Source organism: Vanellus vanellus (assembly GCF_965231255.1).
Source record: "Vanellus vanellus genome assembly, chromosome: 19".
Classification (NCBI taxonomy): Eukaryota; Metazoa; Chordata; class Aves; order Charadriiformes; family Charadriidae; genus Vanellus; species Vanellus vanellus.
This window is the reverse complement of record NC_138924.1, coordinates 6517027-6579202: the sequence shown is the minus strand read 5'-3', so window position 1 is coordinate 6579202 and position 62176 is coordinate 6517027. Positions and strand designations below refer to the sequence as shown.

At 41.3% G+C, this 62176-nt stretch overlaps 3 protein-coding genes across 4 annotated transcripts; all 3 read right to left on the bottom strand.

Annotated features, from left to right (window-relative positions):
• Window positions 1-4779: 4779 nt before the first annotated feature.
• TMEM248 (transmembrane protein 248) lies at window positions 4780-20040 on the bottom strand. The gene is made up of 7 exons (XM_082493241.1): window positions 19835-20040; window positions 10208-10382; window positions 9247-9532; window positions 7814-7964; window positions 6850-7033; window positions 6242-6385; window positions 4780-5463 (listed from the first exon to the last, which is right to left on the bottom strand). The coding sequence occupies exons 2-7, from the start codon at window positions 10364-10366 to the stop codon at window positions 5443-5445; spliced, it is 945 nt and encodes a 314-aa protein (XP_082349367.1). The 5' UTR covers window positions 10367-10382; window positions 19835-20040; the 3' UTR covers window positions 4780-5442.
• Window positions 20041-23077: 3037 nt separating this feature from the next.
• Window positions 23078-47689, bottom strand: RABGEF1 (RAB guanine nucleotide exchange factor 1). Of its 2 annotated transcripts, XM_082492970.1 has the most exons (10): window positions 47613-47689; window positions 36988-37173; window positions 34418-34584; window positions 33258-33377; window positions 30028-30194; window positions 28377-28458; window positions 27438-27570; window positions 26920-27011; window positions 26314-26570; window positions 23078-25299 (listed from the first exon to the last, which is right to left on the bottom strand). In XM_082492970.1, exons 2-10 carry the CDS (start codon window positions 37164-37166, stop codon window positions 24901-24903), a joined length of 1596 nt encoding a protein of 531 aa, XP_082349096.1. In that variant the 5' UTR covers window positions 37167-37173; window positions 47613-47689; the 3' UTR covers window positions 23078-24900. The 2 variants fall into 2 exon arrangements, with proteins under 2 accessions (XP_082349096.1, XP_082349097.1); XM_082492971.1 differs by lacking the exon at window positions 33258-33377.
• Window positions 47690-55287: 7598 nt separating this feature from the next.
• On the bottom strand, window positions 55288-59166 carry KCTD7 (potassium channel tetramerization domain containing 7; the record flags this gene model as incomplete). Its single annotated transcript, XM_082493041.1, has 4 exons — window positions 59008-59166; window positions 58035-58204; window positions 56184-56362; window positions 55288-55664 (listed from the first exon to the last, which is right to left on the bottom strand). The coding sequence occupies exons 1-4, from the start codon at window positions 59149-59151 to the stop codon at window positions 55288-55290; spliced, it is 870 nt and encodes a 289-aa protein (XP_082349167.1). The 5' UTR covers window positions 59152-59166.
• Between the last annotated feature and the right edge of the window lie 3010 nt (window positions 59167-62176).

Genomic DNA, 62176 nt, shown 5'->3' with positions numbered 1-62176 from the left:
CATCAGCGCGCAAGGAAGATCCAAACGCTGCGAGCTCGCGCCTCGCTTCGATTTATTGAGCCGAGCTGTTTTCAACCCGGGGTTAACAGATAGCGCACGGTCGGTTGCCAGACCACGTCCCAAAAGTTGGCATGAGCCATCCGAAAGGGCACCCAGTCAATGGATGCCCCAGAGGAGCCCTTGCGTGTGCAACCGCCCGGGGATCTGCCAGGAGGGCAGTTGTGGGGCTCAGAAATCAGAAGTCTGAAAGCCGCCGAGTTAGCTGGTTAACAGCAGGCAAACAAGTCGTGAGAGTTTCACAGAAACACGGGCTCCCACCTTTAGCTACAGCTTTATTTTCTCACTCTGCCAGGCAACGCATCGCTAGCAGAGTTTTGATTAGAGCCGGAGGGAAGGGAAAAGAATTCACAATCCGAATTTCAGCAGCCGCCAGCATACATGTTCACGTGAGCTTTTGAGAACGACATTTCTTCGAAACTCTCTATTTTGAAAAGAATGCTAAAGCAATTTGCTTGCGGAAAGGCGGCGCTGCTGCAAAACGGCAGATGCTGTTCCTCGTTTTCAGCAATACTTTCACGTAATACCAAAATATTTGGCACAAAGCACCCGATTAAAGACATGCCATCGCTGCCGGCAGATGGTACCTCTCATCCCAATCCGTAGCAGCCTGCTAACGTTCCATGTAATCTGATTGCAAACACAGCGCGTGCATTTTTTCCAGATGAGCAAGCTTTACATAATTTTTCATTGCCCTTATTTTAGTTGGTTAACAAACATCCACGGTTACGAGCAAACAGCCTGATTACAGCCTTATCGAATGAATCCCTCCTGCTCACCCCACCCTCCCAGCCTTCCAGCCCCTGGAGATATCAGCGAAACAGCCTTCACCCCCCCGACTTCATTGGACCACCTGCCCCAGACAGCGAGATTTGAGCTCCTCATACCATCAGGAGCCGGGGGGAGCCTTGAAAGGACCCGACAGAAGGCTACGGCACTACATTACAGCCAGATTTTCCCTGCGTACGAGGCTTGGGAAATACTCTGGGCAGCAGGTTGGTCTCCTTTCCTTTAGAACAAAACGAATTCCATCACCTATTGATTGGCCAAGTGCTTCTGCCCCAGCGGGAACTCGCCGTAGATTCTCCTCCCAGTTGACCGGGCTGTAACTCTATGCAGCAAGAGCCTCGCAAACAGGATTCTCTTGGAGGAAGGTGCGCTTTGACAAAACTCATTGAACAAAGCTGTGCACTTGCCAAATAGCGGCTGCTCGAGTTATGAAAGAGAGTTTGTTAAACAGAAAACAAGCGAATACGTGTCCGACTGCCTTTCTCTTCCTCTTCGCTGGCCGCGGGACAGGACTCGGCAGAGGCCAGAGTCAACTGCTCTGCTAACTACGGACAGACTCGGAGAACACAGGGCATTAACGCTCATCTGGGGCAGATGTTTCACAACTAGCCAGGTTTCCTAGAGCCATAGCAAGGGGATTTGTAAAAGATCCTCTATTAAAATCACTTTTTTTTTCCTCTACTAATTCTCAGAGTCCCTCTCCCCAGCAAAGATTATAAACCGATGTCACAGATTCGCTCGTAAACGATGCTCCCGTTTACCACCAGATCTGAACAGGCAACACGTGGATGCTTTGAACTCTGTTCTTCAGAGAAGCAAGACTGGCCCGGCCGCCTTGCACTTGTCAAACACGCAGCGCTCAGCTTTTAACAAGCTTCCAAGAGCAAAACAAAGTATTGCAGAGGAGGCCACAAAGGTGATCAGAGGGCTGGAGCACCTCTCCCATGAAGACAGGCTGAGAGAGTTGGGGGTGTTCAGCCCGGAGAAGAGAAGGCTCCGGGGAGATCTTAGAGCCCCTTCCAGTACCTAAAGGGGCTACAGGAGAGCTGGGGAGGGACTTTTTACCAGGGCACGTAGTGATAGGACGAGGGGGATGGCTTTAAACTGGAAAAGGGCAGGTTTAGATTAGATATCAGGAAGAAATTTTTCCGTGAGGGCGGTGAGCCCCTGGCGCAGGTTGCCCAGAGAAGCTGTGATTGCCCCATCCCTGGAGGTGTTCAAGGCCAAGTTGGACAGCACTTGGAGCAACCTGGGCTGGGGGGAGGTGTCCCTGCCCAGGGCAGGGGGTTGGAACAAGATGATCTTCAAGGTCCCTTCCAACCTACAATATTCTATGATTCTCTGTTTTCCCTACACTCTCAAGCCCTGAAAACACGCAGGAGGCAACTTGTTCCAGTAACTGGAGGTAGAACTTAATGAGTTCCAAAATCTTGATTTCAACAGCCATCCATATAGTCCTCCGGCCATCCCCAGCCACCCGTGGGCATTCTGAAACACTCGGCACCTGGTCTCAGGTCACAGCCCCTGCAGGGAGGAGGCACCATCATTGTCAGGGAACCACAGCAGGAGACATGGGTCGGGGCCACAAATCCTGCATATCTCCCGCTGGGCAGCTACACTCCCTACCCCATGACACTTGGTGGACTTGGCAATGTTATTGTTTACGGTTGGACTTGATCTTAAAGATCTTTTCAAACCAAAATGATTCTATGATTCTATGTAAGGTACTCACTGCACCGCAGGGACAGACAGGGTTTGAAATTCCAATCTATTGCAGACTTTCAGTACTAATTTCCTCCAGCGGTCCATATAACATAGGTATGAAACCTCCACAGCAACTGGGCAGTAGAAATAAAGACACCAGAATAAACTTCATCAGTTTTATTCTGCAAAGCAATATGCACATCTTACAAACACAAAATTAATCTAGGAGAGAAATGTCATTTCCAAATCAGCTATTAACCATCATGCAACAAGACAAGTGAAATGTAAGAACAAAACAAACAAACAAAAAAGCCATCTTAACCCTACAATCACCGGCAGAGGGTTGAAAACCAAGGCTCAGATTTTCTATGTAATGCCAAAGGAAAATGCAAAAGAAAATGGCAGCTTTCTAAGAACAAGAAAACACGTACAAATAGAATCAAAACTGATTCAAGTCATAGTTAAAAAGAAAAAGAAAACAAAAAAGGAAAGATCAATATGATCTGAACTTTAATATTAAGGTTTTACTCTTCTGTTTGGCTGCATTTAACTTTTGTACATCGCGCCTAGGAACAACCCCATATTCCTCGGTATTACAGCATTTCAAGCTGATGGACACCCTTACCTCTCTGCTGCAATACAGGCGTGCAAAGGGATAAACGAAGGCCAAAAAATACAACTCCTTAACATTTCCCCATTTATGGGTTGCAATCTTAGCATTTCTGGGTACTTCAATACAGCGGGTGATAAACTGCAAAGCGGGCTCCTCCAGTTACCAAATAGAAAAACCAAATTTAAAAAAAATTCTGTTTTCCCCAACCGACCAAATTCCAGTTCGCAAATTTGGGAGTTTGATTTTTAATTTGTTGAAACGGAAAGGACTTGGCTTTGCTTTTTTTAAAGGAGTCGTGTTACGCTGGGTGTTTCCTAGGTATCTCCAGACTTTGCAACACCACCCCGGCGTGTTTCCTATTCCCGCCTCTGGTCCCCAGGATCAAGCCACCCTCGTAGGCAACTCTGGAAGTCAGCATTGATGCAGAAGGCTGGGTACGCGGGAACTGGGAACAGCTCAGGCGGTTTTCAGGAGAAGCCGTCTTCCTGTTTTGACTTCACTGATTCATTCCAGCGAAGCAGCGTTAGCCCATAGCAGCATCAGGAGAAAACTGGAAGCTTCATTTTATCCCATGACTTCAAATGAGGCCATCTCTAAAGCTTTGCCTTAACATCCCCGGAGAAAAACGCTTGTTAGTTAACACCACTTAAGTAACTGAAATTCTATAAAGGAAACGTGTTCTGAAGAGAAGTGTGACTATTTTGCTTCAAACGCTCTCAAGACTCGTGAACTTACTGAAGTCCCATACACACAGACCAGTAGGGTACCACTCAGCAGTGCCTATAGGTAATAAACTAAGAATCTTATGCCAGCATAACTGAGACTCTGAGATTTTGACACGGGTTTCTTCTTCTGTGTAGTTTAGAGCAAAGGGAGGAGGAAAAAAAGCTTACGCGTATGTACGCAGACCTACAGTTATACTACCTGACAAGAAAGCTGAAAGATGAGATGGTCAATTAAGGCAACCAGTGAGATTTTAAAAGCAGTGGTGGAAATGTCTGCAGGAAAACTCCCGAAAGTTAAGGAGGCTACTGGATAAGAAGCCAGAAAGAAAGAGCAAAAGCCAGAATGGCCAAGGAAGAAATGCACAGAATTAAACACCTGATTTAAGAATGGACACAGAGAACAGTGTGTGTTTTACTGTGTGGTTTCTTTGACCTTAATCACAACAGCCCTAGTTCTCTCCTTGCCCTTTTCCCCTGAGTGGACAGCATTCAGCGGAAATCGGACAAAGCTAATAAAAGTGTCATTTTCAGCTGCCCTTCAGAGATGGATGGAGGGTCCCAGAGTGAAGCTCTATAACAGACTATGGGATTTCTTTTCCTTTCATTATTTGCACTTGCCCAAGGCTGTGCAGAGCCCCAATAGACTGTTAATACAATACATCTTTTTATTAAGTTTCACTTTCTAGAGAGAAAAAAAAAAAGTTTACAGAAAGCTGCTCCGCAGCAAAGATGCACAATCCTGGTTTGAGGGCTGCGGATGGGAGGCCAAGTGGAAAGCTTTCCAGATAGTCTCTATGCCGACTGATTCTCTGGCACTCAACAAGCCAAATGGAAAAAAAAAATTAAAAAAAGAAAATCAAACTTAGCACTTTTGAATAAGAAACATTTTAAAATGGGACTTCACTTCTTAATTTTTTTACTATGAATAAAAGCACAAGTTTGTCCTAAATACAGCACTATTAAAATGTGACTATGTATTTCTTTTTTTTTTTTTTTTTTTCAAAAACAAAAATTTAAAACGTTGATATCTTTTCTTGCAAGCAAGGAGCAAATGGAAGAAAGTATTAGGCCACACAAATACACATTTAATTCATGTAGTAGATTGGTGGCTTTGGAAATGCAGTATTATATCAAAGGTGCATACTGTTTCAAACACACTGTACATATCATTGGGCAAAAAACAAAGATCTGTTGGTTTGTTTGAGACACTTGCAAAGGCATCTTAACCTGCCCAGATGCAGCTAGACAAAAATATCTTGCTCTGACTATATGTAGCCATATCACTAAACATATCTACACAAACATTCGGCTATGTCCACAGGTAAAGACTGAAAGTTTCCCGCCGCACTACAATGCGGAACAAGTGCATCATCTGACCTATTCTGAATATACTTTTATAAATATGTACAAATCAATTACAGGCACTTGAAATGTCTTTGGTTGGAATAAACCAACATTGCAAGATAATGTATTCACAGAGTGTTAAGACCCATTCTGGGTTCAGCAGGCAATGATTACGGTTCTCAGTCAGTCTCAGTAAAAGGAGAGGATGGATTATGCTTCTGACAAAGCAACCTAAACAAAAGAAAAAGAAAACATTTAATTAAAGTCAAATTCTTAATCCCATAACAAGGATATTACTTATCTCCATGCAGCTGGCATATCTGTCCTTGCTGTTTCAAAGAACCTTGAAAAGTCTAACTTGGAAAGGAAATCAAAGTAAGTCTGAGGGTGTTCTGTACGTAGCATAATAAATTTTAAAAAAGAAACAAAACAAACCAAAAGACTCAAACCAGCTTATACTACAAAATATCATTAAGATCAAAAGGTGCCAACGTTAGCTTCCTACTTCACAATTAAATATATTCATATTTAATCCTTCAAGCAAAGTGCAGGTCTCCAATGCCGTATTGAATAATTGACTGTTTCAACAGCTTTGTCATTTCTACAGTTTAATTCATTAACGACCATTAGAATTACGTATCATGTTTTATTCAAAATTCTCAGTCTGTTGTGATAAAAGATAAATAGAACTACTCAATGCTATCTATTCAACGCTTCACCCAAAACGATGCAAGTAACATCAGAATTATGGCAGAAGAGTTGCATCACAGCACTTGCCGAAATGCGATAATCCATCTCTGTAGGAGAGAAATCTAACCCTAAGGATCTACAAAGCACATGTACGTATTTCGGAGCACCCATCTGTACTGTCCACAATGAAACACCCGTGTCTCTCTGAAAGTGAATTAAATCTCATCTCCGGAGACAGGAAAAAGCAGTCTGTACTATGTAAAAAAAAGATCTTCTATGTTTTCTGATTGGAGTCGATATTTTGCTATTACAGACTCACCTTTTCAGAGCAGAACTCTGTATTGCTTTGCCTCAGTTTGCTGGGTCTGCCTTTAATAACTGCATAGCAGAACATTGTGATCACCATCACAAAGAGAAAGTAACTGGTATGCATGAGATGCAGGTTTATTAGGGAGCGATCATCCTGCACAGAGAATTAAAACCATTTACTGACAATGCACCAATAGTTGGCATTTTATATTAAAGCAATAATTATCAGATCAGCACAGAAATTACTTCATGAATCAACTTTCTCCCCTTTGCGCAGCTGGCATAGTAATGAAAGTGATTCCTAATCATGACACATAAAGAGCCAAGATGCTCCTCATGTTAAAAATCTGTACTAGAGATCTCTTCCCATAAACTGGCAGTCTTTCGTCAAACGATTTCAAAATATAAGTGTTAGTTATTAAAAGCCGTGAGGCACATGGAGACTACATGAAGACCATCATGCTCACGAGGGGTAAAGCGCATCCAAGTCTGTCTCAACCCTTACACTACATATGAACCAGCACTGAACATTATTTTAGGGCGTGAACAGAACCTTATCAATTAAACCAGAGCAAAGCATTTATTCAACATAACATATAAAAACACGGTGGCACTTACATCTGGAACTATAACAGTTAGTTTGGGATTTAAAGCATGATACACTTTTCCGATTGCTCCTTTGTAACACCAGAAAGGGTTATAATCTTGTGCATATTTTGTATTAGAGTCCCTTGCTGTGGTAAAGATCTTGTACCAAAGTGTAGCATTGCTGTATGTCTCAGGAACACAATGTGGTGGCTGACTGCAGAAAAACAGAAATAATTAGCACCCTGATTGCCATTCTCCACGTTCAGCAAGGCTAACTTTTAGAACTGAGTCAAGCCCTGTCTTCTGAACAGCAGCGGTCTTATTTTGGACTTTCCAAAACACCAACAAAATACAGAGCTTAACCAAAAGGGTGTATAAAAAACCCCCATATGATCCCTATACTAGGATTAGAATTTAACTGTATGTTGTTCCAGTAAGTCAACATCCCACAGCTGAATTAGAAAAACACTGGTTTTCACAAGGCTTCACACAGGCACGTGAATCTATCTGGTGGTTCTCCGGGGTATATTGAATAGTGTCAGAGAGTCTAGAGAAGACAAAGGGAAACTATTTCGATGAAAGGTCTGTACCTGCTGGGGTATGGCAGCAAAGCAGCGTTCGGCTTACGCTGATCTCTCAGCAGGGAAGAGAATTAGAACCTTACCGTCAAGCCTTAGCTCTCACACAAGGTAGTGAAACTAAATTAGGGGTATCTTTCTTAAATATTCACAGATTCTTTTGCTCCTAGTGAAGTTCAAATCACAGGTAGAATGTCGAAAGGCAGGTAGGGGCTACAGTTCAAAACATCCACAGGAAGATAGTGTTGCTAAAAGACAGCAAAAGTCTTAAGACTCGAGAGAGGCTTTTTACTGCGGGGGAAGGAAGGCAGGTACATAATTTCCACGTTCATCAGGAAGTAACACCCTCTGCGAACCAGTTGAGGAATTAATCACCCAGTAACCAGTCTATGGAGGAGTGTTTAAAATGCACTTACACTGTGACAGGAAATACGTTGCTGGCTGCTGTCACAGTCATGCAGGTTGTGAACACGACCTGCTCGCAGTGGCCGTGAAGAACGCAGTCGTCTGAATTCCAGGCAGCCGGCAGGGTGAACGTAATGTTTATTTCCTCATGGGATTCTCTGCCTTTGAGAAAGAGAGAAGGACAGCTGGTTTTTGTTCACAAAAGTATCTGAGCAACAATCACTAGGATAAGGACAACAGGCAAACGACTAAGGCAGCAACCATCACCCTGAATCTGTACCTCTGAAGTCATCCAGGATCTTTACTACCACCAAAGACAGCAAAAAGAAAGTTAAAAACCAAACCAAACTACCAAAACCCCAGGTGCTGCTCTTCCTGATCTCTCCTGCCCCCAGAAGAAGTGAGGTGACTAGGATCCTTTCAGAAATTAAAACCTCACTATTTATAAGTGAATTCATGCATGTTCAGAGAACTTCATTAGAAAGTAAAATCAGATCTTTAGTCTTTCTCCTCCCAAAGACTTTGTTCCACATTTGCTTTTCCTGATGCTTCCTTTCCAAATTGGAGATATTTGTGTAGACAAAAACGTGCCAAGTGATATCAAACTGCAGATTAAGTAGTGTGCATTAACTCCATGTGGATATATTCATACTGAAAATAAACCCAGGCTACTGGAAATGGAACTTGCATTTGTTAGCTCTTAAGGCAGTAACAAAATAACAACATAAAATACAGTAATAGAGATTTACAGCTATGGTAAATAAATGTCTCTTCACAGGTGTCTCAGGTTCAAGACACCTTCAGGCATTATTATAAAACGCAACCCTGGCTAAAAGCTAAAATTCAGTGAGGTTCTCTTATCAATTTCAACTACCTTTCTACAATCTCCTGTCCAAACTTCCTGGCAGGGCAGACACATAGCACATCAGTCTCTTCGCACCACAGAAATTGCAACCATCTTATTTGTTGCTGTTTGCAACATTAAAGCTTATTCATGTATGCATTTTAGATAAACCATTTTTTTTTTTTAGACAACACGCTACTTGACCTCTAATGTATATACATTAATGCCTTTAAAATGTGAGTTAAGGACCTGAAGATGCATCAAGACAGTACTGAAGATAGTCACTGTAGAAGCTTTTGCTGCTTGGAATTTTGTTGGCTTAAAAATTACCTTCCATTGTTATTAGGTTAATCATTTAAAAATCATTTAAAATGGAAAAGCCTAATCTTGGCAAACCTGCAGGTTTTTTTCCATTCCGAATGCAGGGTAAAGATTTTCTAGCAAACAAGTGAAGGGCTTTCTACAGGAATATACTCACAACAAATCTGGAAACAGATGTATGTTCTAAGCAAAAGATTTATCTCACCAATAATAAGCTGGTGAATTTTCATTTTATTATATAGTTACCATTCAAATTTACAAAGGTCAAGTCTTGCATACCTGAGAGTCCAATTTGGTGTCCAAAAATTGTGGAACTTAGATGTGTGACATTGCGAGAATATCCGCCAAACGGTCTGAGCGGGTCCAGCGTCAACGTGATTGTAACAGAGATGTTTATCGGACCAGAGTCCTCAAGAGTCTGTGGAGACTGCGTAGAAGATCTCGCCTGTCCGCTAGTCACCGTGCTTTCTGGAGTTGTGGTATCATTGATGAGATGCTTTAAGGTTTCATTCTCAGATATACAGAAGTCCAAATCGTTAAACCTCAGGAGGAAGGTATTCCAGTCCTTAAAGCAAACGTGAAGATTTCAACCAGATTAGCAAGTTAACTGATGGCTGCCACTTCTCTCCAGCAGCACAGACCTCCATGCGTACCATCCCGCCGGCAGTTCCAAGCCATTTAACAGAAATTACATGGCTCACAAAGCAAGCACAAACACCACCATGGCTATTTAAACAACGGGGCGAGTTGTTTACAGAAGTTAGAGGTGTTCAATCCCAGCCACCGCCTGACCGCAGCTCAGCACAGCGGCAGAATATCCTCCTTTAAACTACACCATACTAACTTGGTCCGTTCTCACCATGCTCAGGGTATGAGCGGTTTCTAGCAGGGTTTCCCTCATTACAGAATAGTATTACTAGATAAGTTTCACAAACAAGCTAGCTGACGCAACAAAGTAAGGAACAGAAGAGCTTCTAGCCATAGTAGGGAAGATCCGTGTCAGATGATTCGGCCTCATCCTCAAAATAAAAACAAGACTATCCAAACGTTCATACCAATAGCCTCTTTCCTTATGGAATTAGAGGCAAGTATAAATGAAGAAAATCTCACAGAAGACTCTGTGCACTTCCATGAGAGGGTTCTTGGGGGGGGGACGACACCAAACCACAACTCATTAGCTTTGGACATGTTTTTCAAATTAGCATTCCCACTGTTTAGCTCAAGAACTTTTTGTACCTACCTCTGCCATTTCTGGTGACTTGATCTCCTTGATTTTGAAGAAATAACCCAGTGTCAGAAAAGCTATTGCCATAGCGCTTACACTGATCATAAAGACCACAAGAGGAGGTCGACTGCTGATGTAAACCTTCAGGTTCTCCAACAGGTTTATGTTGAACATTATTCTGATTGTTCACCTGAAAACAAAGAATATTAAAACAGTGACTGGGCTATGTGTGTTACAGGGTGTGGGCTGGTAGATCACATAAGACAAAAGTTTGACCAAAAAAATGGAATCGTATACTAAAATGAGATTCAATTATATGACTGTACTGTTCACTGAACACAGACTCAGTATGCCTGAAATTAAGCACACATCAAAACACGCTTGACTTCACCTTCTCAGTGCCTGAAACTGCCAGCGAGGAACAGATTTTAAGAGATGAGGACAACTTCTAGCACAGCCAAATATCGCCGATAAGCAATAAAAACGGTTCTTTTATTTCCCCAAATACCAAGGCAGGATACACACTGCTACACTTTTAATTCCAGTAATATTTGAATTCATCAAATAGTTGTTACACAGCCCACAGATCACACTTTGTACAGCCTTGCATATACTGTCAAAACTGAGGCTGAAACCTTAAAGCTCCCCCTTTACCCCATGCCTAGCCCCAAAGGACCAGACCATCAAAATGGGATCCGAAAAGCAGCCTACACCGTTTTAGGCTTCTGCATCAAGAATCCTGTGGTCAGAAATACCCAACAACCACGTTAGGGGGGAGGCTGGGCGGCTCCCTTCTTTTTTTGATTCCTGCAGGATCTGGAGTACTTTTGCTGGTCTGCAAACAAAGACAGGACCATACACGTGCTGAGGAGATGTACTGAATCATTAATTTTTGTCCAAAATATAATATGTCGTCCAATTCCTTTGCTGAATTTTCTTTTCACGTGCAGAGCAGAAAGACTCAAACGAAGTTCACTGTATCAGCTTCCCCACCTCCACTCACAAGGAAAAGCAAACAGCCCAGTGTAAAAGGGCAGCCTGGCGGCATCTGCTTCAGAAGCGCTACAAGGAAGGAGCTTCAAGCAAACCTCTTATCTTTGTCTTACCTAAAACCCTTGTTGCAAAGGCTTTTAACCCCAGCGAAACTGCAAAGGCTTTTAACCCCAGCGAAACTGCAAAGGCAGTTAACTGTTCCTAGCAATGCGTTGCTTATCCCCAACGTTCATAGGAAAAGGCAAACTTCAGGACTGGCATCTAAAGAATTCAGGACTGCAACGGTACTGTTTGAGCATTCGTACAGATCTGATAACATTTAATTAAGTCAGGGACTCTGCTCCCTGCAGGTCTGGGTGGTTCTTGCTGACTCTTATTAAAAGCATGTAAAAGCATCTACAATCCAGATGTAGCGCGGCTGAAGAGTGGGAAGTCTGAGGAAGAGAGAGGGACAGGTTTTGAGAAAGAGGGCAAGGGAGAGAGTGATCTTTGCTCTGATCTACTGATTTAAGAGAGAGCAAGCGAAGGGAAAAGGACAAGCTTTCAGACAAAGTCTTTTTCAGATCCCACAGGGTACAATGATCACAACTTTCTTGTGTATACTCAAGAATTTACTGGCAGAAATGCTTCTGTTAAGAATAACAGAAGGAATACTGACAAAACCTGGAAAACTGCCCCAGAGAGGGGAAAATTCAACTCAGTGAGAAGAGACCCCAGGCCCTGTGGCAACAACACAACACCGGGTTGTGCGTGCTGGCTTCCCCGTCTCCTCCCCACACACCTACTTGCTCTCCTCGGTGAAATCTGCTGAAACAGCGCTCGCTCCAGAGCGCAAGATCCCGTCCTGCGTTTACTATTTTGCACCATCAACCAATTTTCATCCACTCTGCAAAGTCCAGGAAAGCCAGCAACTTTTTTTATCAGCAAGAATGACTGAGTGCTGTGAACACCTCTTACGAAAATACAGAGTGTGTCCGAGAGTGAGAAGCGCAGCGCAGAGAAAGGATGGAGAGAAGGAGAAAAGAGAAAAGAAGAGGTGACCATAAATGTGCACCTTACCAAAACTTCTGTCTTTGTCCCAGAGCAGCTGTGCTCTGGCCAAACAGGCCAGTGAAGGTGTCAGGAGAAGGCAGGAGTGAGAGGGAAAGGGAGAGCTGGGGTTGGCCAGGGTCATGCTGGCCCGCACTCCTGTACGTTCTGCCTCCTATCTTGTCACTGGCAGCAAATTTCTTAAATGAGCCCTAGTTAAAAATCCCAAACGCTCCATCTAGAAACATTGGAGACACACGTCGAGACGGAAAACGATCAAAAGATAAACCAAAAGCAGAGTTGTAGTCAGCTGTTCCCTTCTGAATTTCCTTTTGAAAACAACACCACAGATGCAGGCTTTATTACAGCATTTAATCAAAGCTGAATGTCACCCGCAGCATATACAGTACCGTGATCCCTTTTTAAAGGGGCGTCCAACAGCTCCATTAGCATGCTTGTTTACCGCAGGGTCTAAAACCGGCCATAAAACTGGATGCGCTGAAAAGCATACATATAAAAATATTTGGGCTAATATTTTTACGTAAGAGATCACCAGCTTTGAAGTGCCGGTTGCTTAATATGCTCCCATAACTCAACGGCTTTGAAAGCAATTAGAAAATGCTATAAGCTGCAATTTCCGAAGTGTAATATGCCTTTTGAGCGTTTATGAGAGAAAAGGGAACAACTGTGGATTTCAATACTAGAGCTGACATGAAAATAGCAATCGGACACAGTTAGTGCAAACCAGAACTAAGAAGAATGTTTCCACGCTGCTGCCTGAAGAACCACCAGGTTTTTTACAAAATAAAATCATTATCAAAGAACTTGTGAAACAGATCAGTGCACAGAAATCAAAACAGATCTTCCCACTAGATTTTAGGGGTTTGGTTAATGGTCCGCACACTTCTACCCCTCCTTTCTGGTAGGACCTGTGAGAAACACAACACAAACACTATTCTTCTACCAGCTCTGATCGTAACTAACAACTTCCCCTGCGTAAATGAATAACCTACAGAATATAATTCAAACTTTTACTTCTTTTTCACGCAGTTAAAAAAAGAAATGGAACGTTATTACCTCCTGGCAGGTTAGGAAAGCAAGATCAGATTTCACTTTTTAGCTAAATAAATAATTTAGAAAGTGGCTCTAATAACCGCTGCCTGCCTCCCTCCGCTCCGGCTAAGCCTTTTAATACTTGTGCAATAAAAATCGCCGCAGTCAGCCTAACAAGTAGCTCAAGCGCAACGGGAAGAATGAAAACTGCCAGCCTGGAACATTGGCCACCAGCTCCAAAGTAATTGCTCGGTATTGAGGTGTATACGTCAAGACAAAACGCCACGTTCGGGCAGAGTTACAGCTGACGGTCCTCATCGGGTAACACTCCACGAGCACCAGAGAGATATTGTGCTCTTCCATCAGGCCCTACAAACCCCGCAAATTCTGTTAAACAGCTAAAAAGAGAAAAGTGGTAAAGGATGGAAATACACGAGAGTCAATATGTCAGAGTCCCTGGGAAACACAGAATTGGGTAACCATCTTAAAAGCGAGGAAATAGACACTTATCCTACAATTTCGGGGAGACATCCTCCACAATAGCTCCAGACTGAACACAGTAACCTTAAAGCAGCAACATTTTTAATTCCTCTTTATTTGTATACAAAAGGGTATAGAAAAGGTAGCTTCTGAAATAGACCCGAGTTTTGCAAGAATAAGTTACAAATGGGGAAAATCTCGAAGTCTATTGCAAAGACCAAAAAGTCAATAGAATGAGTCACAGCAGATTAAAATCCCATTTCAGAGCTTAGTATCAAAGGAACTGAATCCCTAACAACAACAAAAATGTATGCTGCAGTAAAGCAGGTATTAAAAGTAAAACTGCAGATACCAAAAGGAAAAATAAAATTTAAAAATTTAAATTTTCAAGAAAATGCCTGACATAATTTTTACATGTTTCTTGCCATAACATCGACTACAATCTTCTACAAGAAAGCTTAAAATCTTGTAATTTCCTTACAAATATTTCCCCTTCTTGTTGTGCGCGTAAGATAGTCACAGTCTAGAGGAAAAAAAAAATTGGGCGGGTGTTAAATAATAATTAAAACCCCCCCTAAAATATCTTAAGGAAGAAAATAGTGGGTAGAAGGGCAGCAGGCCAGCGTGAACCCATCCCAACAGCACTCCATTAAGATCTCACATGTTTTCTATGCCCGAACCTCTTATTGCACATAATAGCATTTAATCTTAACTGTGCAGTTCTGTTTATTTATAAATCAATTATGTTTTCAAAGATGCCCCATTACTACAGTACAAAGTGGGTTAGGAAATGGGTCACATCAGGGTTAACCGCTTTGAATGAAAATAACGTTGCGTGCCAGAAAAACACTCATAAACACAAATCAACCGAACTGTGATTTTCCTAGCAAACCATCCATAAATAACACACAAACAAAGAAATGGTGTTGATCTCAAGCTAAAGTGCCTCTCATTTAAGAATAGTAAACAGTAGCAGGTACCAAAAATATCTTTAACTTGGTTTTCTTCTCCTCGAGCCGAACTTGATGTCGGACACCTGAAACACTAAAATAGCAAAGCAAAATAGATCATGGTTGTGTTTACGGTGAAGCTGCTTATTAAAGTTCAGAATATTCAAAACCGTCTGTCAAAGCTTTGTAAAGACTAATTAATAAGAACATCTATATATCTAATCTAATATCACCAGCCTGTGGAATGGAACTAGCGAAAGTAACCTCACTTTTAAGACTTAAGTCCAGGGCTCATTTGATAAACCCTCTGCTGGTTCTCTGAGCAGCAGCAATTATTATCTCCCCCTCCTTTCTTTTAAAAGAAAGAAAACAGGATAAAAATTAAAATTAAACAGAAGTTTCTAATCTCACCAGAAAGCTGCCCTTTTATGCCCTGAAATGAACTATTCATTTATACTGCATAAACTATCACCGCTTTTACAGTCAGTTTCTTTGAGGAACCGGGGAAAGCAAATCAAGATTTTTTTTTTTCTTTAAATCTTCATTAGAATTTCACAACGTAACACTCTTATCATAAAACACACAGCTGGGAGGAAAAGGAGGGTTTCCTACTAATTTTATAGGAAGACTTACTTTACCATACTGACAGCTGTGGAAACAAAGAGGTGCCAGTACCTGCAGCGGTTTCAGTCCCTCTTTTTAAGAAGCATATCAAGACCCTGAAGGGTGAAACTGCAGAGCCTGAAACCTCCGTCAGCAGCAGAAGGGCAGGCAGGGCTGACTCCGAGGGGAAGGGAAGGAGGGAGGGAGGGAAGGAGGGAGGGGAATCCTCCGGAGCAGAGCACGTTTTCTGTCCAGCTGATCCTCTTCCCCTTCTCCCGTCCTTCAGTGTTAAAAAAAATAAACCAAAAGTAAACAGACTCATAGTAAATGCCACCAGTCCTCTTCACAAAGTAGGGGAAGAGAAGTAATCAAGACATGCAGAAGGAGAAAGTTGACGAAAATATCACCGGGGATCCTTCAGTCCACTGCAACCAAATATAAGCAAATATAAGCAAAAGGTGAGCAGCCAGATGTGCACAAACACATCTCCTCCCCCAAGACTGCTCCAGGAGAAAGCACCCAAGTGGGAGATAACAGCGAGTCGGCTCAAACCAGTCAGTGGCTCCTCACAGTTTTCTGAGCTATTTTATCCCATAAATATGTTTATTGATTAAAAAAAGCACATTTTCCCAGAGCCTGGAAGTAGAAAGCACGGCAGGAAAACGGCCTGGCCCTTTGCACACCCGAAGAGCACAGACAGAAGACGCTGTACAGCACAGAATGAGAGCACGAACATCACCTGCTGAAAAGGAGCTCCTTTCCTCGCGTTACTCTGATGACGGGGTCAGTCAGGAAGCAGATTATTAACGAAAGCCTGAGAGCCCGGGGAATTGCAAGAACAGAACGAAGCAAAATGCTTCGTACTTGTACGAAACGCTTCTTTTCCCCCTCTCAAAATGCTTTTCAAAGCATAACGAAGCATTTCAATATCCCCAAGAGCTACATAAACAGCAAACGTTTCAGTTCTACCCATAAAACAAAGCCAAGGAACGGAAGTAATTTGGTCAGGGTTGTAGTGAATTCTCAAGATCAAATTGATACTGATTTTCAAATACCCAAGTTCCGGACTAGAACTCTTGTTAATGACAGAAAACTTACAATAAAAAGTAGGAGTTAAAAAAAAAAAAAAAAAAAAGGGAAAATTTGTGGATCAGACATGACTTAATCTGTGTACGCAAAGTTTCCAGATACTTAACAGCCCTTCCCAAAAAACGCGTGTTGCAGTTCAAAGCATCTGGGGTGGATTTAACACAAGCACCTGGGCAGTGTGTCAGCTGATGCTCCTGGAACAGCACAGTTGATTTTAATTTACCACTTAAAGAAAAATTTATGCAGAAACAGACAAACGCAAACAAGTTCCAAATACTTTTTTTTTTTAAACGCTGAGAGTTTTAAAAAAATGAAGAAGTAGAAAAGGGTAGAAAAGTTATAAGCCAAGAAACATAAATGATGCGAGGAAAGCCTTTTTTCACTGGTTCAATGACCCCCAAATTCTGACTTTTATTAAAAGTGAAAAACACAATTTAAAATATACGCAGCTGTAAAACAAGAATAAACCTAACCTCTGGTTGAAAATAGACATTTTGCTGCCAAACTTTAAAAAGGCAGCCCTGTTCGCCAAGTGAGCCTGTGCCATGGGAAAGAGTACACTTTCATATGCAAGAGTTCTGGCTCGGGCATTTTTAAAACCTTCCAACTTTTACAAGTCAAAGTCATGACTTACAACATGACTTATCATAATCTCAGTCATACAGACTCCAATAAAACATACAATATTAGGCTCAAGGACTTTGAAGTTGTACTAAATAAATGCTATTCGGGTAACTGCTGCTTAGCATGAGAACCTAGGAGAGGAAGGCAAAAGTAAAACGATTACATTTTATAGGATCTGTCCAAGTTCCATGAGAAATCAAATTCTGTGTGTACCGTACTGACAACACGCAAACAAACACAGTTTACAGAAAGGCTTTATTCAAGAAGTATGAAGTCTCGGTAACAGTTTAATCATCAGAAACTGGTTTAGTGACCAATTTAAGGTTAATTGTTGACTTCATTCAGGAACATGGTACAGAACTCAGCAGTGTAAGTACAGAAAAATGCCTGAAAAAGGCATTTCAGACTGTTTGCAACGAGAACTGTTGCTTGTAATGAGAACTGTAAGGCGACGGAGACGCAGACGGATACACAGCTTGAATCACAAGCAGAAAATGACTGACAAGTTGAGGAAATGGCAGCTTTGGAGAAGATGGCAAAATAAGAGTTCTGGATGTAGAGAGAAGGTAACGCCGGCTGTGCGAGAGAAGCACGAAAACAGCCAGTGGCCACTAGCGAAGGAGAGAATACAAACAGCAGCAAAAATGACTGAAATAAGGGACTTTTAGGCACTAGCTGAAATATCAAGGATACGGCAGTAATATTACCACGTCTGTATGCTTCACCCCCACCGGTGAAAAGAAATAACACTTAAACTCCATAGGTAAGTACAATCTGTGTTTTACAGACAGATAATTAACAAAACCTGACATGCCAGGGCATACGCAAGTTTTCTTCCAGACCCAAACCCAGGAGTTCCGAGTCCCGGCAACCAGCTTTATTCACAGGTCAGAACGGTCTTCTCAAAAAAAGGAGACTCCCGCCACAGCCACGCTGTTGGCAAGGGGAGATCTGGGAAAAGCAACAGAATTCTGACACCAATGAGCTTCATGAATACTTAGTCTAGGGCTCATTTCATAAACCAGCTTTATTTCTACAAAATTTATGGTATTTAATAACAAAAAAGAAAGATGATCACAGCTAAGAGCTCTGCAGGAACGCTGTGTTTGGGGGGGAGCTGCGCTCCCGTGGCACACCATCCGCCCAGGGGTGACGGAGGTGACAGTCTCCCACCTCTCGCCGGGGGCACCCAGCTCACACAGAGGACACGGAGGTCGGTCTGTCTGTCTGTCCCTGCCCTCAGACGCTCCTCTCCATGGACAGAGCACACACTGGCTATTTTGTATTATCGGGCGGCATTTCGAGTTCTTGTCTTTCAAGTGGGAAAGAAGAATCACATTCCACCGGCCCTGAGCCACTCCTCAAATTACGGGAAGTAACAAAGCTACTGAAGTCTTAATCCTCTTTGATGGCACTAAATCTAGCCTGGAAGAGCAGTCAGTCTCGCGGGCACAATTCGATATTATCTCTGCTCAATCTGCTCACAGAAGTTGTCCCCAGTCCTGCGGACACCTGCTGACCAGGAGCTGGACCAGAGCCACGGGCTCGGTCCCGCAGACCCGAGGGAAAGCAGGTGAACGGAAGGGGCGGTGGCTGACGGGATGACCCTACAATGGTTTTGTACGTCCAACCTAGAAGCCAAAAGGATGAGTACGCATTTCCTATAACTCAACCGTTTACAAAAACGCACTGATGATTTACTACAAAAGGCCCAGCCACGACAGGCTCTCATCTCACGACACGCTTCCAACTGCAAAACTTCTGAGAAGTTCCACGAGGATGTGGAGAGCAATCCTTAATGAATTCTTATCTAGACTCCAGGTTTGTTTACCTGGCAAATTTACCCGTATAATTATACCGCTAGAGCTAATCAAGCAAATAAATTTCCCCAGAGAAGACAAGCCCTTAAAAAGCAAACAAAGGCAAAGGGGAAAGGAGAAGCCGTGCTGTCATCTCTCCTGTCCCTCGCCAGGCAGAAATGTTTCCCAAGGCGGCCGTACGGGCGATTACCGTACACGGTGCAAATTCCACCTGGGGTACCCAGCAGCCACGTTCCAGGCACGACGCACCAGAAATTTTATTATTAAAAGTATCATAACGTCTTTAGAGGCGAGCTAAATCAAAAAAAAGTAGAAGAGGCTAAAATATGGCTCAGTGGCGAATAGCAAAAAAAAAAAAAACAAAAAAAAAAAAACAAACCAAAAAAACAAAACACCCCAACGAAGGAATCGCTAATCACAAACCTATTTTGAAACGGAAATATTTTTAGCGCTACCGGAATTACTCTTTCTTAATATTTTTTCCTGGTACGATGCCACACAACACGAAGCTCAACCCAACCACCTTTAAAAGAAAAAACATATATATTTTTTAAAGCAAATAAACTAAACGCTGGAAAAAAGAAAGTAAAGTAAAAATAAACGCCGAAACACACCAGCCCGGCCCGATCCCGGCGTTTATCGCGCCGACCCGAGCACACCCGCGCTGGACGCGGAGCTCTGCGGCGGCGGCGGGAGGGACGCGCCCGACTCCCCCCCTCCGCTCCCCCCCCCCCCCCCCCCCCCCGCCGCCAGCGGGGCCCGGTGGTCCGGCACCGGCTCCCGCCCTCCCTCACAACACAACCGCCCCCGGAGCAACCCCGCGCCCCGCTCCAGCGGGATCCCGCCGCTCAGGCCCGCAGCTCCCCCCCTCCCCTCCGCACACCGGCGGGACCCTCCCGGTGTGGAGGCGACCCCACATCCACCGGGCCCGCCAGGCTGGCGATGGCCGGCACGGCAGGGGAGGCCGCGCGTCCCCTCAACCACCCCTGTACCCATCTTACCGGCGCCCGAAGCGGGGGGGGGGCGGGAGGGAGAGGCCCCCGGGCCGGGCGGGTGGAGGCCCGGAGGCGGCGGCGGGGCTCAGAGGCGGCGGGGCTGCCGTGCGGGCGGGCTCTGCACCATCCTCCTGCCCTGACGGGGGCTGCGCGGAGGGGAGGGAGGGAGGCCGCTACCGGCGCCGCTGCCCGGACACCCGCCTCCTCCTCCGCCGCCTCCCGCTGCTTCCGGGGACGCAGCCGTGACCTCTGACCCCGGGCAGCCGCGCGGACGGACGGTGGCGCGGGGGGGACACGTTTGCTGCGGCGCCGGCAACGCGCGGCCCGGCCCCCGCCCCGGGCGGAGCCCCGCAGCGGCTGAGGCGGCACCGGCGGGCGGCCGCGCCCGCTGCCGCAGCGGGAAGAGACCGGGAGGCGTCAGCTGAGGGTCTGCGCGGCGCCCTCAGGCCGCAGAGGTGGCGGCTCCTGCTCGCTTCAAATGGGGGGAGGGCGACATTTCCTAAAGCCTCTTCCCTCCGCCCCCCGTCCCGTTAAAACCTCTCCAAGACGGCAGGACTGGGGCAGCGATCGTCCCCCTGTACGCGGCACTGGTGAGGCCCCACCTCGAGTGCTGCGTTCATTTTGGGCCCCTCATGACAAGAAAGACACTGAGGGTGTCCAGAGAAGGGCAGCGGAACTGGTGAGGGCTCTGGAGCACACGTCTGATGAGGAGCGGCTGAGGGCACTGGGGGGGTTCAGCCTGGGGAAGAGGGGGCTGAGGGGAGACCTTATCGCTCTCCACAGCTCCCTGAAAGGAGGGGGTAGCGAGGGGGGTTCGGGCTCTTCTCCCAATAACAGGCGATAGGACAAGAGAAGATGGCTTCAAGTTGCACCAAGGGAGGTTTAGGATGGATATTAAGAAAAAACTCTTCACAGAACTAGTTGTCAAGCATAGGAACAGACTGCCTAGGTCAGTGGTGGAGTCCCCATCCCTGGAGGTAATTAAAAGAGGGGCAGACGTAGGGCTGAAGGACATGGTTTAGTGGTGGACTTGGCAGTGTCAAGTTAACAGTTGGAACTCGATGATCTGAAAGGTCCCTTCCAACCAAGACGACTCTGAATACCTAAAAGCATTCAAGATTAAATCCTTAAAGCAGTTGGAAGGAACCGGAAGAATAACACTTTAATTATAATGAAGCCCAGGAAAGAAGAATGTAAAGTCTTGTTCCTGAGGGGGAGTAACAGACCGGAATGAACCCAGCCACAGGCGATGCAGAAGATGGAGGGATGAGTGCGCCCAGCCGAGAGTGAGGACAACTGCGCCCAGAAGAGAGAATCGGGGGGATCCTGCCCACCTGTATATAACTACCTGAGGGTATCAAGAAGGCAGAGCCAGGCTCTGTCCAGTGAAGGGACAAGTGAAGGTAACAGCGCTCCAGCGTTACCCAGCTGGTTTAGCCGTCACACACTCCGTTCACAGCAAGGACAGCTGCAGCACCCACACGATTTACCTGCTCACCCATCCCAAACTGCAGCACTTTGACACGCTGGAAGGAAAGTGTCCTTCAGTATCTGCAATTGTGTGGTACTTCAGAAAGGTAAAACTACAGTATTTTCCCGAAGCTCAGAAAGGTCAGAAATGGCCCTGTCTTCAACGATGTCTAAGGAGAGCACTGAGTTACTTGCCTTAGTTAGTGACCAACTCACTTCTTGACCATGGCTTTTGGAGAGCCGGAGGTAGCAGTGCCGATGCACATTTTGCAAGCCTCTTGGACAGTAAAAAAATCCCGACACATACACTACTTCTGTACACATCTCTGACAAAAGGATGGTGGCTGTAGATGAAGCAAAAGGACACCTTATCTCTTCCTGGACACCCAGATGAAGTGTCAAACCATTTTGTGCTGTGTTGCAGCCACTATAACGTACGAACCTCCGCGGTTCAGCTCTTTATCAGACAGAACACTGCTTCCTGTCCCCTCAACGATTTTAACCCTTTTTTTTTTTTTTTTTTTTTTTCCAAACTGCTGTTCAATAGCACTATCTGTATCTGTCAGCATCTACCTGTGCCTCTCTCCCTTAAGCATGAGATGCCCAGCCACAAGAGAATATACACCAGAGAATTAGTAAACATTAATTCTTTACCTAGTTATCATCAATTTCATAATTCAGTTATGTGAAACCAAAGATGTTGCACAGTTTAATTAACCAGTACTTCCTGTAAAATAGGTTCTTTACTACAGCAAAATAAATAGGCTGTTCACATGCAAAGAAGTACCTTACAACTTATGATCGGATTCCTAGTAACGAGCTGCAGGGTCTTCATTTTCAGTAATACTGAATCAGTAGTGGGCTGTTGAAAAAAGCAAAGAATTTCTGACACTGTGACTGTCACCAAAGCATAGTAGCCTGTATGCCAATTCACTTTAAGACAGTATTTCAATTAAATTCTCTAGTTCACAAGTAACTTGTTCATAGGTGCTGTTCCATAACTTTTTGCATCCCTGGGGTCTCTCACTGTATCTTATGCCAAATTTGCCTGTTGGGACCAGAGCATCTCTATACTGCAGTGACGCCCACTCCCCCGAGCAAGTACCAAACCCACCCAGTACCGCTAACATGAGGGTTCATCAGCATCTTCCCAGCGCAGCGCCCAGCACCTCGCAGCGCCCTGTGCAGGATGGCTTGCCCAGTCTGAATTTTTCAACGCTGGAAACATACTCTGCAGTTATCACTGGGGCAACTGAACCACCTTCCTTTTAATCAAGACAAAACGATTTACCTGGTTCACCTACAGACTGGTCATTTGCCTAATAAAATGTTGACAAGATTTTAAAGCAGTGTGGTTACTCAAACGCTAGAATGCAAGTTCCCGTTGTTACCAACCAGCCTCCACCGTGGCCAGGAGCAAACGGCTCCTGCTGGCTAACCTTCGGATGGGGCACGGAAATCCAGCTTCCCCGAAACCCATCTTACCTGCTTTACGGGGCATTCGAGGATTTGTTTGCTGCTAACGCTCCCACTTTAGTGGCTTGATAACAAGATGGCATGTGAATTAGAAATACTTTAGTTACAAATGCACCAGCGAGTCGTTCTTAAGTACTTAATCACTACAATGATCTTTCTGCAAAGAAAAAGACATTGTTACCGAGACTGGCACTTGAATGTCTAAGAGCTGTGTCTCCCAAAACACAGAGAATGCAGAAGCAGTCACAATTATATTCACATTAATCATTAACAGCATAACAAAACCCAGCGACGAGATTTTTAGGAACTCATTAACAAGGGCATAATGTACACACTTTTATTTAAACATCGGAATTTATACAGTAGCTCAAAGTTTGCTTTTTTCCCCCCTCCCCTCAGGAAAACCTGTGTACCTGGATATCAGAAGTAGCACCTAGTGTTTGTAAAGAAAATAAAGACTTTACAATATTGTTTACTGCAAGCAATGGTCAGATCCTAAGCAATTTGGGCGCAGTGACACATGGATACATGAAATAATCTAACTTCTTGTGATCATCCCATTAGGTCATTGCTTCACCTCAGGAGTGGAGTTTTGGGCAACTGGTTCTCTCGGAAACACTAGGAATGCATAGTTCATAAGGATAAATACATTTGACAAAAAGGGATAAATCACAGTTGTGGTCTGAAATTATTGCAGTGCAAATCTAAAATAGCAGTGTTTTAAAGCAGTGGAACATAATAAAGAGGTAGGTACTCTCCTCCTTGATGGCAAGAATTTAACATTGTTTAAGAGCAGTTCAAGCTAAGTAGCTTTATGTTAGATATCTCAGGTACACAAACAAGTCATGGCAGACTGGATTAACTGGAAGATATTTAAAATTATATATAAAATGTTTTCACTGGCATAAAAAAGTTATATTACAAGAGGTTACTTTTTGTGGAATGAGCTATTATTCCTGAAGTACACCCATTAAACTTCTAGAGACATAAAGTCATGTTTACTTGATGTTCAACACTTTAGCAAGGTAACTCCCTTTGCTAAAGGGGGGGTGTCACTAAAGATCAGAAGACTGATGTTTTGTGAAAATAAAGTGCATTTTCTGCTCAGAGCAACGGCTCATGCTTCTTCTAAAAAGCAGCCTCTAATTATATGAACTTATTTATCTACCAGGATTGTCAAAAAAGCAATCAAGACCTAGCCCACCAATGGAAATTACGAGGCAATGGCAGAAAAAGAAAGCCACTTTTGGTGCAACTCTTGCACTATCTCCTCCCCACCCCCTTTTAGTTCCACATTATGCGATTTTTAATAAAAATATTTCCTTCCTTTCTGGAGCTTGGCTCAACATTCTCTTTGAAAACAGTAATATCAGCACTTATGTGCACCACTGAAGGCTATCAGGTGTACTGACAAAGCAGAGAGAACGTTTACATGAAGAAATGTCATATTTTAAATAGCACTTTTTTTTTTTTTTTACAGAACAGATTTCAAGATGAATGTCAAGTTTTCAAATCATTACAACAATATCTTCTCTGAGTGTAATTCATCAGCGATACCACCTAGCTTACACATTAGCAGTGTGCTTGCCTTTATTCTGTGACGTGATTTAACTGAAAGGTGCTAAAATGAACACTTTTCTAGCATTTTCATTCATACACAAGATGTCATGCACAATTGAGACATTAGATTTTAAATCTATTTACAATTTTACATATTTTACAATATATATTTCGTCTTTACAGCTACAGAATAAATTCAAACTAACACTGGTATCTTCCGAGTTTCTGCTGGAACTTGAATTCTTTTAGTTAAACTAATTATTAAAAACAAGTAAGTGCATGCCTAGGAGGAAGCTTTCAGGAAAGATGTCAAGGGGCTAGTGTTGCTTAAAAATTACACCGGTTTGTGTAGAAAATTTCAATTCAGTTCAAAAACCACAAAAGCCTAATAGAAATCTACTTGAATAAAATAAATACAATTAACAATACACTCAAAAAAAAAATGTACCTTTAAAAATGTACTGATTTAAGCTCATCTCATTTTTAGCCTTAAATTTACTTCCCTTCCCAAGGAGCAGATAGTACTAGGTAAGGATAATGATGCTTTTCAAAGTTAACACTGATAATTATCCTGCATAAACCTGAGGCTGCAGTGGTGGGGGTAGCTTGTCATTCTCCACATTTTCAGAGTCAATAGCTGCTAAGGCTTGATTTTTTGGTTTTATTTCTAATGGATATTTCTCTACAATATCTTGGACTTCCTTTGTAATTCCATCAGTCCAATCTATTAGGTCTTTCTCAAGCTTCTTGGCTTCGTTGACAATTCTTTCCTGTCTCTCATTCAACTGAGATAGTAGGTCTAAGTTTTTATACATTTGCTTAACACCCAGGCACACATCAGGCGAAAAACTGTCAGATTCTTGCTTCTTCGGGGATGTCTGACCAGTCATAAAACGATCAAAATCTTCTTGGCTTAGATTTAAAGACTGAGCATCCAGTTTTTCAATGAAGGCCACAGCACAGCACTGCAAATGAAACAGAGCGACTATCACTGCAAGCTACACATTGGAACTTACACATTCTATTTTTTTAATCCCACTGATAGACCAATAACTGATTACTTTATTTAACGCCTCAAGAGATTGCTCCTGAAGAGCTTTTCCAGAAGCTAACGATTCCAGACAGTTCACATGCCTCTCTTCTCCCCCCAGAGTCTGAAGAAGTTGAAAACTCAAGAGGAGGATACAGGAAGACACCACTTCACCTGAGCAGTACTGACTCACTGGTTACCATCAATTACAAACGTCAGGGTCACTGCATTTTGGAGGTGAGAGACCAGAAAGAACAAGACATGTCAACTAGACGAGAGCACTATTAATATTTAATAACCTGATCAGCAGAGACCTGCTATGCTCTCTATTCATTTTCTGAAGGAAGGCATGTCAAATACCCATCGTTCCTAGTGGATGCTCTCCTCCTACTGAAAAGAATTTTTAACATTCCAAGTATTTCACATTTAACTACCTATTTTCCCTCAAAATTTGCTTTACGATGAAATGCAGAGAAGCCAAGTTCATAATTCCTTCTAATATTAAAAAGCACACCAATAAATGCCTCCTGCTCCACACATTAATGGCCTGGTTCTGCAGTCCCTTCAAGAGATAAACTCTCATGGGCTTAAATGGGGAACTTTGCATCTGTAACATCTGCACAGTCCAAACTCAGGATTTTAGGAATGGAAAGTACTGATCTCCTGACAGAATAAAAATATACCCAAGTCTTAGCACCAGACTGTTGAAATAAAGGGTTTAATATTATAAAGAAAGCAAAACACTGACTGGTTTGGAAAGCCGAGAAGGAAGAGAGAGGAGATATAAATCAAAAGAGCTTGCTGTACGCGAAGTAACGTCAACCACCATTTGAACAGCAGTTTTAATTTTCCTTCTATGTTATGCTGTGTTTGCCTTTACTGGAAATTCCTACATCCAAATAAAAGACAATCTTGTCATCTAAAACGTCAACACTATCCCTGCACTTACCAGATTGGTAAAATAGTAGCCGTCTTCTCCTGTCATTAACCTGCTTGGATTACAGAAACGTGTTATATATTGGATGTTAGACTGCAGGCGGGGTGGGTTTCCCTTCAAAACAATGTATATAAGTGTTGGAAGAAAGTCATCAGCAGAAGCTGGTTCATTTTTTGTGATTTTAATAGCATTAAATATATGCTTGCTGCACTTGGTGATGCATGCTAATTTATCACGAGGGACACGCTTTGAATCCATTTCAATAATATCTGTAAGACAAAAAAAGTTCTCAAATCATTAGAACCATATTAATCAGACGCCTGAATGAGTAGGACACTTACTGGACAATACTAAAATAGTATCATTTTTATCTGTGGTGCTTAATGTTCCATAAAAGTATCTGGTTATTCAACCTTCTCTTGGTTCAGTCCAAGCATTTAAAATAGATCAGGTAAGCCTAAACACTTCCCGCTTCACAGATGATAAACTAGTCCAACACCACACAGACTACTGCAAATCTAAAAGCCTGGACCCCTTTTGATGACAGCAGAAAATAATGTCTGTGAACAAGAGATCTGAAATTTAAAGCTCGAAATGTAAACTTCATCGTTCACAAACCTGTAATTGCTTTTACAACCATATCGGAGACTTCTGGAATTTCTTCATTGACAGGAACACACAGCATTTGTGGAGTTACCCAGTGCAAAGCCCTGTGACAAAAAAAAAAAAAAAGTTAAACAAGTTAAACAGTTCTGTGCCAGTAACATTTAGGTGTTTGAAACCAGCTGCTTCTTGAATTCAATGCACAAGGAGTGCTTTGTGTAAATGAGGCACTAGTCCAGTTATAATCCAGTTTATTCCACTGAAGTAATTTATTTCCAGAAAAAAATATTTTTGGGGGGGGGGGGGGGGGGGGCATAATTTAACAAAAGCACACCAACTAGTTTTCCTAGCGCAGTAGCTTTCATTATTCATTCTGCTAATTCCTTCTGTTTCTTAAATAAAGTCTTTTTAACTCTTTCTGTTTAAAAAGCTTGCCATTTTTGTGCGTGCAGCAGCAGATTTTTCATGTGCTTGATTCAGAGCTCATTCACAGGACTGTGGATTACTCGGCTATTTTTCTTTCAGAGACTTACCTGATTCTCTTTTGGACAGCAAGATCTTTCTTCTCATCATCAGTTGTTTCAGGGCAAAAGACATATTTATACTGTCGAGTCATAATGTATTTTTCAATCTGATCCATTGCTTTCTCAACTTTTTCAGGGGGCACTGAAAGGTACAAATCCCACCCCAAAACAGTAAATAAAGCATTCCATGTCTGTTTTGAAGGTTTAACACAGTTTGGTCCTAATATCACCAAATCAGTACTACTGTCTTGAGCCAACCTGAGTTAATAAGGAATGGATATACTTGGAGTATTCTCACTCTCTACAGCAAGAAGTAAAAATATAATGGTGAGAACACCATAGTGACATGCCAAAGTAAGTACATGCCTAGATTCACAATGAAGCACATTCATTTAGCACATTCAACACATAAATTAGGTTCAGCTGCTTGTAGCTTACAAGAATATTTCTCAAAAATACAGTCTTTGAGAATAAATCCAGTAAGGTCTTCCAAGTCCTCTGTTCCTGTTTATGTCTAAAAAAAGTCCCTGTTTAAGCTGTGCCACTTACATACCATAAAAGCAGTTTGCAACAGCACCGCTCGCTCCCCTCTCACTAGCTTTTTGGGCATTATAGTATAACATAAGGCTCACAGCCTGCTAATTGGGTTGAGGCTACACATTCAACCTCAGTTTTAAACAAATAGTACTGAATTTAAAACAAGAAATGAAAACGACTGCACCACATTTAATTGAGAGTTTAAGAAAAACCTGTAAAAACAAATAATTTAGACTGCAAAACTTCATAGAACTAGTGCTGCTGGGAATAGTTCTAGCTATGGTACTAGAATTTGTTAACATTTCTGAAAGCTGGTTAGGAATGCTTTGTTTTTACTTGAAAACGCAAGAGGCTTTATCCTCAAATCACTACTTTTTCAGCAGTAAGATATGAGGAAGAGGAACATGATACCTTTCCAACGTGTCTGTAACTTCTCTGCTACATTTTGATAGAAGTCCTGGGCACATTCAGATTGCTCCTCAATACTTAAGTCCTGTAACAGAAAACTGATTAAGTGTACATGTGTGGAAGAAACAGCAGCAATGCCTCTGATGGTTTGGTTTTGTTTAAGGAAAGTGTCCAGCTGCAGTAACAGTCTGAGAATGCGAATATATCATCAGAGGTGTTTATGTTGGCTGAATTATATTCAAAAATATAAGAAACCAAGACATACTGGCTCTTTAACATGTGAAAGACATGTTTAGATGCTGAACAGATGTATATTAGCAACAGAATTGGACAGGTGCAATGCCATATTCCCCAGACGCATCCCCGAGTAATGGTGACAAAATAATGTAGACTATTAAGCAGAATGTTTGCTCCCAATTTTGTGTCTATAATTTTTTAAAAGATGGTATACAGTATACCTAAAAAGCGAGAACATAAATCACATATTTGAAAGAATATCTATACAGTAAACACTGTAATGATAAAGTTACTATGAAATATATTCATAACGTTATTTGCAAAACATTGTCTTTTGAGCACTAACTAACTGAGCCACTGAAGAAAATAATGGAGGCTTTAAAGGGTTAAAATTAACTTTATCAATCAAGTAAATTTTCAGCATTAAGTGGCAGCATAAAACCTTATGTTAAAAAAAATGGAGAGAGAACTTAGTTTCTGAATTCTCTAAAGCCAAAAATTAGACAATTACCACGAACGCAAAGTCTCAGCTCTGATGGCAGTGCTGCATTTTAGACCTGGTTTACGTGTAGCAGCAAATTGTATGTTTGAGAAAGACTTCTTTTTGACTAGCACAAACTATCAAGGAACCAGGAAACGAGAGTACCTTCAATGTTTATAACCAATAATAATGATACACTATTTTCACGCACTCTATCCTCAGAATGAATCAGTTCTAAAAGAAAAAAGATTTCAAGATGTTTTCAAAGTGGAAGGTGTGTAAGATTCCATCAGAACCCCCTCTAATTTCCAATCCAATTTGATATAATTTGAGTAACTACATACTAAATAGGAGAGGTACACGAAGGAAAAAAAAAGTGTGCTGTATACTGACTCACTTCAACCATAGGTGGCACCACAGACACATTAATATTTCAAGAACACTAAATGTTTTATATGGAGAATGAAGATATAACCCTTATTCCCTGTTAAAAAAAAAGAGCACAGTCAAGTTCACCTTCCCCAAAGGGGAGATGTGTGGTTTGATACTGTATTATCTTTATAACTTTTTAGACTTACGATACCTCAAAACTCATTATGTAATATATTATGATTTCCACAAGTCATATTTATCTAGACAACTGTTTGTTCAACAGGCATTTTATCTTTTGGAATTAATTTATTCAGGATGCAAAGCAAAGTTCTCTCATAACACCCGAGATCCTGGCGTTGGAGGGTTTTTTTGGTCACATACCGAACCAAAAAGGAAGGCATTCAGAATTTAAGACTGCCACAAGATCTTCATTTGACTAAGCATTTCAGCTGAAGACTCCTGTATACAACGTATAAAAACCAAACCACCGGAAGAGCAGCAGCATTTTCTCTCTCTCTCCCCAATTTCTCCATTTTATTTATGTAAAAGGCATGCAAAACTTACCCTTTTATGATTCATTGTGTCCAAAAATAGTTTACATTGCTTATAGATATCTTGTCCAGGTTTATGGTATGTCTTGAGAAATTCTATGAATTCCTTGGATACTCGGTCTGTCTCGATGCTAGCCTGCCTGTTTATGGAAGGGCTGGGAGCCTTGGCTTCTTGGATCTCTGCTGGGAAAGTTTGGGAACATCAGATTAGCTTTTTTACATTGAGGGGTGAATTCCAGAAGTGTTTAACATGTATTAATATTTCAGGTTGTTTTTTTTTTTTTTCTTTTTCAACTGTGCAGATGAATAAGCATTTATTTCTCAAGCTTCACCAGTGAGATGCTGGATATTATTCAACAGAACTCTAGGAAACTGAATGTTTCACTGAAGTGAAACATTTATAGCCACGTACACATTTACACTAATGGCCTTTTAATATTAGCAAATTACTGTAACGTGGGTTTGTTTTCCAGTTTCTTACATTTTCATCCCCAGGTAAGCTATCTCCATATAAGGTCAAGGCTTCCAGATGGGATTCTGCAGCAGTTTAAGATAACGGAGTGGTTCCTTTTCCATTCTCCCTCACCTTTACATTCCCACTCCTTTGCTTGCAGCAACGCAAGCATTCATTCAACTGGCTCATGAACTAGCTCGGGAAGCAGGAGTTTGGGGCCGTCCTAGTCAGAAATCAGTGTTTCTTATGGGGTTATTTTTCAGCTCCATCAGCCCCCCAAGGTGGCTGCCTGCCAGGACACAGGAGCAGCAGCACAAGACAAGGAATGGGAGCACGAGGCTGGTGCAAAGGCAGCAGATGCCACAGAGTCGCACTTGCAGTGTAAATGAGAACTTGGCCATTCGTGTTTCAGCAAGAGCAGAAGCACCGCATCTGTTCAAGGAAGAATTTGCTCGGCACTCAAGAAGGAGGTAGGAACACAGACCGCACACAGCACTGGATGCAAGTTTATATAGCTGCAACCACAGCGTTTTTCCACACCAACACATCTGATTTTCCAAGGTATACGTTGCAAGTTAATTGTACTGATCCAATACCTTCGCTACCCAAGCTTAGTTCACCCACCTTTCAGCTTGCCAGCCAAGACTGTGCAAAATGAAGGATTGAACAGAGATGATGTAAATGAACATGATGAAAAGCAAGCAGCAAAGAGACAGAAAATATGAAAATATTCATGATCAATGTGACACAATCATATCTTTCAATCTGAAAATACTATCATGCACAACAAAAAAATTCTTGTTTCAATAAGCACACATGCAGAATTCCAACATAAAAGGAAATAAATGGGATTAGTATATTTAAATTGGTATGTTTAAATTTGAACTTGAAGTAGCTTATCAGGGCTTTTTTTGTTGTTATTTCCTTTTAAAGAGATCCAGCATTTTAGTAAATTCAAAGCTGTATGATCCAGCAACTAACACACACTGATCATTTGACCAAAGCACAAGACACTTCAGCATAACCTCCTCCAGATCACTTGGTCAGGTACCTTTAGAACATTTATGGTATTGAAGTAATAAGAATGGAAAAGGCTTTACAAATATTTACATTCCAACTACAGCAATCAAGATAGAGAGTGCAAATCAATCTCCTTTCTAGTTACACAAGAACACTTTTTCAGAGGGTATTTCCTCTAACCTTCTTCATACCCAAGATTCAAAGTAGAATGCTGTACAGTATTCAAGCTGAACAGGAACCATCACTGTATGTTGATCTAAATCTGTTACATTTACTATTACATAACCAGTAAGAAGAAAGCATAGTTTTGAAATAATAAACAAAGAAAGCAGGTACATTTTGAAAGGGTAGAATTTTTTTCCATAATTAAGATGGAAGATTTTTTTCCATAATTAAATACTGACTTCATTTCAAATAACAGCTGAAGATTTATTTACTTGTTTCAACATTGAGTTCACTGTATTATAAAAATAATGAACCTCATTCCACTATTTGACCTCAAGGAATATGAATATGATTTTTTTTCAGTCACGAATTTAAAATAGATTTTTTAGTTACTAGAGAGATGTAGCCAACTAGGGCAGACTACTGTTAATGCAGCCATTAAAAAACAATTGAGTGTTAGAACGAACTGTCTTTTTAATGAGTCACACCAAGAACTACGCATAGTCGCTTAGAAATGTTGCAACTTCATTAATCTCTATGTAGAAATCCTGATTTAAGGAAAACAAATCTGCACAATATGCGCTAAGGACTGCAGGAACAAATATACTTTCGGCAACAAAATATTTTCAGCTTTGTCATGTACTCTAAAAATCTAGAATTAAGTCTTACTAAAAAGAAGCTGATTACAGAGAAGAAATACCACCTGAACAAGGTAGAGAACCTAGTAGAGGAGATATGTCAAAATGAAAAGAAAGAGTATGGGAAGAGTTAAAGGATCATCTTTAGAGAGAACGAACGCTATCATTATTAAAATCTTTCTCAAGGCATTCTACAAAAATGCTAGTAGTCACAGCAGAACATTAGCACTCCAGTGGTTCACTATGGTTGTGCCATGGTCATACATCTGAGTTTAAGCAAAGAATATAAAAAAAAGGGTTTGTCATTAGCTCTAGTATGCACAGCCATTCATCTTCTTCATGTATTTTGCAAAATGAAGAATGGTACATCTTCAAATTTCTTTAGTCAGCAGAATATGTCAGAATTGCAAACAAATAACATAGGACAAGATCCTAAAGCTGTTTGCATCACGGATTTTGGCATCCTTTCGGTTTAAATGAAACCAGTATGTCTTCTCTTGATATGAAATTGTCTTCTTGATTAATGTAACAAACATCTGGAGACGTTTTGAGATTGCAAAAGTTCTTGAAGTGTGAACTATTAAATTGAAGTAGTTTCGACTTATAATCAGATTTATAATGGCACCCTGGAACTATTTTTTGATAAAAATATGAAGCAGCACAAGATCTAGCTACTTCTTATAAAATTCTAATTTTTCTGAAACGGCATAATCCTTCAGATGTCACGCTAAGGTAGAGCTCAAAGAAGCTTCAGCTTTATTGCTATACTTTCCCTACCAAAAAGCAAAGAATTGGTTTAGAGATTCAAGTTCACTTCAAGATGCTACGCTTGCTTTTTATGTCCTCTTCGTATTCAACAGCACAAGTTATAACTGGCACAACCCTAGTTTGTATTTTGCAAAGCCCAACTAAGAAGTAAGCTTACTATAATCACGCAGACAGCTTGCTCAAGCTGTACTGCATTACCTTCAGTAGGGGAAGCCAGTTCCCAGGAGGGAGTAAAAATTTCCTTCAAATCCCTGAGAATGTTATCAGCATTTCGCTCCCTCCCAAGCTGTCCTTGCTTAACGACTTTCTCTTGAGCCACTGAAATAAATGCAAAAGCGAGCAAGACACCAAGAGCAGGAGCGTGTCGGGAGAAATGGTGAATGGAAGAAAAAAAAAAAAAAAAAGAAAATATGAAAAGTGAGAAGAATGAACGTAAAAAAGTTCTTAACACATAGCTGAATGCCTGTTAGCCAGCTGCTGCCCATGCACCAGGACAAATTCTAAGATAAAATCCAGACATATTGAGAATTTCTTGTTAAGGAAATGCATCACCCATAAGGCCAAAATACATTAATGTTGCTTTTTCTTCTGGAATGCCTCCTCCACAGTCTAGCATTTCCCGTTTTTCGCCCATGTAAGCTATTGCTATGGAAAGACATCAGTGCCATTAATCATTCTGACTTGTAACACATGCTGTAGAATAAACATTCAGCCAACCACAAACTTGATATTCACAACCCACATACACATAAGCACTACAAGTTTCCTTTCACATTTAATTTCATTTAAAGGCACCCTGCTTATACATGCCGGTTTTCCTGTTAAAGCTTTTGAAGTGATCCATTATGGCAGCATCACCTGATATTTTACATCAGCATTTCTATCACACTTTGACATAACAGTTTGCTTGGGGTCACTGACAGCTAGTACCTTTTCTCCTGCTCTCTTCAGGAAGAGTTTCCCTTCAAGTCCTGAACCACAGTATCACACTATGGTTGACTCATGAATCTAGCAAGAATTTCTGTCATATGAACAAGATAATTCCACTCAGCAGTGCAGTGGTAGACCACCAGTAGGAATACGTTTGTACTACACTTTAGTGGAAGAATTCCTGTATAATTAACACAAATATGGCCACAGGTTTAGAAGTGCACTGTTCTATTTAAAAGATTGTTTGGCATCACCCAAAAGCTCACGTTTTTCTGTGTGACTTCACATACCGCACTCCAGAAGCATCATTGTTCCAACTTTTTAAAGTCAAGTCACAGAGCATTACTCTGCCTTTTAGTACAATACATCTATCAACAATACAACTTAACACATTGTACAGAACCATTAAACGCAAAGGAGAAAGTTACCCTTCTTAGCTCCCGTTCTGGAAGAAGCAGTGAAGAACTTCTTCACAGTAGTGACCTTTCGTGTTTTCTCATTGGTTTTCTTTTCTTCAAATTTTGAAAAGGTCAGTGACTGTGCCCCTTGGGTACTCTGACTACTGGCATATGCTTCTTCCTCCTCACGCTGAAGCCTGGAAGTAGAAAAACGTAGGTCTGATTTAAGTGCTTAAAATCAGCATAAATAAACTAATTTCCTGCGCAATAAATTAATTACTCACTTGATACACTAATTCTCCTCTATACCTATCTTCATTTCTTGCTTCCTACCACATCTCCCTCCATTACATTAAGTCCACTCTTTCCATGTTGCAAGGGTGAAAGTGAGGGAAAGCTTGAGATGGCCAGGGAGGATTAAACAGTAAGGGCAAAAGGGAGGAGACTGAAGTATAATTATGGTCACCTTCCCCTCATGTCACAGCCCTAAATTCTACAAAGGTAGAAGTGAAGGGAAAAACTGTGAGAGCACTGCCAATAACCAATTCAGTTGCCTTCCTCCCTGCATCCTGTTCTGTTTCATATCCTGTTACCACAGGCAATCCTTTACTGAAGATAAAAAACATGGCTCGCAGCTGAGCAAGTGAAATACCCTGTCACAACCTCAGAAATATTCTGGGAAACAGATAATTGTTGTCATCATTTGTTTTCAAAGCCTTGGTAATACATATGCTTGCTTGAATGAATGAGGCAAGCCTCTTCACTGCAACACTGATGGGTGCTTTGCGGAGACCAAGCCCATCCTTTAATCTACATGTACAAAGGGCGGGGGGGGGGGGGGGGGGGGGGGGGGGGGGCAAACACGCTCATCCTTCAACAGCTACTTTGCTTCCTGTGCAGGAGGATTAAAAGGGATGAAATTATATCGCTCTTCGAGATGCTAAAAGGTCGAGCAATTTTCTTTAAACATCCATCCAGCGCAGGATGGACCATAAGTGGTATTGCCTTTGTAATCTCTTGAGGCGGGAACTGTGTCTTATCAGTGCTGTAGAGACTTTCTGTTCACTACAGGCAACAATCACAGCTTATCTGCTCCTTTAGCATCTCCCCACTGAACAGTTACTTATTAAAGAATTCCTTAAATGCCCCATTTTATTGTACATACATGTTATAAGACTGACAGCATTACTATCTGCTCTAGTATTACTGAAGTCCTTATTAACTGTTTAAGCCAAATTTATGGCAGAGGAACAAGTGACACGTCCTCTCTACTGTACTCAACAGCTTACCTGCCACTTCCTGATGAGGCTAGAAAAGGTTTCAAGCACTTCTTTCTACCTTTCTTTGCAGTTAATCTTTTCCAGTGCCGCACAGTAAAGAGAACTTTAAAAACAAACAAACAAACTACTTCAAAGCCTAAGGTAAGGGGGTCTAAGGTAGTTAGATATCAGAAGACTTAGGGCTTCCAAACTATCACCATCAGTTTGGACCCAACTCAAGTTCAGAGCGCTTCCACAGATGTCACCTCCTTCAGGCAGGCTGATGTGAACACTGCACTTAATGCCTTTTCTTTTTCTCTTTCCCCCCAATGACCTTGGTTAACATATCACGAGGTAACTCAGGTTCACCGAAGGGTTCCAAGCTCAAGTGCACACATCTCTCCCAGGCACTTGTACTTTTTTTTCCTAGAGTTCTGGCATACGCCACTAATGCATCAAGGTAAGTTATGTAGAGAATCTGTGTCCATATGAACAAACATCTTGGCCAGCTCAAGTCAACTGCCACTCAACTCATGATATACAGCTAGATGCTCCTCCATCTCAAGAATTCACCTAATCCCGAAACAGTTAATTCTGAGTGGACGTCATGTACCTCACACCTGGAAATGACACAAAGGACAGCTGTGGTACAAAACAGGATGCTCTGCAGTTTCTCAGGCAGCGGGTAATGCTTTTGCTTTCTACCCAAACCCAACGAAAAGCAGTCGTACCTGCTCTTATTTTCTCACTCAAGCATAGATTTCCTCCAACGCCCATTTTCAGGGTCAAGCATTTATCACACTAGGAAAACTAGACTGCTTTGCAGAAAATACATGCTTAGAAAAATTACCTGACTTTTTAAAGCTAAAGCTTTGATGCTTTTGGGTTTAACCCTGCAGTTTAAAAGAATGACCACAGACCCAATTTTTTAAATCAGTAGCTAAAATGTAAAACCGTTGTGCTGGCTATATTCAAGACAATAACTGTGTCTCCAGAGGCAGAGGTATTTTAATCAAAATTGTCACTTTCACCCTTCCAACTGCTAGTTAGAATTACAGATTTCAGTATGCAAATTAGGTCAAAGTATTTGTTGAGAGTTGGGGGGGTGTTTACATTTGTTACTTCAGAGACTTTCTTTTGAAACCACTTAAATTAGAATGCCATAAATATTCATCTTTGCATCAAAAGGAAGATTTTAATTCCTGCTGAAAAGGTCAAATTTGAGAACTTACGATGCAACTGAGCCAGAGCAAATAGGACTAGAAAATAGGAGACAGGAATAGCATTTAGTGAAGTCACCCTACTGTAAAACATGAAGGAAGAATAAAGAGGGCTCTTTACCGCTCTGCCAGCTCCCAATCCTCTTGAATCTGTTTCTGCCTGGCCTTATGATATTCCTCTCTCCAGCACTTGGAGCAAAATCCCTGCCAAGCAGGATTGCCATAGTAACCACATCCCTTCTTGCACAGTAGCTCTGACTGATCAACGTGAATTCCTCTGCGTTCAGATTTCAGGTTCATTTTCTTCCTGTTTAAAGAGAAAAGGGTTAAAGATAGAAACATGGTAACAGCCTGCTAGAAATTATTTCTTTTGAAGGCTTGTCTTTTAGAACAAAGTCACCCGTTTTAATTATTGAATAGTTCCATAGTAAACAAAATAAAGGCCACAGGAGGAAGGGCACAGTTATACAACCACGCAGCCCCGAAAGCCAACTGCAACATTAGCATATGTTTGCGTAGCTTTGACCTGCGAACAGTACCAGACAGCTGGCCTGGAAAGCAGGCCAGCAGTACCAGGCATGGAGCTACGTACGCATGTGGAAAAAGGCACAGTTCTCTCATCTCACCAGCACACTGTTCCAAGAGGCACAAAGCAACGGAGGAAAAAAGAAATACAGAAAGTTACAGTCACCACCAAAGAGAGGCAAACTGAGTGAGAGACAAAATGTAAATCGGTTTGTATTCAGGCTGGGCCTGTCTCTGGAAAGAATCTCACTAGTGAGACTTTAGATAACATATCTCTAGCCTCGAAGAATGTGTCTTCACAGCACAGTGAAGTATCAGAGCAAACTCAGCAAGGTTTGGATGAGGTGAACCTCCATTTCCTTTAGTATTCAAGTTACTTCAGAGTTAAGTTGGGCATTTGTATAAACCACAGCTCTACAGAATTTATATATAGTGACTGCAACAAAAAGATTTATTTTCATGCCTACACCACCACTGTGCAGTGTCTTCAACGATCCAGCCCTCCCCTTTCTTTGCTTGACAGAAACCATCCCACACGCCAGCTTGCTCCCAAGGGCATTTCAGCTGCTTCTAATTCTAAACGCTGGATTCATCTTAAGAGAAAAGCAGCACAGGATCACCTACACTAGCAAGTTTAAGGTCTGCATATTAAAACATTGACGTTTGAATTGCAATACTGACATACACAGACCCTAGAAACATCACAGCAAGGAACTGGAAAGCAGGTCTTGGTCACCAAATCCAGCCCCTTTTTCTTCCCGCCATCCTCAGCAGAGAGTGCTTCGCATAAGCTGAGCAAGCACCGTAGCAACTCGGGTTCTTGCTCTCATACTCACAACCAAAGGCATCCCTACGACTTCCTTCCTCTAACGGGAAAAACAGAAGATTTTTAAAGCAACACTGCCCTGCAGCTTGAAGACGCTGCCCTCCCCTCCAGAACACTACTCAAGATCACACAAGGAAAACAGAACACACCTCGAGATGCAAAGTACAGAAAGCAAGCTGAAAAGCAATTTTCTTAAAGAATGACAGTAACTATCACAGTAATCTTGTTTTTCCCCGAGATTCATAATGACTCCTAAATTCATATGTTTGAGGATTCTGGATCTCTGGTTGTTCAAGTCTCTGCCCAGCAAAGCCGGATGCTCTTGCAGTCAACAGTCTCAGAGAGAGCCCCGAACTCTTCTCTGGGCCATCCAGCGAAACAGATGTGATACGCACAACTGTCATTACCAAAGACAGTTTTCTACTATAGGAAGTAACAGCTATTTTGTTCCAAGTTGAATTATATAAGATCAACCATTTTAAAAGACTGATGTTTAACATTTTCCATTAATCTAAACAAGTTATTTTAAGTAAAGTAACAGAAAACACATATGATTTTCTCTGAGGGGGGGAACAAATTAAATATTCCATCTTATCTATGTGAGTATTAAGGCTCCTTCCACCAACAGCTTTTCTATCTTTGAAAGAAATAATGAGTTTCTAAAAAAAATAATCTAAAAATAGTTTCATTGTAGAGACCTTTATATTACAGGAATCAGTTTCTTAATGGCATCATTTATAAAGACACGTCTTCTCATTTACCTAGACAAAGCAGTTGAATACTCTCTTTTCTTCCCCACAGAAATGTCTGACAGTTAAACAGACATTAATATGCTTCTGCAAAGCAAAATTTTAAAAAGTAACTAGATTTTAAATATTTGAGAGTGCTTTATTTCATTCCCATATGGACAAGTTAACAGAAAAAAATAAGTACACTGCCTTCACAAAAATCTTTTGGTTTTTGTACTATCTTCATTTTCTGATTCCTCAAGTAAGGTCTTTATGTTGACTATAACGGTACATAGATCTGCCAACTGACAATCTATCTAGCAGACCAGAAATTAAGCATCAAATGTTCATCAGCTGCACAGCCTGGGATAGCAATTGCACGTTGGCAGTATTTGGAAACACAGCCCATTCTCAGAGCATCACGCATGCCCTTTATCACCAATTCTGAAAAGAATGGGGAAGCAAAAGCCTGAAACTCTTCAGTTGCTCCTGATCCTGTTTCAAGATCGCTTCCTAAAAACAAAAGCTGCAGCAGCATTTTGATCAGAGACTTCTATTGCAGGTGCCTGTAGTAGGAAAAAACCACCATGCATAAAATTTTCAATATTGCCATTAATGGTAAAGCCGATCAGTCTGAATGTTTTCATTGTATGATAAAGGGAGCTACAAAGACACAGCAGATAAAAACATTTTCACAACACAAACTTCAGAGAAATTTTATGCTGACCTCTACCACCCAAGGAAATAACACCCCTGATCCCATCACCCACCTCCACGGCGTGAGTTACAACAGTTGTGCAATCGCAGTCTGTAGGCCGGTTTCGTGAATTCAGGTGTTTGTTGTTCTTATGCAAAAGCACCGTGCTTCGGACGCTCGGATTTTTTGAAAACTAACGGAGTAGAATGAAATACACAACCTTCCTTCTATCCCACATCACCATCTTGCTTTCTGAAAGCTTAACAGCAAACTCGCTTTCTATGCTGGTTGTGCGCTTTCACTATCTCTATACCCACGCACAAAAATTAGCTTTCTGTATCCACAGAGCTTTAACCACATACGAGCGCCACAATTACCTCTGGCATCCTGCTAGCCCTTTGTGTACATTAGAACTAAAAATAAGGTTCTGTTTAGTGTCAAAGTTCAGCAGCTTTCCCTGGAGTAAGCAGAGCAGGTCTCTTAGTAGCAAGATTAATTTTTTTTGCATTCTTTTGGGATAGGTTTGTAAACAGCTGCAAAGCCAAGCCAGGAGAAAGCAAGCTGTTCTGATTCCTCCCCTTCAAGTATTTTCGATTGCAGTTGCATCAGTTTCAGGTCCAGGGACAAAAGAGGTCACCCTGAATCAATATGAAGAAATCACATGCTGCACTTAAAGCAGAGGCTTTCTGCTTCCTTTAAAGACATACAGCCATTAAAAAAAAAAAAAAAAAGTTTCACAGCCAATTTTTGCAGGTCAGCATTTACATTTTAATGAATGGATAACTCAAGTTTTAATAAACTGAATATGAAAAATCCATCTCAAAGTGAACTTTCTGCAACTAAATAACTGCATTTTATGTTCCTTCATTCCTAAAAATGTTTTCTTGGAACTTTTAAGTGTTCAAAATGCTTTTTTTCCTCCCTTTTCTTTCTTCCCGTCTCTCTGTTCCCCTCCAGCTAAAGGTATATCATTCTTTATTCAAAGATCAACTCCTCAATGTATTTGCAAAGTCACACCTCTTATTTTGCATGGTCAGACATCTTATTTTCATTCCCACCCTGAATGCATGACCTGTTCAAAGCTCACTTCTGAGTAATATAATACAAAAGAATGAACAAATTTATTATTTTTCTGGAGTTGGAGAGGTAGGCAACTCTGAACAGCTTCCATATTGCCTGACCGCTGAAAAGTCGGGAAAACAATAGTAAGGAAGGTAACAAACTTCCACATTGAAAAAAAAAATAAAAATCATCTAATCGAGAATGACAGTAAAGTACCAGAAGATCATAAATAAACTTAACCAGTACAATCTGGAGAGGGGCACTGCACCAAACATCCTTTTCACATCTCCTGTATCCCAATTAAAACACTTCTCAAGAACTGCAAGAAGCACCATGTCTCCCACCCAGCATCAAACGTCTGTAATTTATAAAGTATACTCATACGTTGCTTTGCTTAGTAAGTGCTTCAAACAGTTCTGCTGTGTATATTGTCAGGGAAAGCAGGAATGTCACCTTCTTACATAGTCCCTCATAAATACCATGATACAGAATCTTCTTCTAAGCATTTCTGTACCAGTACTAGACCTCATCAAAGGTTAATATCTGTGGTAATTAGTATCACCCCTTCGAAAAGTTTAGAAAAAGAACAGGCTCTTAGACTTAGTTATTAATTTATAAAACCCCTTTCCCCTTGTTACTTATTTGCAAGTAAAAGCTTCTTCCCTCCCACTTTCCTCTGAAACAGAAAAACAGAAAACACCCAACCCCCTTCTGCGATCACAATCTGTAACCCCCACCTTACACATCATGTGCGTTGTTCCTTAAAGGATCACTGCTAACACGTGCTGCTACATCACGGCTGCAAGAGTGGATTTATTCTGGACAATTACAACATGGAAAGCTGTTGCATTGCTGGCAATCAGCGTATTTGTACCACAGCTAACAGAGGACCAGACTGTACGGACACCAAAGGGCTCCTTGTCTTGCTGCCGCATGCATTCCCGGGCCGGTACCCCCCCGGCCTGGCAGCACGCTAACTCCGCGCATCAGCTGCCCGTGGCTGCGCTTCGCCATGCTGTTCTAGATGTGGAGCCTTCTTTCTCTGAACTGCGCTGATATCAAGAACACACAAAATACTCGTACATCATTGGCAGATGAGGCATATGACACAGGTTACGTTAGATGCGTTTGAAGAGTTGCACATCAACGGTCTCTAACGACAGATCAGATCTTCTTCTGTAGCTTTTTCATAAGCATATTAGAATATTTAGTTTTGTTACGATGTCTAGCATGTAGGAAAAAAACAACACTGGTTTAATTCAAAATTAGCTTTTTACTTGCTTTACTGCAATTCATTCTGAAGTTCTCGAATACATCTTCCTATCAACATATTTTTCTTGTTGTACTCATCTAAATTTTTTTCTTTTTATTCAGCAGTATTTTGAGCACCCATTTACTTGAGCAGATACTTTTTTAAAAGTGCAATACCAACTCAGAGGTTTCTGGTCTCTTGCTCCCCCCCCCTGATTTTTCCTGTCAAGTTTGCCATCCAAGAAGAATATCCAATAAACCACAGCTTGTACTTCAGAAAATGAAAATTCACATAATTTTCTTACAATGGATAAACCAGCTGTCTGCCCCAGCAGTTCCTCTGTGACTCTGTCAAAGCTGCAACCGAAAATGTATGTGCAAACAGTACAGGGTTTCGGTTACCACAGCCACGGAAGCAGACATGTGAGCCAAAACCAGAAAACCCAACTTTTCTGCAAAATACTGCTGGCCTACAGCCACATCACTTTCCCCGAGTCACATACTCCAATCTGCCTTTGAAGATTTACTAAAGAAAACACAGAAAGAGTTAAGACACAGGAAACATGCATTTTGTTACAAGTATTATCAAAGAAAAAGAACCAAAGCATTAAGGTCGGTTAGGGGGAAACAAAAGGGGAAGGGGGGGGGCACGTCAGTGGCGAGTGAAGGAAAGAGGAAAGGTTTGTGTTTTTTTTAAGAAATGTTCTCCATTGACCTGAAGTAGGACAGTATTCATTGAATGCATGTGCTTAGTAAAACCCATATTCTAGTTTTCAAGGGTTTTCAGTTTCAGGTCTCAGGAGCCCAAGTTTCTCATGGGAAACAATAAGGATACATCTAAATCTACAAAGGGATTGCATCAAAGCATTTAGTCTTCACACAACATTTGCAGACTGCAATCTACAATCTTCCTTCCCTACACACCACTGGGAAACAGCCGCAGACACCAGAATGCGATCTACAACAGTAACCAAAGCTCAGGCAGCAACACCTTGCTTACGTCCCACCTGAGATGCCCACATTCCTGTACGGGTCTGGTCCATCAGGCCAGTTGTCTGACCGCCGGCATCTTGACTGCTCATATAAAAAGACAGTGAAGTTCACCAACATCAGTGTAGAACTAACCAGATCGCACTGACACAGAATTAAGCAACCAGATACTATTTTACTACTTTTTTCTCTGGTGATCTTCCATTACATTCCCATGGGACTAAAGATAAAGCCTTCATAATCAGTGCTATTGCACAATTAAAACTAGGAGATAAGAAGAAAGCTCAAAAGTTTGCCAACACCTGATGATCAGACGTGGTATCTTGATAATGCAGGCCAGTTACATAAAGCACAAAACCAGCTTTAAGTTTCCAAAAGTCACTCTCTCCTCCAATTGTAAGTCCATACATTCTTAGGCCATTTTTGTCAGTATTCTGTTATGGGGACTTAAGTAGCAGCAATTACTGCTCCCAGGCATTGTACCTTCCGTATCAGACTCAAAGCTGTCAACAACAGCAAAAGACTGTATTATAATTTTCACACAGACCAGATTACAAAATAGCTGGAAAAATTCATAGTAAACTTATGGAAGCAGGTATCATAGTCACAGCAAAGAACAAGTGCATTCTCAGCTTTTATGTAATATGGAAAAGGGGCTCCTTTCATCAAAACAGGATCTGTCACGAAGGGCTGATTTAATGCACACATGAAAGAGACTGCACTTACGTAACGCATTCCTTCCAGCAATAAACCTAAGATAATTTTTCATAACACATTAAGGTTTCCGAGGACTTCAGACACAGCTTTGGCTTCAGGGAAAGTACTGCGAAATAAGGTTTGGAAGTAGTATAGATTTATCACGAGTTCAGACACCACTGCCTTGTTTTTCTTGTTCCTTTCTAACATGTACCTACCTTACTTCCCAGGGACCCAGCGGACCTTTATTGCCAATGCAGACTGCATCGTTGCCAGAATGACAAGATACTGACTTCTTCGTACACTATTTATTAGTCCTGGATTGTTCAGGGCACCATTGATGGAAGAGCTGGTTGAAAAAGCTCACATATCAAAGCTGAGTAGAAAAGGGTATCGTATAAACAATCTATAAACTCCTTTAGCAAGACGTAACTGCAAGTCAATCTATAATTATTACAGGCTATGAAAAACAGTTTCTAAATAACTCTGCATGCCAATTCTGGAAATGAAAGCAGTGGCTTTGTAAATGAGTTTCCATATTTGGTACCAAAGGTCACTAAATGCATCTAAAAAAGGAAAAGACTTCACATAACAGACTGGAAACAGGCAGGCTGACACAAAGGTAGGGAACTACCTTTGCTTTCTGGGAAGCCTCTTTCAGCCTTCTACGCTTTTGACCACAAAAAAAACCCTAACCCTGTCTTCTGACATCTGAATACCTCCTTCTGGTTTTGGTTTGGGTTGGTTTTGTTTGGGGCTGGGGAGGGGTTTGTTTTTCTTATCTCTTTACCTTACTCCCCAAAATCAACAGTCTTCAAAAAAACCTTGGCACAACTGTTAGCAACAGCCTCCACCAGCCTTTTCACTGGACTGAAGCGAACGTGATTTGGCTCTTCCAGTTTAAGTCTTCATAGCATTTAATGAACAACTTGCATTAATTCTTCTCATTAAAAATATCAAAGTGCTCCAAAGAGTGTTCACAATGTCTTATGCAGTATCACTCACTGCAACTGTCTGGTCTCTAATGGCCATCCCCAGGCATGGGATTTTAGAGCAGGAAAAGAAAAACTGGGGAAGTCTCCAAACACACAATTCTTACAGTAACAGTTGCTGGTTTACATCTTACTGGTGCCTGAATAGCACACCATGCTTCACATCAGTTCAAGAGAGCTCTACCTAAAACCACATGCAACTTCAGTTACTGAAAATAAATTTACAAGGGAGACTAGAAAGTGCATCAAAACTGAGGGAAGCGGAAGGATGGGATTGGGTTAAGGTCTCTTAACAACTACAAATTTTGCCTATGGAAAGACATCCTTAAAATAACATGTATGTATTCCAAAGAGCAACCACTGACCCAAACGCCACAAAATTCTTAAGAGCCATGTACGTGTTGAAATAGTCATGATTCATGTGTAACCCTAAACATTTAGGCGTGTAATTAGCAAAGAGGTAATTAACCATGAGCTAATTTCCTCTACAGGAAAGGGTGGGGCAATATGATCTAAGAGACTCATGAACAGAAAATACAAAAGCCATTAGACAATTTACGAATTAGGAAAGAAACATGGTTGCTATCTTTGCAGAATAGATCATCTGAATTTTCACAGTTTTAACGTGCATCTTTTGGCAACTAAGAAGCTTCAGCTATAGCAGTTGTTTCCTAGTATAAACAGTGCAGGTTGCTAACTAATGATCCTGAGGAAAGAAAGAGTCGTTAACTGTGATGACAGACACACAATCTGATCAGCCACCTGAAAATAACCGCACTGTTTGGTACTGTAATTTGGCAGGGGAAATTGCAGCCACTACTTAAAACCTCTGAAATCTAATGGCCACAAGGCTTCAACGCTCTACCCACAGAGCTCACTTCAACTCCACAATGCGTTTTCCCCCTCCTACGTCGGTACAGACCTTTAGCGCTAGAGTTTTGTTTGTTCGCATCAAATTCTTAACCACTGCCCATAGCAATGACCGCTCAGCGAGGAGTAGTGTGTATTCATGAATTCACAGACTCCATCTCACCATCAACATGTGACTCGTAATTGAACTTTTAAATGAAATCACAAGAAACATCTAAAAACTGCTTTGTACTGTTTGACCAGGAATTCAAGTAAGAATATGAAGAGGATTAGCTAAAACTTCTAAAATCTCCTCAGAAACAGCAGTGATCGGCTCCTACATGTTCTGTGTTTTTTGCCAAGACGCCAACCACACTTACCTGGATACAGATTAAAACTAAGTTTGCTACAACCTCAATGAAAAACTTCAAAATATCTTATGCGCTTTGTACCTGACTTGCTACTGACAGTGTTTTAACAGGATTTCACAAGCACGATTTTTAAGTCTAGTTTAGGTCACAAATAGTCCATCATCAGAGAAAAAAAAAAAAAGCGTAACTGGGGATTACATAGCAAACATCAGGAGGGGAAGGAGGGAGCTGAGATTGTTCTAGATTAGATAACACTGCAAAACAAAACTAAATACCAGAATCATGGACTATCTTCAAGCTTATATTCATAGTTTGTTGTGTAAAGTGATCTTATGAATTAGTATAATTGGCTTTGTATCCTATTCTTCCCTTCTATAGTGTTTTGTTTGGTTTTTTTTTTTTTTGTCAGCGAAGCATTCCATCGAGTTCCAATTCTCTTCCTAATCCTCCCCACTGCAAAACACTTGTGTAACCCTGTCCAGAAGGCCAACCCATCCAATTCCTGGGTAAACTACTGTTGCTGGAAAATGTGATGTCCTTCTGTGCTGATCAGTCATTAGTCTCAAAGAACTCTCAGGTAACTGGAAAACCCAGAGCAGCTCAGTACATGTCCCAGAGTGCTGGCATGAGGGACTGCCAGTACAAAGCACCACTTCAAAAGTAGTTTCACGACTATGAGACCAAACAAGAAAAGTATGGCAAGTCGTATCAGTAACGAATTTAAAGCACAGCCTCCATAAAGCCACCCTTTTTTCCAAAACTGTGCAGTGCCGCCGATTCCAGCGCTGAGCCAGATCAGGGCCCCACTAAGCCCAAACAAACTGGTTTGAATTTTGTCGGTAACAGCCCCCTCAGCTGACCCAGCACCCCATCACACAAGTGACAGTGCCCCTGCCACAGCCCAAGGCAGCCCAGACCAGCAGGATTTAAGACAATGTTGAACCACTCCCTCAGAGAGTTTTTTGGTACTTCAAGTGCGTCATTCATCTTTCAATATCTCCCACCCTCTCTGAAAATACAGGCACTCCCTACTTCAAGGGAACAACCTGAACGCTACCCAAGGTGCTCACACAGTGACAAACACCCACAAAAGCAACCAAAACGCGCTGCTCAGCGTTTTAAATATACTTCAAACCTCACTTGGCTTGAGTTTAAAGGACTTTGATCCCCGGTCTTATAAGAAGCCATGCAGCGGTAATACTTACAAGCAAAGAGTCAAAGCTCCCCCGATCCACAGGGAACTTAGCAGGGAAACAGGCTGAGGGGAGGGATTTGCAAAGTTACCAGTGACACCTTCACCCTGATTAACTATTGAAACATACCCACAGAATTCAAATAATAATAATTAATATATATATTATAAAAACAACTTAGTTTTAGGAACTGCACATAGAGAAAACAGGTTTGTGAAGTTTCTCCGTATCCCGTCGTGCCGAGCCCGACGGCGGTGTCCCTCCTGGGGCCCGGTGAGCCCCTCGCACAGCTCCGGCCCTGAGGAGAGGGGCCGGGTACGACCCACACTACCCCGGCAGGGCTCAGCCGCCTCATCACCGGGACGTACAACAAATTACAACGACCCGCCGGCGGAGACGGCGGGGGGAAAAGGGAGGGAGGACGCTGACAGCCACCGAACTGTCACCGCGGAGCTGCCACAGGAGGTGGGTCCCTCGGCGGGGGCGGCCCCCTTCCCACAGCCGGGCCCAGCGACACCGGGCAGCCCCTGAGGCGGGGTCCCACCCGGCCCAGAGCTGCGGCTCACCGGTTGCCCCGGGCGGCGGGGGCGGCCGCCGCTCCGCTCGGCTTGGCTCGGCTCGGCTCGGCTCGGCTCGGCGCTCCGCTCCCCTCACGGCGGCCCGACGCTTCCTCCCCTCCGCGACGGCGGCAGGGCGTGTCGTCACTTCCGGGGGGCGGGGCTCTTTCCGGAAGGAAGCGAGGGGCTGGTGTGGCGAAGAGGAGGCGGCGGCCGCGGCGGCCCAGGGCCCCTGGTTCGTGCCGGGCCCGGGGGTCCCTCCGCCTGCCCGCCCGTGCTCTCTCTGCCCCGGACGCACGGCGCCGCACCCCGGGCGCTGCGGGCAGCTCACATCAGCGCTTCAGCGGAAAGAGAAACAGCTGCTGCCGGTGGAAACTTACTCCTTTTTCCCTTCTCCTTTACACAGTGCTGTCGTGGGCTGGTTTCAGTGTCTTCCCCCCCCCCCCCCAGCTCAACACAGACATCAGCTGTGAAAGCGAGACATAGGGACAGGCAGGAAAAGGGCATTTTAGTTCCTTCAGAAACGAGGGGGAAATACTTCCGAACGCCGCCAGCGAAGCAAATCCGGAAGGTTCACTTTCTTTCCGAGCATCGCACAAGCAGGTGCAGCCGCGGCCCCTCTCCGGGCTGCTTCGGGAGGGAAGGAAGCGTAACAAACCACGCGGGACCAGCCGGTGTCCCCGAGGAGACCGTGGACGCTGCGTCCGTGCTGCCCGTTATGGTGCACGAGTTAGCGGTTGGTGGCGTTGGACGAAGGCCGGGACAGAGACGGGTGTCTTTAATTTTCAGTTACAGTCGTGCAAAGCAAACTCCAACCAGGGGGAATGTGAGGAGGGGGACTGCAGCGGCTGCAGCCCAGATTAGCCAGACCCCAACAATTTTCAGTACAACATACTTTTATTGCACAACACAAACTTTATATCCACAGTTGTCTTCTATGTACTTTAAATAAAAAACATAGACTATGTATTACCTGAACTGAAAAGCAATACACAGTAAGAAATAATCCACTACAGTACCCACAGTATTAAACTACACACATCAACTTACTTAAAATAAAACACATTTGGAGAGAATTCCAAACCCTGATCGTTAGCATCCAGGCTGGATTTCCAAAGGCATTACGGGTTACAATGCATAGACACATACAATTTGTAATTCAGCAAAACCAAAACCCATTTATAAAAGTCACAGTGAAAGTGTAGGTAAACTTATACTAAGCCTGTGTAAGTAAAACCAGTAAGAACTGCTGTTCTGGAAAGCAATTTCCAGTTAGAGGGCTATATACAGAAGATAATAGCACAACATAATTACCCTCTGAAATCTAGCTTATTTGCACAAAGATAATGAAAGACTGGAGGTTTTTTCTGTTTGTTAAATGCAATTATGTTTCCATAGCTCCAAACTCAGAACCATCCTGGGTCCTCTCTGCTGTGACTGAACAACCTGAAAACATTTACAACCATTTATAACGAAAGAGATCAATACAGCTCCAGGGTTCAGCAACACCAGTCGTAACTTAAAGCCAGTGGGGTCTATAAATTGTCCAGAGTAAAGCTGTTATTAAATGAAGAAAGTGAAAGGCCTATCATCTCCCAGAGATGTACGATGAGTTAAGAGACCATCTTTCCTCATCCCTTGCTCTGAAATCTTGTCTTACCTGCCAGACAGTTGCGCCCTGAATGTGACGACTCTGCTTTGCCATGCAGGAAAGAGCGAGGCAACACCTCAGCTGTGGCATAAAGGCCCTCAGACCTCTCTTAACAGTGACGCTGAAATTCAAGTAGTATGCAGCCACCTCACCCGTCACTGCCGCTCTTCCCAGCGCAATCCGCAGCCACTGGATTTTCCCACTCACTTAACTCGATACATCGCAATACAATGAACTTACACAGAAAACGGATGCGCACTTGAGGTTAGCTGGGCTCCCACGCAGACTGGATCCTCCTCCACCTGACCTCCTGTGAACGGCGACAGATGTTCCTCTCCCTCACCCAGCACAGGAGTTGAAATAAAACGGAAAGAACGCTCTGCAATGCAAACAACCAGCTCTGACATGAGACTTCCCCTGTTGGCACTTCCATCATCGTCCTCATCATGTCATCTGTCCCAGGTCATCTATAAACAAGAATGAGCAGTGAGAATAAAGCAGGGAAGGAAGCTTCCCAGGGGTTGAAAATGCCAAATGAAGCTAGAATATCATGACTTTTCATTATATCAGTAATTATTTTTTTTTAAAAAAAAAACAAACAGATGAGACATCATGCACTTATCTGTCAGTTCACAGAAAGCAGTAAACAAGGCCCTCAAACCCCAAAATACAGGTGCTTAGCCTGAATACGTATTACTATGAAATGGATGTAAGCCCTTAAAAGAAGAGTTTACATTTTTAACAGTCTTTAGAAAAAAATGAAGCAGAAGAGTGAAAACAAAGTGATTATGCTATAAATAAGGTTTTTAAATTCATGTATTCAGTTATTTTTGTCAGTAATAAGATTTTCACTGATTCTTTAGCAACTATCGGTCGGTCACCATATAGTAATATTAAAATAATCCCTTTAGTTTAAAACAGGCTAAGTATTCACCTTGCAAGCAAATTTGAGGGCGCAGCAGAGAGAAGTGAAACATTTTCTGCACAGAGTTGTGTATCTTAAAGGTTAGACAGATGGGTGAGGACCAAAGGGGGAATCCAGTCAGAGTCAGTATCTCCCTGTGAATCTTCAGGCTAGACACCTCCTCTCCTTATGCCTCTTACACTTCACCTAACAAACGCAGATGTGGGGGAGTGTGGGTCAGGATCTCACCAAAGTCTTCCTTCAGAGCCGGTGAGGATTGTCCCTGGGGAAATACACTGCAGAACTAATTCCCTCCCGCTTTCATTTTTGCAAAAAACAGCACACGCCCAATGCACAGGCTGTATTCAGTTCTGCGGGGCAGCGATCTGCAACCTCACTTGGCTTCAGATTTCACTAGGAAAACACAGATATAACCAAGAACCATAAATAAAAGAACGGGCCAACCTCTCTGTCTTTCACAGTACATACATTGGAACAGGCTGGCACAAAACAGATTAGGGTTTAACAAGCTATAGCTTAAAACAGTTTAAAATATCAACATCCTTCAGTGTCTGCTGGAAATTTAACCATCACTGCGGTGAAGGCCAGATTACGTGCTTATGCAAATCAGAACATTTCTCACTGCCTTCAAGGACTTGTGCTAGCCAGACCCAGCCCTGTGACTACTTTGTTTCACTGTTGAAGCCACAGGCATCTAAGCGGAGCAGAAGAATGGAGATTGCAACTGGATTAAAAAGTACCGATTCTCTTCATTGTGGAGAATCAAGGAAGAGTCTTGATTTTCGTCTAACTATAACAGCCATTACTTTTTCATGTACTGAACACCTCTGGGATCACTGACTTTTCAAAATGGGGATATCTAAGGCATAAGTAGCCTTATCAGAAAACCAATGTTTAACTCAACCCTTAACTCTCATGCTAGTTTCAGGAGAGCATTACACAACTGAACAACAACAAAACCTCAAACAGCCACATTAACAAATTCAGATATTTGCATGCATTACATCATGAGGTGTCTCCCAGGCAGACTTCCTAAAAAGAAAAATCCATCAAGAGGGGATGCAGAACTTTCTGCTGCAATAACTTACTGGTTTTGCTATTGTTAAGACCTGTAAACCTTCAAAACAAACCAAAGAACCCGCACCTTCATCAGTGCAGAAACTGATCCCTCAGTATAACTTTGGGCTAAAATCAGCTTTAAAAAAATGATAATCGAGGAGTATTAGAAAAAAAACCCACACACCACGAGGCAAAGCGAGAATCCACTAACGGCTCAAAGACTTCCCAGATCAAAGATGCCACCTTCACTTTCCTCCAAGGAGGATGGAGGTTCAGCAAGAGTATTTCTGATTACTATGTACTCTACTATGTAGAGTATTGTGGGATTCAAGTTAAGAAGCCTGCACCAAATTGAAAAGTTATGTTATTTTAAATTTTTTTTTTGACTCTTGAAATCAACAGTCATTAAGTGGATGCTGCACATAAATATCTTTTCATGTCAGTTTTGACTGCTTCATAAAGAGGAGTAGGTATCCTTCCTATTTTACAGGTGTAAAACTGATGCAGAAATAGTCAATGTGCCGTGAAATTGGTCAAATCACTTAATATGAAATCTGACAGTAAGACCTCCCTTTACTCCCTGTTAAAAACTACTAGACTAAGCATACATAGGGGGGATGTTTAAAAGTTTAGTCTTGTTATGTTTTTGTTCAGACACACAGCAACCTAAAAAAAAAACCCTAACAATTCTACTTTTGAAATAAATATCCCTTAACTGTCCCCCTGTTCCCCCCCCAGTATTCATAAAAAACAGAGTAATTGCTGCAATCCAGCTCTGCAATCTGTGTTTGAAAATATTTGAGATGTCTTATTTAGGGAAATGATGAGATGAAATATTTGAGATGTCTTATTTAGGGCTTCTAACGTGTTCCTGTATATCAATTTGGAACCAAAAATGGCATGTGTCCTGTCCTTCATTTTGAAATAATAAATATCCATCCTTCATTTTGAATGCACTAAATGGGCTGACATGCATTGTCCTGTTAATGAACTGCAAACATGATATTCATAGCAACATTATACTGATGACCTGAGACCCCTGACTGCATGGGAAATTTGTCAGCTCACCAACACAGGATATTTGGGAGTGTGGGGGTCAAAAAGTAGCAAAGTAGATGATAAAGTGGCAAAAAACCTAAGTCGAAGAAGCACAGAGAAACAGGTAAATATGCTCTAGCAAACCTCTGGCCTAGCCAGATACAAAGAAAAGTCCTAAAGTAAAAAAAAAATAAATGCAGTATTACAGAGGCATTTAGTTTAATTAGACAATTTAAAGCATTCATGATATACAAAAACATCAATCATCTTAAGCATGGATTTAGTAGATCAGCTACTCACATTTTTGTTGCAAACGCAGAATTTCAAAAATTACGCTATACGCCAAGAAAAAGAGAAGTCAATAATGTTATATAAACCAGTTATTAGATTATACTCCCCTGACATCCGCCTGCACAACTCTTCTGTTTCTGTCAAAAAATGAATACATATTAGGCAATATCATCTAAACCATTGTAAACAAAGACTGCTTAGAACAAGTGTAGTCAATAACAATATTGTTAACTTGCACAAATCACAACACAGAATGTATGCGTTTAATGAAAGCATGTTGGCTCAAATCCGTGTTTTCTTTTTTGATATTGCACTTAACGTCTGCTCTTTTCTGGAGGACTTGAAGGATAAAAGCTTCAATTAAGATGCAACTGACACAGACCAAGATTTTAATTTTTATCTTTTTGGTTAGGTAATCTTCCTTACTTATTTAAGCAACAAACAGGAACGAGTTATAAAATATCAGTATGTGCATATTAAGAAATAGCAAACATGATCGAAACAGGAATTTTGTCATCATAATTTCTCTAGAATAACAGCAGGAAAATTCTTAAAGCCAAACCAAAAACCATACTGTTCAATCAGACTGTGGTCATTTCTGCAAGTAGTGCTGAAATTCAAACCAGAGTTATGTCCCATATAAACACAGATATGGGAAGTGGTAAAGAAACGCCGAATAACCCAGTAAAACTGCGATTCTCATTGTAGTCTCTAAATAAACTGGTGCTGAAAATCTTGAATTTAACTTCCCGAAGTGTACAAGGAGCCAAAACTTTGTAAGCCTCAGCTTTAAGATCTTATATCATTTTATTAGAAATTGTAGTTTGCAGTTTAAGATTCCCTGGGAAAAAAAATGAAGCCAGCAGAGTAGCGAAGAAACCATGCAAACTTCCTCTCAATTTAGGGGTATTTCCTAGCCTCTGTTTGACTTAGTTTTGGGTTGTCAAACACGAGTAGAACAACTTTGTGTAATACAAGACCAATATTTAAGAAAACAATTTAAAGTAACTTAAAATAAGATTCAAATGCACAGAATTTCTTCCTTCCCTCCATTTAAAAATTTAAGCTCTGGACTCGAAACTCAGCACTTGACAATGATCCTCCATAAGTAAACATTTGAAAAGAGATCATTAGAGCTATATGTCCCCACCTCAGAGAGACAATTTACTAAAAATTCCTAAATTAAATACATAAAAGTATGACAATTCAAACAATTTGCCTCTTTTTGGCAAGAAAATTTGATCATTAAGTTCTTGGAATTACTCTAAAAATTACCTCAGGTAGCTGAGAATTTTGATCGTTGCAATTAACGCGTTTCTTAAGTGTTTTGGTCAAAAGTTTAATTAAGCAGTATTTTTGGATTAACTAATCCCATGGAATGCAATAACCAAACATTTACTTTCCCTCTCTCCTTACGGTTATTTTGAGGGCACTGCAAATAGGGTCTTTATGAAAAATACTTGAGTTTTCTGTACCTCACAAACAGTAGTATCTTCAGTTGTTTAGATCTACCTTTCAGTTTTGGACATAAAGTAATTAAACTTCAGGATGTGAATGTCAGAAGTGCAACAATTACCTTCTTAAAAGAATATGATTCCGCAATGGCTGCCTCTTTCAGTGTGGAAAGAAATTCACTAGCCAGATATACTGGTTTATAATTGGAGAAATATTTGAAGATTGCATTTTTTTTTCCTGTGATTACACCAGAAAAAGTCAATAAGAATGTTAAAAATGAGACTTAATTGTCTGAAGAAGGTGAGGTGAAGGAAGCACTTGTCTAGTATCATCATTTGATTCTAACTCTAGAACAAAGTTTAATATCACAGAATGTAAAAAGAGTTAGTAATAAAATAATATACATTAAATATTCCTCTTAATTCTGCTAATAGGAACATACATATAGGGTTTTCTCATTTACCAAAAGCCTTTGTAAATGACCTGATTCTATTGAGCTTCTTTTTTGTAGATACTGTAAACATTTAGGATTTCTAAGGCTAAAAACAGGCACAAGTCTTCCATGAACAGTTATTATTCCTAAAAGCATTAAGGAATATATTCCAAATCTGCTATTCCTTTTTATAACAATGGAAATAATTGAAATATAATATTATAATTCACAATGCAAATTCTTATTTAAAAAAGAAATATAGCTTAATTGTGACAACAATTAATAATATATAGGGAATACTTCTATTTTTTTTTAAATGATCTATTACATCAAAATTGCATTTCCAGAATCTCTGTGCTGGGTGTTACTCAATTTTATAAAGTGGTAAGTTTAAGTAGTGACTAAAACTTTTCTAAGTGGGTAAAATTCAACCACGTTACGTCAGCATTATTAGCACCCCAGCTTGTAATAATGCAGGTGAGATCTGCAATATCCATTTTTCAGACACTAAAGCCACAAGGTAGGTGGCACCTTTTAAAAGATATTAGATGCTCCTCTCCATAATTTCCATGAGGTGATTTTGTTTTGTGCCTCGTTAAGGTACCTGAGCCAACAGTCTTGTTTCAGGCTGGTTTTTCAAGGTTTCAGAGGTTTTTCAACCTCTGTAACAGGTTCCCTTTTGCTGAGCAGCTAAGCGTTAGCCAACATTTCAGCAGACTGATTCCAATATGTGTTAGCAGCAATGCATTTCCAGAGACACGTTGCAAAAATATTAAAAGCAATTGTCGTCTAGAAGTCCTTTTATCCCCTGCACCGTTCTGGACAAAATAACTCACCACCAAGTAATCTTGAATTCATAGATAGGACGCTTGCAGTAATAGTGATTTATCAGGTGTTTATCACACACCCCAATACACTGATGATCCACAGTTATCCCTCTATCAGACAGGTCTGTGACAATACAGTGCAGAAGATCATATACATCAGCTACAGCCTCCCAGGGGCCAAAAGACACATCCACTTCGCAATGATGTTCAAACAGCTTTGTTTCACTTTCACTCCTTTCAAAACGTAAAGAATTGAAATGTGGGCATTCGTAGGGAGTGATGGGCATCTCTTCTTTGAAGACACAGACCTTCAATTTTGCAAACCTTGCTTTTCTTTGCATAGCTCTAAGCTTTGCTATTTCGATTATCCTTTCCAAATGATCTAAAAAAAAAAAAAGTTGAAAATAACAATGAAGCACCTAGTGAAAGAAAACAAATGCAGTTATTCAATGTGAAATATAATATTTTAGTTAGTGTTTAACAAGTTATTCTTAACGTAACATTAGCAGTAATAGGTAGCTGCATGTAGCTAGATATATAGTAATTAAATCAATCTCGGTTATCTTGTGACTTGCTGTCTTTACTATATGCCCAAATTTACTGAAATGCCGGTCCTAACAGAACAAATGTAGAGGCAGAAAAACCTTCTCATTTAATAATAAGCCTTGCAAGTTGTGGCCTAGATCTTGCTCCCTTTTAAGACAGCATAAAAATCCACATCCTTGGATGCCGCAGGAACAAATCTGACATGGAGACCTCAAAGATCTTAAGAGCATGAAAGGTTCATAACCTTTTCAAATACAATGGAATTAGTTTGAAAGTTGAAAGCAGACCTGAAAGCACCATGTATACTACTTGAATCACACTAGGAGGAACAGTCAATACTACTTTGTTTATTTACCTTTGTAATATGGCATGAGGCCCAGGAAAGCTTGTCTAACTTTTTCTCCTTTAAGAGGCTGGATATCCTCTAGATTGTCTAGCAATGGTCCTATGGAATAATACTGTGCTTCCTTGTAAACTGACCTCACTCGCTCTCTTGGTGGCAGGTCACCAGATCGTAGAAAGTTAAGTATGTCTCTAAAAAAGGGGGAAAAATACTATTAAGAAACAATTTTCCACCAGAACTGCTGCAGGTGGGAAAGGAGAGAAAACGCTAGATATTCGTTATTTATTCTATTGAGATAGAAATCCTTATGTTTAGACAGTAACTGAAATAACTGTGAGTCATATTTCCAACATATGTTTTTAAAGGCATTTGCCACGTTCAAGTTTCCAAGTCAACATTTCACATTTTGCCTCTGTTAATGTCAAAACTCACTCAAAAAACCCCACTGTAGTTTAAACAAAACATTTAAGGTGAAGTAACCACCTAAAATACAAGAGGGGACAGTATTTCATGGGAAAGTGATAGTAGTCACTGTATTTCAAATTTAGGTCTGTGACAAAATAATTGTTTCCATTTTCCTGGAGGATCATATGCACGGACATTTTATCCCACACAGAACCGGGATTCTACCTGAATGCATAGTCTGTTTGCAAACCAGGTGTTCTCTTCGCAGGATCAGGGCCATATACACTTGTAGTAGTCGTAGCAGTAATAATAATAATAATAATGATAGTGAGAGAGAGAGAACATTTCCTTGTAGTTCTGAAACAGTTAAGTGACCAGAACAGGGAATGAAACCACTTTATAGGCATTAACCAACAAAACTATTATTGACCATATCAAATAAAACAAGCATTACTGCAATCTTCATTAGAATGTCAACAAATACAGAACGTGCTAACTTGGCTCTCTGTTCTAGCTGTATTTTGAATTCACATTGATAACATCACAAATGAATTGATTTCCTGACAAAGCGGAAGGCAGTTCCAAATTACCAAATGTAAAGAAACAATTATTTTCCAATAAATATAGTGGCTTAACCTATTTCCGTCCCAGATTATAGTACAATCCAAACATGCTTTGAAAATAATTCAATCCTTCTCCGTTGAAGAGATTAAGGAAATGTCTACAGAGGAGAAACAAGAAATAGAAGTTAAACTGCAAAGACCTTAACCATGAACATTAACCCAGGAACATTTCTTACCTTTTCTAGCAATCTCACACCACTTCAAACAGATTATTAGTAAGATCACGGTTAGTTTAATTAAAAATAAAACAAAAGCTAAACACAGAAGAAGGAATCCTGAAGACGAAGGAATATGGCACTACCAGCAAAAGTAATTTAAAAAAAAGATTTCTTTGAGGCTTGTGCTTTTTGACCAGTTACATTATATCCTGCTCAAACACTGAAAACATCATACTTGCAAGTTTAAGAAACCTAGATGCATTCCTTCCATTCCCTCTTTATCATAAACACTATAATATCAATTAAAAAACAGTGTTGTACAAAAGAGCTTCCTATGAAACGCAATGCCAAATACATTCCTTTTTAAAACATAAAACCAACTTGATACCTTGAAAGGAGATACTCTGGAGGAGACAATGCACAAATTCAAAACGTTACTTGTTTTTCTTTTCCCATTGTAAAACTTAAGCCCTTAAGAATAAAACAAATAATTTTTTAATTGCAGTATACGCTTCTCCTGAAATGTTTTGAAGGTGTGGATGCCAGTCAGTCACATTTACCTCCTACAGGAATATGACTTAACTAGAAGGGAAAAAAATGTCAAAACTTATTTTTCTTTAAAAATAATTTTCTTCAGTAACAACTTTAAAGTATACTACTGAGGACACTGTACCTACCCAAAGTAGGTTCCATCTCTGTCAATAAAGTATCTGCCTTCAGCATCTGTTGGAATATAGTGTCTTCCGCTGAACATAGCCGCCAACATTGTGTCCTCATAACGTCTCAGTGTTGACAGTCTTGTTGTAAAATACATGCCTCCTACGTTCAGCGGAACAACTTCTGGAAACTGCAAAAGCAATCACATCATCAGAAATGAGCCTCTAGTCCTTTGCAGACACGTTCAGGCCAAAAGGGTTACAACTTCTAGAAGACATAGCATACAACCTCTGCCACTGTGACATAACTTGGTCTGTCAAACACTTCTTTCCTGGCCTGTTGCTACAAGACAGTGAGGTTCAAGGGTTAACAACCTGAATACTTTGGCTGGCTTGGGGGTGTAATCAGTGAATGTTCTAATTTTATTTGGAAATCTGAATCAGCTTTAGTATCAGCTATTCATTAAAAGCACGAATGCCTCCTCTTGGCTGTTTTGGGGAAAGAAAATAGAAAACAAAAAACCTTCCCTCCCCCTTCCACACACACAAACACAAAAAAAGGAATCTCAGGCCAACCTTGGGACTTGCAGTCAGTTGCTACTCTACTGGTTCCTTTATACTACACTACACTGTTATACTATACACTGACAAAACAGTGATTCTGTATTTACCTTAGGTTTACAGCAGGCCTAAAATCTTAGTATCACCTTAAGATGTCTAATCTTCGTATCACACCTTAAGATGCCTCGGTACCAGAACACCACTTACTGTCAAACCCAACCATGAATGGAAATTCTGAGTAACGCTCCCAAGCTACTGAAGTAAAATTCAAGAGACTCAGTTTTATTCAATCATTCAGCTACTAATGGAAACTAAACTGGATATCCATAAATACTCCAACAAAGAAATCCGGATTTCTTTGGCACCTGAGCAGTACGTGTACGTGCTACAATAACTGGCCCTTATCAGATGAACAGTACCAGAGGGCTCTTACCTGCTGAGGCAGCAGAGGTAGTGCTTGTCCTGCCTGGGTTGCAGTAGGAGTGGCTGGCTCTTGGAAATCATCCTCTGCATCTGAGCTCGACATGGCATCATCCGGGTTTCCACTCACTTTGTTCTGCCCCGTAACTACCACCATCCCTCTGGCTCTCGTAAGCAGGTCTGCTGGGTAGGCAGCCGTGGCAATGCTAAATGGGGAACAAGACCCAAACTACTTAGGCACTCTCCCCACCAGCTGCAGAAGATCACGTGGCAGGCAAGGCACGTAACTCCCCGGCTTTACGCTGATAATTTACAATGGCATTGTTATTACTGGGGAATGAATCACGGCAAGGATGACTATTGTGCTGAGAAACAAAGTCGGAGAGGGCTGTCTCTGCAGGAATGCAGTTTTGCAGAGCTGTACCAAGGTCCAACAGTCACAGAGCCCCTGCCAGTGGCTGGGTAAGAGACCGGCGTCCATTGGCTGTGCGGTGCAGTGCGTGATTGGCTCCGCCACGTTTTTGCAGCAAAATGTCATTTGCTGGGTGAATTTGGGTGGCTGCTGTTCCACCCCGTCCGTCGCAATAGGCCATCTGCAGAAACGCGTCCTGAAATGCAGGCTCTCATTGGCCGTGTGCGCTGTGCAACACCCCGGACTCCTGCTCCCAACCAAGCTCCCAGTCTATCACCTTCAGCTGCAAAAGCGGATCAGACCCTGCTGGGCACAATGACAGGCACCGTAAAGGCTCTCTGTTCAGTTCTAGCATTTCCTGTGAAATGAGAAAATCGTGCTTTCTAACGAGACAGAGAAAACAGGCGTTTTCCTGCCCCCTGCATCACACCCTACTGTACACAAACGCACACATCTGGTATGCAGGTATTTAACTCTGCATGTTATATTGTGCGTTTACTGCTAATTATCAATTTCCTTTCCTGCACAGAAAAAAATGCATAGCAACACCAACTACACAGTCCATCTTTAACCAGAGGATGGGACAGACCAACAATAAACTGCATTATAAAAATAGTAATTGAAAGAGCAGAGTAGGAAAGACTAGAAATCCTGCTGTTCTCTTTACACCGCGTTCTTATGTAAAAAGTACCTCTGTTTACAGGATTGCTGTGGTGCCTCCAGTGGCATCACAACATCCTAACAAAGAAATTAAACTACTGGGAGTTTTATCCAGCTCTCTAAGTCTGCACTCTCCTTGTCTCACATAAATTACAAAAAGGGAAGGACTATTTGCACAAGCACATCTTGTGCATTTATTTATTGACTAAATAAATGTTTCATAAAGGTTGCTTCCAATCAAAATCAACAAGCAGAAACGACATAAGATTTTAATAGCCGTGATTAATTATTCTGCCTTACTAATTCTGCTAATACAGTCATTATGCCCATGGTCAGGCTATCTGTAGATCTTAGCTCTTAAAGGAAATGCTGCAAGTTCAAAATGAACCCAGAGAGAACTGGGATGCTCCTGGCCAACAGAGACTCTTTAGAGAGCTAATCAGATCAAAACCTCCACACTCTCCACCAAAATTTGGAGGTGAATTCTAGATCCTGTTTAACACCCTAATAAACCTAGAGAAGTAGTTACCGTGAAGTTTCAAAAATTTCTTTTTAAACTGCAGCTTGTTACGAGGTTTGTCTCAGCTCAAGACAGGTATTTCATTTCTCTTCTCTGCAGTTCAAAAGATGGACTTTCACTTCATAATAGTTTTTCCACCACAGTACAATGCATAGGCAGATAAATAAGGATGGAAGGGCTTCTCAAGGTCCACACCCTATTAACAATTTCAATGTTTGTCCTGAAACAACATCTATTTTGACATCATCAATTATCAAAACAAATCAACTATGCCTCACAGATAAAGAACATATACGGCATAAATAAAAGATTATTTTGGTAGGGACTCCTTTAAGGAGGTAAACAAATTATCATCGAGAAGCAGCTTGTAGAAGCTTAATTTATCAGATGTACAGTCAAAATTGTGTGTGAGGCTGTATTTACTGTCAATATATTATTTATAATGCTATTACTTGAAACCACTGCTTTGACTGCTGTATTTCCAGTTCTCTTAAGACTATTCAAAAGAACTCAAGACTGACCAAAAATGTGATCTTTAATTGTCCACATTTTCAAGAATGTCCCACAGCTTTCATGGAAATGGGGAGTACTCTGAATAAACAAAATTCAGCTCCATTAAGCATATCAGAACACAGAATGTGTTTTGGATAAGTTCATCTATTTGGCACTGTACCAAAAAGGCCCTCTTTCCCAACAGAAGTAGAGGTTTGAGAAAAAGGAAATTCTTCTTCCTCTTTCATAATCTTCCTTCAATGTGACACCAGGGTTTAGGAAAAAACATGAGAGAGGATAGGTTAATTATGTTACGCTCATGAGTAATAAGCTGCTTTTCTATTGGAATGTTCACACAAAGCAATCTCCTAAACAGTGAGGCTGAGCATACAAGATCTCAGCCCATAATTAGTCCAGGATTTCAAGAATAAGATTCGTGGCAGTAAAACGAAGAGATTGATCATTGACAAGTTTAACCTGTTTTTTGACGTTCATTAAAAGGTAACAGAAGTTCCTCTCTAGGTTTGCTTCACTTCCTGTTCATCCACAGACACGGGGTAGTGAAACAGCAGGATGCTGACTGGAACAGAGAGCCTTCCTAAAAGAAAAACATAAGCTAATCACTGGCCAGTTTTCTGACATACAATTTTCTGCATTTTGGTTCTCTGCATTTCATGGGGAATATGCATCTATCTGAATATCCTTGCCACTTAAAGCATGTGCAATAATTACTATTATCTATGCACAAAAATACTTTTCTGTTAAATCTCATATTAAAGTTACAGGGTTTGTTTTGTTTACTTAAACCAAGTAAATGCATCCATTTCATTTTCAAGTATGTCTTGGGCCAGATCAACACATAATTAATGAGAAAACATCACCAATAAGCAAAATGATTTCTAAATCAAATATTTAATTGAACCATACATCAGCACCATCCAGCTCTACGAGAAATACCTCCTTCCAGTTTACAAGCTACCTGTCATTTAAATGGCAGAGATTACTTCCCGGAGCTTTGTTATCAACAGTTCAGATACTGTCTCACATACACACACTAAAGAAAGCTTACTAAATGAACTGGACCTGCAAGTTTTGCTT

Excerpts from the sequence above, each read along its gene's own strand:
- TMEM248 (XM_082493241.1), bottom strand. The coding sequence starts at position 10,366 with ATGTTCAACATAAACCTGTTGGAGAACCTGAAGGTTTACATCAGCAGT. Across the intron at positions 7,965-9,246 it reads ACACCAAATTGGACTCTCAG|GCAGAGAATCCCATGAGGAA; the intron begins GTATGCAAGACT and ends TCTTTCTCAAAG. Across the intron at positions 6,386-6,849 it reads TAACTGTTATAGTTCCAGAT|GATGATCGCTCCCTAATAAA; the intron begins GTAAGTGCCACC and ends TTCTCTGTGCAG.
- RABGEF1 (XM_082492970.1), bottom strand. The coding sequence starts at position 37,166 with ATGAACCTGAAATCTGAACGCAGAGGAATTCACGTTGATCAGTCAGAG. Across the intron at positions 34,585-36,987 it reads GATTGGGAGCTGGCAGAGCG|GCTTCAGCGTGAGGAGGAAG; the intron begins GTAAAGAGCCCT and ends TTCTACTTCCAG. Across the intron at positions 27,571-28,376 it reads GTTACAGACACGTTGGAAAG|TGCCCCCTGAAAAAGTTGAG; the intron begins GTATCATGTTCC and ends TGTACCTTTCAG.